The sequence below is a fragment of the Thunnus maccoyii genome, chromosome 4, assembly GCF_910596095.1.
Source record: "Thunnus maccoyii chromosome 4, fThuMac1.1, whole genome shotgun sequence".
Classification (NCBI taxonomy): Eukaryota; Metazoa; Chordata; class Actinopteri; order Scombriformes; family Scombridae; genus Thunnus; species Thunnus maccoyii.
The window spans coordinates 2,706,660-2,778,748 of NC_056536.1; the positions used below are offsets into that span (position 1 = coordinate 2,706,660).

Sequence of the window (72,089 nt, forward strand, 5' to 3'; positions counted from 1 at the left end):
AGACAACACTACTACTACTACTGTGGCACCAATAGTACTCTCTCCACCTCCAAAAAGAAAAAAAGCAAGAGCACACCATATTTTTAATGTACCATTTTAATAGTTAACCACTCTCTCCACTTGAAAGAACAGAGCAAGAGCGCAATACCCTCTTCAATTTACTGCTATACACCCATCAGAAGTTTGAGTACACCTGTTTAAAACTATTTTTTCCTTAAAATCACCCTAAACTGTATAACTGTCTTTTACCTGCAGGTTGCTCTCAAGTAGTGGGCTTCTGTACTACTGTGGCACCAATGCTACTCTCTCCACCTTCAAAAAGAAATTAAAGCTGCAAGCAACATTGAACGGGCCCTCGCGCCTTTGCACATGTCGGGCCGCGGCACAGTCGAAGGGCTTCTGTCACGGGCATGTAGATGTCTTCAGACCCGGGTTGTTTTCAGGCAGTGCAAGAAGGAGATAAACATCACTTCCTTTGTCCACTATTTTGCCTGATACTGGGGCTGCTTTGCTGCAATTTTGTAGGGGGCGCTATTCATCCAGTTTGCATAACTGATAAAATATTGTCATATAGACGTGTTCAGGCTGAGACTCTTATCAAACATGTAAAGTTTGGTGCAGACTGGAGCATGTACAAGAAAGTAATAGCAACTTCCTCTGTCATGGTGAAGCATCAAATCTCAACAGTAACAGAGATGAAAACACGTCTTACCTCGATGTCGATGACCGAGTAGGAAGAGCCAAGCTCAAGCAGGCTGTTTTTGTAAGCTTGCATGATGACACGTCATCAGGCCATCACGACGCCCAGTAATCGAGCCAAAGGTAGCACCAATCACGTCAATAAAATGGCGTTTTCTGGGACTTTCTGGAAGCTGACGAATCACAAAGCTCGTCTCCATGGCTCTGGGAATCTGCCTGATTGCACTTCATGTCTGTTGTACGTTTAAATGTACGGTGCCACGAGTATTTGCTGGACAAAGACGTGTAACTTTAGTTGTCTGTTATCTAACATTGCATGAAGGAGTAAAATATCATTTCCTGTGTCCACTATATGGTGCTAGAAAACATGCATTAAATAAACATCATGTCGCTGTATATCAACTGTAGAGCACACCTTGAAAATTTCATGTGAATCAGATGATGTTTGTCATATAAGGCTGACTTACTCACAGCTGTGTCATCAAAATTGTGCACTTTTAACACTTTACACCCACATGACCTGGTCAAAGTTTGATTGAAATGTGTACTGTCACAGGGCTCTACAGTGTGAGTATTTCACTCGCATTTGTACCTAAAAATAGATATGTGCGAAGTGGAAAATAATTTACTCGCACACTGTGCGACTGCAAATTACAACCATAAGACTATAAGACTGGAAATATTGTCATGTAGACGTGTTCAGGCCGGGACTCTTATCAAACATGTAAAGTTTGGTGCAGACTGGAGCATGTACAATAAAGTTATAGCAACTTCCTCTGTCATGGCGAAACATCAAATCTCAACAGTGCGAGGATGAGAATTTTCTACAGGGTGAGACATGTCTGTCTTGTTCACACCTGTGGCATCAAAATTATGCAAGTTTTGGGCCCATTCACTCGAATTTCAACTAGTAAACAAAACTCTTGATGAGTTTGTGTGTAAAACAAATTAATTTCCTAATTTTCATTAAGTTTATTTTTAGAAAAGTAAAGACTTTTATCCCACATGACCTGGTGAAAGTTTGATTGAAATGTGTACTGTCAGGTGTGTAGAGACAATAAGTAACTGCAGCTGGACACAGAAAAATACTCATATATTTGAATGGAGAGTGTGAGACAACCGCTAGGCGCTTGGGCCCTAATAAAGGAAAAACTGCAGTACAGAGCTACAAATTTTAGTTTTGATTTTACTTTTCTGCAGCACTTTATCACTCTCATTCAATGAGCTCCATTCAACCCCCACCCCCCCCCCCCCCCCCTCCTATTCTCTCTCTCTCCCTCTCAGTTGGAGAGGAGAATGTCACTCTTCTTGAGAAACATCCTCATAAATTCCATGACTTTGGCCAAATCCTACATTAAAAATCATATTTTTTTGTAGGAAATTTCGTCGCGAATCCATGTGGAGGACCAGGTTTCAAAGTGGTCAGACTTAAAGTTTAGACATCAGAACCATTTGTTTGACACAAAGTCCATGCCCAGAGATTGCCTCCCCATTGGTTTACATTGTAAGGTGCAATGTGGCACTACAACTTTCGGGGCTTATAAAATCTAAACCATTTGAGTTATTACAAAGTTTTTAATAACTTTTGTTCCGCACAGTGTGATAAGTCATGTATTAAAGTTTGAAGCCGATACCATTAACGCCCTCGGAGGAGATAGCGTTTGTTCGGGGTCCAAAATTGGCACAAAGTCATACTTTCATGTGTGTATTGTGGACTTCCTGTTGGATTTAGGTCAGGGGTGTCAGTGTATGATTTGTAAGTCTTGATGAGATGAATAATTGACCTTTGGTTCAATCTCTCTATGACATTCCTACAGGCCGTGACGGCCATATTCGATACCTAGGTATCGAATTTTTACATTTTATCAAATTTGTCACCAGATCTGATGTGTGTGCCAAATTTGGTGAGTTTTTGAGCATGTTTAGGGAGTCAAATTTAGGTCTGAAGTGGCGGAACAATAAAGAAGAAAGAAAGAAAGAAACAGAACAGATACAAGAGGGTCTTTGTCCCTTTGGGGCTCAGGCCCTAATAACATAGATCTTTAAGTTTCAACAAATTACAGTAGCCTGGATAGTGTGACAGAAGACGTTGTGTCGTCAAAATAGTTTTAAACCAGGCCCAGCACTCCTGATTGCCAGTCCAGGCCTGGTCTACACACACACTGACTCAGTCACACACCACTCATACCTACAGCTAAATTAGACTCTCCAATTCACCAGACATGCATGTCTTTGGACTGTGAGAGGAAACCCAGTACCAAGAGGCTACATTTCTAATTTCCTTGATGGCCACTGTGAGGCTCTGCAAGCTACTAGCCCTCTAAAAAACAAAAAAAAAAAGTTATCAAGCTACAAGACACCGAAGTTGAAAACTCACATAGTACCTTACCCTTCACAAAGTGATAAAGGGATATGTAATTATATGTTTAATAATATTTGACAATATAATTTAATTTCATTCTGAAGAGTATGTTTGTTGTATGTTTGTCTTCCTGTCTTTCCCTCTCAACCAATCAGCTCAGTGATTCACCTACTCCACTCCAGAGGCTCCTCCATTAAGATCCACTTAGTGCTGACGTCATTAAGCTGCTTACTGCAGCAGGTAAATGGAGAGAGGAACTGAGAAAGATTTGTTAACATTGTTGTGGGACTAAATGATACTGCAGACATCACCATAATGACATGTTTTTGTAGAAAGTAGATTATATTGGCCAGACCGGAAGGACTGGGGGTTTTTTTCATAGTGTGGAAGCAGAGTTTGTGAGTGATCTGAACAGCCAACATGGAGTGCAGCGGCAAGGTAACTCCTATGTGATCAATAGATGACAATGTTGTAAACTGTCTAGTTCCAGAAAAGAAGCTTGAATGGTCTACTGACAACAATGCAACTCTTGTTTTCCCAAGATGTGTGTGGCTGAAAATCAGTTACATTCTAATATACTTGCGCTGTTAGACATTGATCAAACCGAGACCATTACCAATTAAAGTTCACCAAGAGAGAGAAAAAAGTATTTCTTAAGATTATATAATTATATTTTTATTTTCCAATATGTTTCTGATTCTGGCTCATCACCACCCACAGTTTTCTGGAAGTGTGAACAGCACTCCCAAATCCATTATGCACTACACTGTGTAACAATAGTGTACAACAACAGCACCTTAAAATCAAGCATTTCTAGTCTGCATACTTTTGCAGGGGTAAAAAAAAATCCAGAACCATCACTTCAGTGAGAGTAGCAGCATGAATGACCGAATTCTGTGATTCCAGCTTCTCAAATGTGAATATTTTCTGTTTTCTTTAGTTCTTTTAGTTTTCTATCTTCAATAGTAAACTGAATATCTTAAGGTTGTGGACTGTTAGTCAGGTAAAAACAAGCCATTCAAGGATGTCACCTTGGGCTATGGGAAACAGCGTCACCATTTTCTGACATTTTATAGATCAAACAACTAATTATTTACTTGGGAAAATAATCAACAGATGAATTGATAATGAAAATAATTGTTAGTTGCAGCCCTAAAGTCCTAGGTATGAAAATTTACTCAGGCCCATGTAAAATCTGTTGTGGTTCTAATCCATGTAAACTGCAGGGGCCTGTTGTTTTAGAGGGGCCAGTTAGGTGAACTATGAAACTAAGCATTCATTTTAGCAGACATTATCTAAAGAAACAAACTACAAAGAAGGATGATGTGTCATTTTAACAACAAAGTTTACTTCTTCAAATCAGTATTATTGCGATGTAGTACAACAAATCACATAATACTCAGTTAGTTAACTTTTCAACAACAGATTTATGTTCACATCAAAAAGTATCAATGCATTTATCAAATACATGACTTACGCACTTTTCTATATGAATGACATAAAAAGAAGTACAGTATGCTATTTACTTTCCACTTATTACTCATTATACAGCACAGATTAAAAACAAAAGAATAGTGAGAGTGGGTGAGAAATTCTCACAAAGCAACCAGACCTACTGCCTAGACACAAATCACACCACCACTGAACAAATAAAGGCAAAACTGGAGAAATTCCAAATGATTCAAGGCAGGTTCTGTCCCTGCGGCTGTGTCTGTGTATACAACAGCTGCAGTACCCATGCAGGTCAACAACCTACAGTGGTCTACACAATATGGCATTCTGCATTTTTGCTCTGGAGTTAAATACACACAGACAAGCCCGATCGCTTTAATCTGCATTCAAATAACATGACTTTACACTCTTAAATTGTGTGCAGTGCATACGCCAAAGACCAAAGTTGTTATCTTTCGGATCTTTATCTTTTGCATCTGCATTGTGTGGCCCACTAAATATGTGCAATGGTGTTAATGTAATAGACTTCAAATTGTGATGATGTCACAGATTTTTAAATCGTTTTTCTTGGCTTGAGGAAAGTTTTATAAATATAAAGCCCCCATGCATCAAAAAATCATAATAGAGAGAGTCATAAGTGACCTTGTTTGCAGTTCAATGTGCCAACAGTTTTACAAATGTCTCTTTTACAGTGGTGGTCTATGGGGAAAATGCTTTTTGGGCCGCAGGGGAATTTTTCACTGCAATACTGTCAGTGACTACTGGTAAAAATTGGCTTTGTGGAGCCCTATCCAGCTCTTATAATGCATCTATGGGCCAACCCGTCCCAGGGTAGTGATGTTAATATACTGCAACTTATATTATAAGGTGATTTGAACGTGCAATTTGAAAGTGTAAAGTTGTGTTATTTGTACACAGATTGTGAGACTGGGTTGCACAGACAGACGCAGAGACACATTTAACCATCAGGAAAGAAAATCAGTGAGCAAAGAGAAAGACAAACAGAGAGGATGTATTAAACTCACATTATTTGCTGTCGAGGTCCACTCTCATGTCTTTCATGGAGATGAATTATCCATAGTATCCCACTGCATTTGTTGCTGTGATTGTCATTTTCTTCATTGAGAGAACAGGTCATGAATCACCTCCCACCAGCAGTGGACCTCACTGTGTTTTACTATACACACACCAGCTGTTTCAACCCAGAACCAAACTGTTTCACTCATTTATGAAACTCAATGTGACCACATATTTCACAAACACAATTATTAAATCATTTTTATTTCAATGACAGATCTGTTTCATATATTTGAGTCCTGGTTTGCCTTGTTTCCTCAGGGAGAGCCTCACTAGGCCTATTTAAAGTATCAAACATTAAAAGTACTAACGGTGAATACACTATATCTGTGAAATAAATGTAGAGGAAGGGAAACTGATTGGATGAATGGTTGTCAAAAAAAATCAAAGGACAGACATACGTACAGTATATACAGACCGACAGAGATTTCCATTTTAGTTAGATATTTCACTAAGTTTAATGTAGCAAACAAGGAAATACCCTGCACTACTTATTTGGAAGGTCCTGGCTCCAAATGGAAAAGATGGCGCCAAACATAAGCTGCAACTCTGGGCTTCAAACCAGCTCCAATGCAAACCAACAGGTGACGTCATACCTCGCTGCGTCCATCTGCATATACAGTCTATGGTCGGAACCAATCGTGGTCCAGTATGCAACTTACACAGGTGTGATGTGGATGCTTGAAGCCTCCAGTGCACACACACAGAATGGACTTTTCAGTGAAGTAGAAGATATCTTGTGTCCAGCAGTTCAACTTTTTATATTTGAATATTCATAGATTCTGTTTTTTCAATGAGGGAGAAGGAGGAGATGTACTTTAAGAATTTTTAAGTAGTCGTTGAACTTTTATGTGGAAAAACCATATAAGAAACAAATTATTATTCAAGTCAGAGTGTGTTTATATCTCAAGGGGATATTTATGTAGCTGTATGCATTGATCAGCTGTAAAAAATAAAAAATAATGATGAAATCAAATATTGGATTGTTCTTGGTTTTGTCAGATTCTCAATATAAAAATACTCAGACTTTTTGTAGAAAAATGTAAATAACAGTCACTTTAAACACTTGACACTGACTCAGGTTTAGGGGTCTACTGACTTCTTGGGCCCCTGTGCCTGTGCCTGGTAAGTTTGTCTAGTAATTCATCCATGACTACACTCAGTAATGATGTGTTTTATGTGTCTGCACTGTTGTGCTGTCTTTATAACATTTATATTTGCATATCTTTGTGGAAATGATTCTTTGGCAGAGGCAGCACTCCTAACATGTAATTAAGAAGCTATAGTATAGCAAGTGCAACAGTATAAGGCACACACACACACACACACACACACACACACACACACACACACTATTACTGTTGCTACTTTTGTCATACATTCATAAATCTGACAACATTGTTTAAAAAACCTACATGTAAGCAACTGAGAACACTTTTTTATCTGTCATAACAGGTGACACCCCAGCTGATGTTGGCTGTGGGGACAGCTGTGATTGGCTCTCTTCAGTTTGGCTACAACACTGGTGTCATCAACGCTCCTCAGAGTGTGAGTATTTTGTTGTGTGAGAGACGAGTAAGAAAGAAGGAGGGAAAATAGACAAGAAATATTTAAAGAGAATTTGTGAGAATAATGACCGTGAAAAGTGGGAGAGCCATGCAATAACACTTATCTTATTTGATTTTATTTGTTTTTATTATATTTTATTTGATTTTATCTTATTTTATTACTTTTATCCTATTGTGTCCTTCATCGTTTTATTGTGTTCTGTTGTGCTATTTATTGTGTTTTTTATCTTGCTGTGCAGCACTTTGGAAACCTTGTGTTTGTTAAAATCGTGCTATATAAATAAAGTGGATTGGATTGGAACATATGCACCCATGGTACTGAAAGGTATTTTAGTAAAAGTTGAATCCAGACAGTATACTCTACTGTATGCCCTCACTACCCCTCCATTTATTTATAGAAGTGAGTTAGTTCACGTAGCCCTAAAAGTTTAATCTCAAACTTTACATTTCATTGTTAAAATTATGAGAAAAAACACATGGGTTAAGGCATAGTCCCGAATAGCTTAAAATCGTATTTATAAGTACCCCAGCTATATTAAAATATCTGTGGAAGCTAATGAAGCATGAAGCATGCCTCAGAGTAGAAATAAATCAGTTTAGAAAACTTTATTTATATAACTCATTTTGTACTAGACATAGGAAAACTTACACATGAATTATTCAGTTACAAATGATGAAATACTCGTTATTATGAAAGCTACAAAGACAAATATTATGCTTTTAAATGAAGTGAGTGGAGAATCCTTGCCTAATGGCCTAGAATGATGACAACGCCCTCAGTTTGACTCTGGCCAGTGACTTGTTTTTTTGCATGCTAAACTAAGTCTCTGAGTCAAGTGACAAGCTTCTGAGCTGGTCAGCCTGACAGAAATCTGCAATGACAGGGAGCAGGTTAATGAGATAATGCAGCGGTATGTTGGAGGCATGAAGGATTAAGGAGCTTAAGGTTGCCGTACAAGTTAAAGATGCTGTGCATGCAATTGGACCACTACCTAAGCTCATAAGGTGTCCCTCTGCCAAACTGTGATTTTATTATACTGGGACATTTCATTGTGAATAGTAAATAGTTCTGCTGGGCTTATTTTATGTACTGTGTTGCTTTCTAGCGTTTTTGGTTTGTTTTGTTTTGTGGATATCAGCGGTAAAACCCAGAGCAGACTTTTGAGTTGTGTTTCTTTTATGTTTGTGAAACTGGATTGAATTGAACTGGTTTGGGATAGTGGGGAAAACAAAATAGACCCTTGAGACAGAATGGATTGAATTTTGAGACTGTGGGACGAGTTACACACTCACACACACTGAAAAACCCGAACCCTTCTCCACTCTTTATCATTACCCAGCACCCCTGTACACAACAGGACTTAATTATTTTCCCTTCAGTCGAGAATATATCTCAGCTTTCACTCTGGCATCCTCTATCAGCTGTGCTGGTGAGTCAGTGACACCGTGCTACTAAATCCCATGATCTCTTGAAAGTATTAGCTCAAGTTGGCTGGCTGACTCAACTGGGACTAGAAATCATGTCTGTTGCTAGGTCGTTAGTAAGGGTTGGCCTACTTGCTGGAGAAGTAAACTAGGTGTCATTACATAGGAGTCTACTGACATGAGTGATTGTTTTCTAGGAATTAATCATACCCCATGTATTTACATGGAAATTGCGATAACACTAGCAAAACGTTTTTTTTTTTATTTTTAGAGCAAATTGCCCCACAATATGAATATATTTTGTTTTATATTTTGTTGGTAACAGTTGTATAATCGCAATATTACACTCGAGGGTGCTTATGGATGCTCGGCTCGCAAGCACCTTGTTCCTGACTGCATCACTGTCATGCCAACAATGACGGTAAAGCACACCCTCTCTTGTAATATTGTTTGATTAACTTAAAGCTCCATCATCAGCTCTTATCAAATATAGATCTAGAATTTTTTAAAACAATATATACAATATTTAAACAATATTTGTCTCAAATCATGATATAAAGGACAGTCTAGAATGAAATGAATGTACAGCGGTATCTGTATTGTTGCTATGGTTACAATCAGTCTAATCTAGACTGGGCTATCAGGCACATTGATTTAGAACAGCTATCCCAAATAATGTATCAGCATGAAGACTTTATTGTCATTATCAGAGGTGGAAAATAGATTTGTCAGCTCATATATCAGGAAATGGTTAGTCTAGTGTTGATTGTGTGTAGTGTTGATTGTATAGGAATAAAATTGTGACACTGCCCATTCCTAGTCCACATCTAGAAGGATCTGAGAATGTGGAAATGAAATTGGGTATAACACTGACAAGAATCTACAGCCATGCTAGTAGCTCTGTGAGATTGTACTTTGCTAAATGCAAACGTCAGCATGCTCACAGTGACAATCATGATGATCCTTCCAATAGTTGTTGAGATATTTCAGTCTGGACCAAAATGGTGGAGCCATAGCAACTGAGCCTACTGTGTGCTGTTTTGTGATTCAGATCATTGAGAACTTCTACAATGAGACCTGGACCAGCAGGTTTTCAGAGCCCATCTCTCAGACCACTTTAACTGCTCTGTGGTCGCTCTCTGTAGCCATTTTCTCTGTGGGAGGAATGTTCGGCTCCTTCTCTGTTGGCCTCTTCGTCAACCGCTTCGGCAGGTATGACTCTTCCTGTGACCAACAACACTATTAATCACTCCTTCCAATAGACATGACAAACAGAGTGTTAATGAATACTCTTGTTATTTCTCCTAAAGGAGGAACTCCATGCTCATGACCAATGTGCTCGCTTTTATTGCTGCTGCATTTATGGGCTTCTCCAAGCTGGCTGCTTCCTGGGAAATGCTCATCATTGGACGCTTCATAGTGGGTCTCTACTCAGGCCTGTCCACTGGCTTTGTACCAATGTATGTTGAGGAAATCTCACCCACATCTCTCCGTGGAGCATTAGGCACTCTGCATCAGCTTGGTGTAGTGATCGGCATTCTCATGGCACAGGTGAGATCCTCAACCCCTCGAACCCCAACTGTCCACATCATCTCCCCCCTTTTACTAGTTATAAGACTCAACCTATAATATGTCTATCACTTTTTAACTTGACATCAAGCACTGAGTTTCCTTTGCATTATTTCATACATAAATTCTCAAACAAGGGCCAGCCAAAAAAATGTAAAAAGTGGTCAATTCTTAAAATGATAGCTGGGTGAAAAAATGTGGTGGCTGGCATAATGCACATTTCCACATCACTTGTTCCATCAGTACAAATATGCCCCAATTCATAGGGCACAAGGGGTCACTGAATGGTTTGATGAGATGACAATGATTTGAATCATATGCTATGGCCTTCACAGTCACCAGATCTCAACCCTTTTGAACACCTATGGGAGATTTTGGATTGATGTGTTAGACAGCACTCTCCACCACCATCATCAAACCACCAAATGAGGGGATATCTTTTTGAAGAATGGTGTTCTTAGCCTTGGCATTGATTCTACAGTCTCTGAAGTCTTCTGAAGGGATCAACACCATTCTTCAAAAAGTTATTCCCTCATTTGGTGTTTTGATACTCATACTCATCATTTTCATACTCATCAAACCATTCAGTGACCCCTCATGCCCTGTGAATTGGGGCATTGTCATCCTGGAAGAGACCACTCCCATCAGGATAAAAATGTTTCATCACAGGTTAAAGGTGATGACTCAGAACAACTTTGTATTGATTTGCAGTGACCCTTCCCTCTAAGGGGACAAGTGGACCCAAACCATGCCAGCAAAATGCCCCCCACAGAATAACAGAGCCACCGGATCCCCTCACTGTAGGGGTCAACCATTCAGACCTGTACCAGTTTTTCCTTTAATTTGTCATCTGTCTGTATATGCAAAACATGTACTTTGTATGTATGTATAGACTATGTATTTTTTTTTCAAACTACACAATCTCCATTTTATTTCTATGCTTCACCCTATCTCTCCCATTGTTAACAAATGCTCCTCAGGCTATGAACAAATGTCCTGTGCTATAAGTTGGTTCCTATTAGCAACCCAAGGAAACGTCTTAATCAGAGTAATGCCTTAGTCTCATATTGGCCATAATAAGATTATTGTGTGAATCTAAACCTATAAAGCAGGTCTGGACAATGTTTGGCTGCACAAGTGTTTAATGATTGATCCACCAGTTGCTCTGGCAGGACTAACCATGATAAAATTATACTGTTTATCTGACTGGACTGACAAATCTGGAGGACCACAAGGGTCACGGAAAAAGTAATAAATCATTTAATTAATTAATAACTAATTGTACAATAAAAACAGGAATTAATTAATTCGTTCACAAATCAATTAATTAATCCATAAATAAATAGACCAAATTACAAAGTAATTCATTATTTGATATTCTAATGGGCAATAAAATCAAATAATGAATTACTTTGTACCTTGATCTATTTATTTATGGATTAGTTAATTGATTTGCAAACTAATGAGTTCATCCCTGTTTTTATTGTACAATTAGTCATTAAGTAATTAAATTATTTATTACTATTTCTGTGACATTCCGTGAATGTTTGTTTGTTTGTTTTTACAAAACTGGTAATAAGCAAATGTACATGGTATGATAACTATCAATTTTCATACTATGGTATAACCATGAAACCGGGATACCTCTGCATCCCTAGTGCTCACCTTCAATGTCAGTTCAAACATGTGTACTTGCATTACAACTGTTTTGGAGCCACGTGTGGCCGACTATGCAACGTACACAAGTGTAATGTGGAAACTTGAAGCCTCCGGTGCACATACACTGAGAATGAACTTGACAGGGAAGTAGGACGCGTTTTGTGTCTAGCAGAAAAACTTTTGACATGAAAAATATTTGGATGTTCATGGATTCTGGATTTTTTAATGAGGGAGGAAAAACCATATCAGACACAAGTTATTAGTCGAAGCAGAGTGTTTTCATATTCTTTAAAACATGTCTGGAGGGGTTACTTTAATTAAAAACATAATAAATGAATCATTATTTTATTACACACAAAAATAAACAAACACCTCAAAGTAAGAAAAAATCTTTCACATTTTTATGTTCATGTGTGATTTAGTGGCTATGACTTATAATAAACACAGCATATACTCTTTCTATATGTGTAAGCAGTGACCTGTGTTTTTTGTGTAGATTTTTGGGATTGAATCCATCATGGGGAACACCACCCTGTGGCCCCTCCTGTTAGGTTTCACTCTACTGCCAGCTATTGTGCAGTGTGTCCTGCTACCCTTCTGTCCTGAAAGCCCTCGATACCTCCTCATCAATTGCAATGAGGAGAGCAAAGCCCATAGCGGTGAGACACACATACATACAGAAATACACATTTCACAAAACACACAATAAGAAACAATGTGACATTGACAAGAGTAAATAATGTTCACAGTGATCCTAACTCAAATTATTAATAATGTGGTACATATCGTACATAGAAAGTGCATTTGAAGGGGATCTTTCAGTAGCCTGTATGAACAGGAGGACTGATTACAGCAAGGAAAACCTCTTTCAGTGGTCATATGGGCCCCTGACTGTTATTTTAAGACACACTTGAAAAATTGTGAACCTGTCCTTTAATACCTCATCTTTTGACTATCCTACTAAACCTATCTGGCACCACTAATTTCAAAACCCTAGCGAAGACAGTGTGTGACAGCTTTATTTCCACATTGACATAGATGTGACTTGTCTTCCAGTGTTAATGAAGCTGCGAGGCACTGACGAGGTAAACGAGGACATGCAGGAGATGAGGGAGGAGAGCCAGAAGATGATGAGGGAGAAGAAAGTGACCATACTTGAGCTGTTCCGGTCTCCCAACTACCGCCAGCCCATCTTTGTTGCCATCATGCTGCATCTCTCACAGCAGCTGTCTGGAATCAACGCTGTAAGTCAAAGGACCAGAGGGACACAACGTACAATCTAATGAGTCTTTTTTATTATTGGTCACATGTGTGGGTCAATACTGAGTCCACATCTTCAAAACTCTTCACACAGTCAACTTTACCAACACATTGCTGTGCACAGCAGGTCATTTTACACACAAAAGCAAATCTCTGAAGTATTAATTCACTTTGTGACCTCCAATTTTGTTATTGTGGATATGTATTTTGATTGTTGATAGTTTAAGAAATATGTATATTGTATAAATACAGTAAGATTTATACCTCTCTAAAGAACATACTACAGTGCATTCTACAGGAACGAGTCATAGAAACACAGCAGGGAAGCTCTCAGTGGGCTTTATTTCTGACACTTTGTCTTGTTTTTTGATTGAATATAGATTTATTTCAGTGTGGTTATGATTTAGCAGATTGCTGTCTGTATGAATATATGTTAGTGTTTGAAAACAATGCAAATGTGTCACAGTTGGGTCCATAATTGTTGACTGTGTGAAACTGTAAGATATATACAGCTGCACCATTCTTGCACCATATTTTTTTAAATGGTAGCTCAAATGTGTAATGTGGAAAGTGTTGCTATCACCAACTCTCAGCTTGACATGATATTATAGAATATATTATAATGCATGAGTAATAGATTCATTAGGTAGACACAATCATTATTCAGTATGAATGCTAATGATGCTGGATGTGTAAATAGAAAACATGTTAGCTGCCCCCAAGTGGCCAAAAAAGAGACTGTCCAGCTCCTGTTCCTTATGTTACTTCATGCTCTGCAGGTGTTTTACTACTCCACTGGGATCTTTGAGAGAGCAGGTGTGCCCCAGCCTGTCTATGCAACAATTGGAGCAGGGGTGGTCAACACTGCCTTCACTGTGGTTTCTGTAAGTCACAAAAAGGAAATCATTTTTAAAGAAATAAACAAAAAGTCTTTGGTTCCAGGATGTTCGGAACATGTTTCTCCCTGTCTGTGCAGTTGTTTATTGTGGAGCGTGTAGGTAGAAGACCACTCCAGCTTACTGGATTGATGGGAATGGCATTTTCAGCAGTTCTTCTAACTGTGGCCATGGCATTGTTGGTAAGTGTATGATGATGCCAACCATGAATATTTAACATGTATAGTGATTGCTGTTACTATGTGACATGTTATATGATTAAAAGTGTCATTATAACAACATAACTCCGGGGTGCATTTTAAATGTGATACATCACCTTTCCTATGTTCCAAAATATGGAATAAAAATAAAACATGATTCAAAATGATGTAGTTATTTTTATTTGTAGTGATTTATTGTGTATAAATTTAGATTTTCTGTGTGATACTGTAGCTGTACAACATTTAAATGATGTGAGTGAAAGCATCCCTGGTGTGCTGTTTTCCTCAGGACCAGCTCAGATGGATGTCTTATGTCAGCATTGTGGCCATCTTCAGCTTTGTAGCCTTCTTTGAAATTGGCCCCGGCCCCATTCCCTGGTTCATTGTGGCCGAGCTCTTCAGCCAGGGGCCCCGGCCCGCAGCCATCGCAGTTGCTGGCTTCTCCAACTGGTCTGCCAACTTCTTAGTGGGCATGGGTTTTCAGTATGTTGAGGTAAGGCAGCCTTTAATTTAAAATCAGAATAGCATTGTGCCATTCAGTCACAAACACCATCAACCTTCCAAACTGTTGCTCGACTAATCATTTAAAACAAACTATGTTTTGCCTTTGATTTCCCTGCAGCAACTGTGTGGCCCCTACGTCTTCATCATCTTCACCGTCCTGCTGCTGGGCTTCTTTGTCTTCACCTATTTCAAGGTGCCAGAGACCAAGGGTCGCACCTTTGACGAGATCGCAGCGGGCTTCCAACAGTTGGCTGGTCGCGGTGCTGACAAGTACTCAGCACCTGAAGAGTTCAGCACCCTCAGGGGGGACGATCTCGACCTTTGAAACCTCTTTCAAATATCCCATAAACTAACGTTAGGGATAGTACCACTCATGGGATTTAGTCTTTACACAGACTACTGAGAACATCACTGTTAGTCACTATGGGCTCAGTTTGGAGCCTAAGAAGTCTGTTTTCAGCACTTTCTATGCTGCTAAAAACAGCATTTTATGGGTTAAATAATTGAGTGAAGGAGAAGCAGGATGTGCTGCAGCAGGAGAACAGGGTGTGTTTGCAATGTAGATATTTGAAGTTATACTCTTGTAATATTCTTATTTAAAAGAGAAAATTTAAAAATTCAACCTATGCTCTTAAATTGTTACCTCTCTTATGTGTAGCTTGGTGGTCTGAGCAGTCATTATGAAAACAAAGTCATCATCTGCCAGGCACGGCTGCATCATGTACTGGCTTCACTGCGGTTTTGTTCCATCCTTCGCACAGTGTCATAACCCACAAGGAGTGCACCAGAGCATTTTGTTTTTTGAGAGAAGAGAGCCGCCCCTCTACCTGGACAGGAAGCCAGGTACCGGGGCAGTCATGGCAGCAGTGGTGTCATAAAATCTTGCAATTTTCCATTTCCAAGATGAACCTCTCATTGTCCATGGTGAGAAGTATCCTCTGACTGGTTGACTTCTGGTCTAGTGCCACTGGTTATAATGTAATGTTGATGTAGTGATGTGATATATGATAGGGAGTCTGCACAGGGTATTTTATTTTGAAAATTGCCCGGACACTCTATGCCATTCCTGTGCTGACTCTGTGTAGCTTGACGTGGCATCATAAATAGACTAAGCTCGTATGTTTAGTGGAGCAGAAAGCAACTGTTAACCGGACACCTCAAACTGCAAACAATGTCAGTTATGACTCTTTCATTTATGAACTTTTGATCCATGGAGGTTTTATATTTGTAAACCTTTCCTCGAGCCAAGGAAAGCGATTTAAAAGTCTATGACGTCATCACAATGTAAAGTCTATGGGCTGAGCGGGAACTCGGGGAAACACTACTGCGCATATTCAGTGGGCCGCACAACGCGGAAGCAAACCCAGAAGCCAGGAACTTTTTTTGGCATATGTGCCAGCCGAGCAATTCCCATAGGACTGAATGGGCGCCATTTTTGTCCAGTGTCCAGCTCTTATAATAAATCCATGCTGTGTCACAACAGGTGTTCTGTTGATATGTGCTACCTATCGAGATGTGCTACTTTGCGGTTCTGCGCATCTGCACACATGCACATGACCCACAATCTTGGGCTCTGTTTCCATGTCCATAAATCTATGCAACCTTTCTGTTGTGCATGCTGTTGAGACTTTATACACATTTATACATTTACGCATACTATATATATGTGAATACTTGGTAAAATGTATTTGGTAATTTTAATGTATATGGTAGAGACATTTCCTAATACAGTTTATTCTGAATGTCCTGACAAGCAACTCAAAATCTAAAGCTTTTAAACACGATGTTATAATGTCCATTGGTGCTCCCTAGTGGTGTAATTGAGAGAGGAAAGTGAGAATGCATTTAATGAGTTTTCCTCTCTCTTTAGACATGAGCACAATAATAGTGCCAGCGGGTAGCTCTTGTGCAGAGAAAATTTGAAACAATAGTCTAACTACCTTGATTAAAATAGAAAACTAGTAACAATAATTGAGGAGAGGTTTTGAAAGCTGAAAGAGAAGTTATACAACAGCCACGGAGCTGCAAATGGCATGTATTGAATATTCCGGTGAGTTTATTTATATATTTATTGGGACCATGTACAGTGTTAAACATAAATGTTACCATTTGATGTACTGTACTAGTGTTGATAGACCAACACAACACTAGTACAGTACATCAAATGTTGATGTACTGTAGCTAATTTTCATCTGCAGTCCCTTTGGCAGGTCACAATTAAAATATATAACAGCACAATAACAATCAGTACAAAGCAAAAAACACACAGGACACATAATACAAAATACAAAGCTACACACAATAGCACATCTCATACACCCACAATGTCAACTAGAAATTAATAATGTAAGCTTATCAAATGAAAAGCAAGATTATTTGTGTTCATGAGAAGACAATGAGATGAAATTTAGAGTCAGTGTTACAGAGCTGAGTAGTTTTTAGCAGATTTTTTAATTTGGTCTTGAACGTACTGATGGAGCTACAGTTCTTCATATCATCAGGTAGGGCATTCCACTGAGTTGTGGCTTTCACAGAGAAAGCTGATTGCCCAAATGCAGTGCAACGAAATGGTATGGTACAATCTTGTATAGAGGATATTCTGGAGGATCTAGTAGAACTTACTGAGCGAGTACACACAAAGTCACATAGTGGAGGAGGGGCCAAACCATTTAAGATTTTATAAACTAGGCACAAATTTGAGAATAATCTAAAATTCTCAAAGCTCAGTAAAAATGTATTTCTCCAGTACCCCACAGTGATGGAAATGCATTGGCTTTTTGTCCAGAGTTTTTAGAGTTTGTTTGTAAAAGGACCCAAGAAGTCTTAAGGCTGTTTCTCCAACCTGCCCCCAACATGTGATGCAATAAGACATATGGGAAAGAATAATAGCACGCATAAATATCTTGGCTGCATCCGAAGAGAGACAGTTTCTAATATGTCTAAAATTTGCGATGCTGAACTTTATGATTTTAACCATTTTTTTAAACATGTTTCTTAAAGTTCAAATTTGGATCCAGTGTCACACCAAGATATTTAAAATCAGTAACTATGTCAGTTCTTTCACCTTTGATGAGAATATCAGCATTAGGAGGTTGTACCATAGTTTTAGAGAAAAACATACCCTTTGTCTTGTTTACATTTAGACTTAGATGTGATTGATCAAGCCAATGTGTGATCCTATCCAATGCAATTGTTAGCTTAGCAGCAGCTAACTCAGCTGTTTTTGCATGTGTGTACACAACAGTGTCATCTGCATACATTTCCAGTTCTACATCATGACACGGTTGAGGAAGATCATTAATATATAGGCTTGATAATAGGGGACCTAACACTGGTCCTTGAAGACACCCATTGTGCACTTAATGTTACTGGACCATGCATCACAAACTTTAATACATTGGGCCCTATTTTAACGATGTAAAGCGCACAGTCTGAAGCGCATGGCGCAAGTGCATTTGGGGTGTGTCCAAATTCACTTTTGCTATTTTAACGGTGGAAAAATGGTCACTGCACCAAGTGCATGGTTCAAAGGGGTTGTCCATAGTCTCCTAATTAATCATGGGTGTGTTTTGGGCGTAAAATGCAATAAACCAATCAGACTGTCATCTCCCATTCCCTTTAAAAGCAATGTGTGCTTGCACCTTGGCAGATTGCTATTATGATGGCGCATTTGCCAAGTAGTAAGAAGGACTGTTCTCTGCAGAGGAAACAGATCTGCTAATGTGCAAAGTGAAAGCGCACAATCCATAACAAGCACACTGGCCCCTGCTGCTCCTGGATCCCCCCGTGGCCCCAGACCACCAGTTTAAGGTCCTGTTCATTAATTTGTTGCGAATGTATTTTTGTTTGATTTTTGAAAAGGTTTATTTTTTAATTACAGCTTTGGTTTCTTTAAATTCATTTTGTTCAGTCATGGATTAACAGATAAAACCAGCAGGGTTTTAATTGCTGAAAGTATGGAAACCTGATCACTTTACTCTCAAAAATGGTAAAGAATATTTGTTAAATATTGTTCAAAACTTAAATCATTAATTTTAATCATGTAATGAATCATTAAACACAGTTATCAGGATTTGATCAGCTCTCCATGGTGCTAATCCTGCTGCTGGCAGCAGCTAGAAGCTGTGCAGATTTATTTCCTTCTTTAATTTAATCATTGTTTTCACCTTATTTCCTCATGTGTCCCTCATGTCCTCATGTATTAATGTAGCAGGAAAGTCGATCTGTGTCTGATCCGTTCTTGTCCATCTGTTTAAATACCTACATTTATTGCCACAATTTGGTCAAATAATTAGATAATTTTATCCGTCATTACTGCGATTAGTTCATTCTGATGAATATCATGACTAAGCATTATGACATGTATTTTTTAAAATATGTTGATGTACACAATAATAATCTTTCACATTGTAATCCTTTTATTTGTCATCTTTTGCATGTTTGGGCACTGCTTCACATCCGTGTGTGTGTAAAAAGCAGAGTGCACACGCGTTGTGCACCTGCCTATGTAGCCGCATAGTACTATCTTGATAATGCTCCCTTAAAATAATAACAGTGAAACACTGCACTATTGACTTCAGACCAGGTTTTTGTTGGTCAATAGTGCAATCGCTCTCTGCTGCCTCAAGATAGCAATGCTCCAACAATGCGCTTGACCACACCTCATTTTAAGACCAACACGCCCATGGGCACTCTGATGGGCGCAAGTGCGTGCAAAAACGGGAAAATGACTACTGTGTCAGTCCTAACCTAACTAAGACACTTGCCTCACGCTTGGAGCCATTTTGCACCGGGTGTAAGATAGGGCCCATTGTATCCTATTAGATAAATATGAAGACATCCATGCCAGTGCTCTAGATGAGAAGTTATATTTAGAGAGTTTTGATATTAAAACATCATTATCGACTGTGTCGAATGCTTTACGCAGATCTAAAAATACAGCACCAACTACTCCTCATGTATCAAGTCTTAATTTAATTTTCTCTATTAAGTGCAAGGTAGCAGTTTTGGTGGAATGATTTGCTCTAAAGCCAAATTGTATACAATATAGACCAAAACTGCTTGTGTTAAGAAATGTTGTCAGTTGTTCAATGACAACTTTCTCAGCAACCTTTGAGAGTACTGGTAGTATACTTATTGGTCTGTAGTTACTGGCTTGAGGGCAGTCTCCAGATTTAAAAATAGGTGTGACAATAGCACATTTCCAGTCATCAGGAAAGGAGCTGTGTTTAAAAGACAAGTTAATTAAATGAGCAATGGGGGGAGTTAAAATATCTTTGTGAGATTTAACAAACTTTGTGTCAAATTGGAAAGCGTCTCTACTTTTGGAGCTGATGATTTTGTTTACTTGTAACTCATTAGTCTCTAGCAGCTCGAAAACCTAGCCTGTAGCATCTATATGAACAATATCCAGTTTCCTTTTCATAAATTATTTTCCTAACTCATATACAGACTCAAGAAAAAAATTATTAAAGACAGAAGCAACAGTAAGATGGTCTTCAATTAACTTTCCCTGTACTTTGACTGGTAAGCTAGTCCCTTAACTGCTAGCTAAACAACAAATTAGCATTATTGTTGTTGCTAAACTTGAGAATTTGTTGCTTTATTATATGTTGGAAAAAAAACAGGATGAGCTAATAACCTGATGAAGCTACCAATGGTATGGTTTCACTTGAAATTGTTGAATACTGTGCATTTAGAAAAAATGTTAAGTTAGATGTTTAATTCAGCTACAAGTAGAAACAATCAATGTTTTATATATTTTCTGTCCTTTTGTTGTAACTTATGTTCTCGGTAAGCTAGTCCCTTAAGCTGGACAAATACAATTAATTTCTAGACTAAAATGTGTAAATGAAACGTAATTTAAATGTATAGTTATTGAGAAATGAGTAGTATGTAAGGATATTATGTATTGGTGTCCTGAGAAGAAACACAAGTGAACTGTTGATATGGACAACTGAGTGATTACTCTGCATGTTTTGAGCAGGCTGTTTTTTTGTTGAGACTATACTACAGACAGAACTATGCTGCTTAAGTCGCCGTCATTCCATTGCCTCATGGTCTCCATCTCCATCATCACCATCTTCTCACCAAAATTTCACCTATAGGCGGCACAACAAGATTTTGATTTAAAAAAATTACTGCTGGGAGCAGCAGCTTGCATTGGCAGTAGCAGTAGCAACAGCTGGCAGTTCGCAGCTCTCACACGAAATTTCTTTAGAAATTGCAGGATTTTCTAGTCATTATTATTGTGTGATTCGCACACTATGTCATCTTCTGTGTTATCTTCACTCTTTATTATCATTGTATGAGAGCTGCAATGCAGCTCAATCACTGTGTTATCTTCGCTCTTTATTGTGGAGAGCTGGAAAGCAGCTCGCACACTACTACTTATCTTCACTCTTTATTAATTATTAGTGAGAATGCTGAAAGCATTCAAACTATTGTTATCCAAATCTATATTTATTATTATTATTATTATTATTATTAGTGTGAATGCTGAAATCACCATTGTTATCCAAATCTTTCTTAGTGTGAATGCTGAAATGCTGAATGCTGAACATCAAAATGTTCAGCTCTTTAAGGACATTCATGCTATTACTTTTCATCTTTCTAGCATATTCCATGGATTTTTTATATATTTTTAAAATATTAAAATTTATAACGGAAAGTCTATGGGAGGAATGTCTGAAAGCTAATATCTGGAAAACTAAAAAGTGCTAAACTATTCATATCTGACGTACAGGTCCGCCATTTTGGATTTTTTGATAAACACATGTTTTGCTTCTGTTGGCACATATTTCATCTAATCTTAACCAAACTTGGTACATACCATATTTAGAGGACCTATACAAAACTTGTTCATTTGTTTTTTGATATCACTTATGGTTTGTTTGTTATTGGTTATCAAAGTTTTGAGGGAGGGGCCTAACGCACTTAATGTGGGAATGTTGTACACAAGGTGACATTACAGAAGTGTGTAACATTTCATAAAATTCTGACCACAGGGGGCGCTAAAGTAACTTTATAACATGATATTTCTGCAATTCGGTTGTCTTTAATGAAATGAAACTTGGTACACAAGTTTCCATGAGAATCTGCATGATATACTGAATCATGGCACCAATAGCCCCACCCTGTGGTCATAAATAACACACCACCATACTACTTATTAACTGCCAAATCTCTTAAATGTAACATGCCATGGTAATCAAATTCTATTTGTACAGATGGTGATCTTGAACAGGTCTTTAGTATTTTCAGCAATGCTTTATGATTTATTCCAGTTTTCAGCATTCACACACATTTTCTGCAGGAAATGCATTTCTAGATTTGTTATCCAAATCTTTATTTATTGTGTGATTGCTGAAAGCAATCTCAGCAGCTCATTTTCTGAAATGTAACGTTTCAGTGATTTTATATAATTTTGTAAAACATTAAAATTCATAATGGTCTATGGGACAAACTGTCCAACTGAGTTTGAGCCTTTGTCACTTTCACTCAACTGCTCGGATGTCCCTTAGACCGGGATTCCACCGGGCTCCGACGCCGTTTTGCTCCGTCCTCTGCACAGTGCCCTATTCCACCGGGAGCGTGTCAGAAGCAGAGCGTCTTAACAGCGGGGAAGCCATCCACGGTTTAAAGTCAGTTGCACTCCTACTACAGTAATTACAGCAGCCTAGTCAAAGCTTATAGAGTGCCTTATAGCTACTGTAATTACTGCAGTAGCAGGGCAACTAGCCAATTTTGTTAACTTGCTCAGCTTTCGTTGATTCGGTCATTTTCCTTGATCTTTGTGCTTCTGCTATGGTTAAGTAGGCTGCATAGTTAAATGGTTTCTTTATTCATCTGTTTTAATTGCATTTATTGTTGATATACAACCAGGAGTCTGCACAGGGTGTTTTATTTTGAAAATTGACCAGATGCTAAATGCTGTTTCTGTGTCTGACGCTTTTATCTCGGACACACATGTTCCAAAACTCATGAAAATTGGCAGATGCGTCAGTTAAAGTGTAAATTGCATATTTTATTGGTCTCGCAAAAAGTTGGGGCAAAATGGCTCAACAGCGCCCCCTGGAAAATTTCAAAATTGAAGCCCCGCCTTCCAGATTAACGTAGAAAAATGAAATTCACAGGGCATATGTATCATGTCCAGATGCACAAAAAAAGCCTCTTTAGCTTTAGCTACCGTTGAAGTGCGTTGCCGTGGCATGGCGTTGAGTTTTGATTTTTCGCCATGACAGAGATAATTGCTATAACTTTAGTGTAAATGCTCCAGTCTGCACCAGCTCTACATATTTGACAAGAGTCCCGCCCTGAACACGTCTACATGACAATATTTAATCAGTGATGCAAACTGGCTGAATAGCACCCCCTATGAAATTTCAACGAAGCAGCCCCAGCAGCAGGCAAAATAGTGCACAAAGGAAGTGATGTTTATCTCATTCTTGTACTGTCTGAAAACAGCCCGGGTCTGAAGACATCTACTTGCCTGTGACAGAAGCCCTATAACTGTGCCACGCCCTGACGTATGCAAGGCTGCAGAGGGTCCATTCATCGCTGCTTTAATTATTATTATTTTTATTCCCCCACGCTATTTCATTTTTAAGGGGCTTGAGATGCTTGAAAACTCATGAAAATTGGCATGCACATCAGAACTGACAAAATTCCAAAATTCTGTAGTGATTGGACTTGGGCATGGCAAACAGACTCCATAGCACCCCCTCCATTTTGAAGTTTCTTTGATGTGCATGAAATTCAGTGGGTTCATTGCTCTCATCATTATCAACATACATATTTGTACGTAAAAAAGCTTCTTGGAGCCATATCCTAAGTCCATCAGGAAGTCAACCATTTTGAATCTACTTTGCATTTTTTCGCTAAGTGAAGCCATCGACAGGAGTTGTATTTGAACAAGCTCCTCCTTAACTCAAGCGACTTCAAATTTGGTAGGTTACATCTAAACAGCTTTGTTATGCTAAACTACAAAGCTTTTTAGTTTTCATGGAATGCCCTTGGCATGTCTGGCCGGACAATTTTGCCCAAAACATGTTTGGGGCATTAAACAGGACGTTGTTGTAACTTGGCTTTACATTGTCCAATCAGCCCCAAATTTGTCATGCTTGATAAGAGTCTAAGCCTGAACACATCCACATGTCAATATTGAGTCATAGTCATACCACCACCTACTGGCGACAAGAAGTCATCCTTATGAGTGAAACGTCCTCCGATTGACATGAAATTTATGTGGTGTGGTCTACACATAATATATATATCAAAATGACATATTCTCAGTGGGTGTTCTCTAGCACCACATAGTGGACACAGGAAGTGATAGTTGTTTCCTACATGCAATGTCCAATATTCACGAAAATGTATATTCCTATCATTTGCCTTCTGGTAGATATATTGCTGCATTAATATTTCTCTTAGTAGTATTTCTCTTAGTATTGCCTATGTACAACAGAAGTGAGGCTTAAATGATGCAAAATCCAGTTGTGTTAGTTATTTAATTATGAAAGTTGTAAACGTAAAGCTGTAAACGTAAATGAGAGAAAGCAGAATCAAAGTGAAGGTGAGTGGATATGATAATAGTACAATATTAGTCTGCTGGCATGGCCCCAGGTGCAGCCATCGCATTCTGTTTCATTACTATTTTTGTGAATAAAGATTACCTTTTTTGCACATATTCCTGCCTACTGATCTTCACCAAATCACTCCAAATGTACTGTAGCCTACATCCACGGCAAAGGTTAACAATCGCTTTATTCCCCATACTTCTTCCCTTTTGCTCATAGGTACCCAGTGGCTGTTTCATGGGTCCTTGGTAATTACAAAATATTTACACTGTAATTTGCAGGCTGTAATCTAAAGTGTGGAAAAGACATGAGTGAATTGTATTACGGGAATAGGAGGATCAAGCATTTTTGGATTTGGACCCGTACTAGAAACTAAATGTCAGGATATCTCGACCTCTGCTGCACAGATTTTGACCATTCTTTTTTAAATCTGTCTCTTCCAAGTTCATCCAACTTTATGGAAGTACAATATTAAATCACTGAAGTATCCTGATCAACATAAAAATAGTCAACGGTGGAATAATACTCCATTAGAGTCCTGCAGTCAACATATTATTGAAATACAAGTATACAAGAGAAATTGTACTCAGTTACTTTACAACTCTACCATTTACCACTGTTACTGTCGATTTTATACTGTATGTTCTTTAACCAGAGTTTTGTTCACTGAACTTGAATGCTCCTATTCAGAAGTGCCTGCCTCACATACAATCAGACACAGTCACACCAAAAAGAATCCAAAGTGCAATTCTGAATGATTTTACATGTGGAAAAATCATTCCAAATGTTTTGTACACCATAAATCATACAATCATAGATTTAATGTCTTCAGGAACATTTCTAGAGCAGCCAAACCTCCATACACACCGTGGAGTGAATCAGCAGACACACTCAGCTGAAAGTGTGTTCCTGTGTGGAAACAATACACCAAAATAGCTGTGGGAGTGCGTATATCGTGGACCATCTGTTGTTTCAAACAACGTGGTTCAGCTGCAGTACTCAGGTCACCTCAGATACTGGCGATCATTGGTTTATACATTTACCTTTCTGTGGAACTTGTTCACATTGATCTGATGCAGAACTAGCTTTTTCCAGTTTGCTTCTATTGCAGGGTAGGCTCTTATGCAACCCTGTGCTGATCACCATATTTCCACTGTTACCACAACTCACAAGGCAGGGAGTAGGAAGAAAGCTGAAACATGGAAACAATTCAATTGGCCCAGTGTGTATGAGCAGACCATAGGAGCCCAGTGAACTCCCCATAGAGCAATCCATCACCAGATCCCCGAGAGAAAGTCACAGTTAACTTGTTTTCTTTTTTTGGAAAGGAAGAGGAGTGCCCATACCTGTGACATCACAAGAAATTTGAAACCATCATTTTCAGCAGCCCTCCCTCCTCACTGCCTGCTCCCACATTTGTAACCCTCTCCCCAAGCTCTCCCTGAAACGCTGTGTGCTTCTCTGCAGGACTCCAAAAACAGGCCAATGTTACCATCCTCCCAGCCCAAATTACACCTCTGATCCCAGGACTTCACCACACAGGTTCCCCTCTGCTTCAGAGAGTCAGCTGGGCCTGCTTCTGGAGGTAAGTCACTCCATTCCTCTGGCTGAGTTGGAGCTACTGTATTGCCACGTGGTTTTGCTACTTAAGGAGGTCTGCTCGGGAAGAGTGAAGGAGCATGGGAGAAGAGCAGAGCTTTACTGCGTTGCAGGCACCTCCTGAGCTACCAGCCAGTGCTCAGAGGCTTTAATTTTGAAAGGTCTATCTGACTTAGATTAAACTAGTTGTAGAACACAGTGTGCAGCTGTGTTCCACTTGTGATCTAGTAGTTTTAATAGTTCTTGTTCCAGTTTTTGTAATGCTTGGTAGCCCTTTTATTTTTTACTATAAAGTTGCTTGACAATAATCACTCTTGAGATTATAACATCTTTGAAAAGGCAATTTTCTAATGTATTAACTATTCAACTTTTGCTTGTTTTATTAACTTTGCTAACATGGTCAGGGGGTAATTGTAACACAATGAGCATATTTTTTAAACTAAGGGAGCTAGGGAAAGTCACCTCTTGGTGGTGGTCTGGTTTGTTCTATAGTAGTGAAGTTAAGTGTCTTTGCTTGTGCATAAGAAGCGTTCCCAAAAATTCCCAGAATTGTTAAAAAAAAAACTATTATCATAAATCTTTCTGTAGTGGCTTTCTAATCCCCTTCAAAGTACTCTCATTGGGATGCGATACACTTGTCAAAGCACTTCTCCCAGTCCTGGTAACATTTCCTGTAGTCATCTTTTGTCACTGTCTTGTCACCACTGGATTTCTTCCACGGTGGCGAATCTTCTCCCTTTCAGTCCTAATTCACTCATAGGCATACGCTACGTAGCGGCAAATCCAATAACTACACCCTACCCCCGTGCTATCGATGGTGTCCTTAAATTTTAGGCTCCCCCCTCATATGTATTTTCTCTATTATGTTTACTCTTATTACTATTTTACTTTTTCCTACTTTTTCCTACATTTCAAGTGATAAATGGTGAGTCTAGGTGTCAAAGAGGGTTGCTAAGTGTAATTTTTTATTAGATCTGTTCTGACTAAGAAATAAGTTTGAACACCTTAAGCTCTGTTGATAGATTATGAGAGAATGTATCATGTACATTTACTCATGATATGTATGTTTATTTCAGCAACTACGCAGAAATGTACAGTAATAAAATTTCAAAATGCAATTCAGGAAAAATCCAAATAAGAAAAACAAGAGGAGACAGTTTTGCTGATGTAGAGGTAACTTGAGTGTTAGCAGATGCCTCCCATACTATAGACCTCAGAGGTTACTGAGCTGCACATGAAAAAGGGTGACAGTATTACATAAGCTGCAAATGTACACAGTCCATGTAGGAAAACAGGGCAGGGCCTCATTTAGGCACACATTGTACACTATATGTTCTCTCATACCTCACTCTGCGGCAGGATCAAGTCCTTTACTATCCCTTTCAGGTGAAAACAGTATCTGTGATTTCTATGCTGTGAAATACGTTAAAGGTCCCATATTGTAGGAAGGGAGATATCCATTTCTTTTTTGATTATAAAGCAGGTTTACGTGCTATATGAACACTGTGGAAGTATCAAAATGCTCAGTCCCTGGAAAAATGCACACAGCCCGTATTCAGAAACTGTGCCTTTAAACGAGTTGCTTAGACTTCCGTAAGATTGTGATGTCGCAACTATATGCTCAGCTTTTGCCTTGGAGGGGCGGCCCACCCCTCCTGAAAGAAACAAAATATCTTTATGTGTTATTTACCTAATTTATATGCACTCGTTCCATTTCAGCTCAGTGTGAGAATCTCTGCTGCGTTTTGCTGTCATTTATGGTCGCGCTAGTTTCTCTCCTCTTCTCTGCTCTCTGTAATTCTCCTGAGGGTGGGGCTTGGCCCCTCCACACACACATGGAACGGAGCAGAGGAGAGACAGACAGCTGAGGAAACACTGCGCAGTTGTTGGATGTCAGGAAGCAAATTTGTAGTTGCACAGCCTTCCAAAGGTTGGATAACATTATCCTCAGCCTGGCCATTGCAATTTACTGGTGAGTTTTACTGAGAGCCCTACAGTAGTTTTCCCTACATTAGCTACAGTACACTACAGTCCGTTACCTGTGGTTGGCCTGGGCATGCATCACTCAGAAAACAGTCAGCCAATCAGAAGAGAGGGGCATTGAGCAGACACAAAACAGCCTGTTCTTGTTAGAGTTCCAAAGAGAGGTTCAAGAGAGGAGGTGTAAAACTATATTGAGATGGTTTTTGGTACTTAAATCCACAAAAATATCTTATGGATATCAAGACTTCAAATACAAAACACCAGAAAAGTGTTAAATATGGGACCTTTAAAGGCTTGCATTTGATTTCTAAAATGTTGAGGAACATGGTTTGTTATCATTTAGCACACATGGGGGAGTTTCTTAAAGCAATGGTACCAAACGTGACAAACTCACTGTGATAACAAGACTTCAGGAAGCTGCACACAGGCACTGCAAAAAACATTTCTGTTTGTGTACAGATTAAACAAACATGATAGAATTAGTGAATCAGTGAGCTTTATTCTTTGAATAGTTCCCAAAATGTTGAACTGTTCCTTTAACCGGATTATTGGCTGATTCTACTCAACATGTCTGTTCAGCCAGTGAAATAACAGTAAGCTCTGAATGTGAATGAGCCAATTCATAAAATGAAGTGTAGTTGTTTTACACCAGCTGCAGAATTAAACCCATATGTGGACATTTAAGACATACTGTGTATTGTAAATTGTAAAGTTAAAAAGATTTTCACAGACTGTGTTGCAAAAGAGATGTTTAAACATTTGATTCTCAATGACCCAGGCTACGGCACAGAGTCTGTCAGGAATAGTAGTTTCTGTTTACAATTGTCAATGTGTCTTTGGCCAGAAAACATTGGCATGGAACTCTCGAGCCTGATTGGTGCACAGGATGGGTGGGTGTACCTGCATTATTATAAGTCACATTGTGTCGGGTGAGCAGGCAGCCACAGAAAACCACCTGTCTTTGACTTTTAAATACTCTCACGTAATTGTTTGTTTTCTGTTTTGCATTTAAAATTGAATATTGTCCTTTTGCTGAACAAAAAAAATGCATCATCCATCTAAATTTAACCAAATCCAAACTGTAATCTAATCAATTATAATTTGATTACAATTTAAACATTAATTCCCCATAAAATTTGATCCAAGTCAGGTTAAATTTTTTAAAATGCTGAAACACAGTGCAGACATATATCTGTCTGTATCATTAAACTAAGACCAGTGCTGTGTGAGAAATCCCCTTTGAATGGACAGACAGAACCTGACCTTAATCCAGACCACCCCCCAATCTATATAAAGTGTGAACTATTAACAGTGTGAATGTACAGTTTTGTACAGTTTTAAATGACATACTCTCAAGCACACAAACCTCAATAAACAACAATGTGTTTAACATTGCCACCACCTGAAACATATCACCCAAAAATATGTATTTTTCATATAATTAAATATATCTAGATGTTTCATTTCTGTGTCAGGAACATGAACATATTTAGTAATGACACTATGAAAAGGTAAAATGGCCCTCTGTATAGGGACCCTATTTACAAATAATGTCCACGTGACGACTACTGTACAAAATGTCAATGTCTGAGGAAACAGCTCAGTCATGTTTGAGCAGGGAGGTCATTCTCAGCTGTTATCACTCTGTCTGTCATTACTGGGGCCTACAGGGAGGAGTGGAGCCATCCAGACTTGGTTTCACTCCAGCCTCTTATCTGAAGAGCCACGTTGCCTTTCACAGGGCTTTGGGAATATTTTGGCCCACCAATACAGGGCTGAATTCTTATATATTACACTGGCAGCTAAGGTTTGATTCTGTTATCCAGTTCCATTGTTTTTCATCAACAAAGACCCATGTACAAACTATTCAAGTGGTCACCAAAATGACAAAATTTAATTTTGTGAATGTCAAGCTAAACAGATATGAATTCAAAATGCACAGTTTCCACATTAACGATCAGTAGTTGGTTAATTGTTAACAATTTATGGATGTTTTTCCATAAAAATTAATATTCATACACACAGACGTGGCCCAAATTATTGGTACCCTTGTGTTTTATTAAAATAATGCACCATTCACCCTGAACAGTGTTGAAATTAAAAGATATTTTATTATCAGTGCATGTCTATGTTTGGTTTGCAACGGAACAAAACAAAACTGAATTCATGCTTATTCCACAAAGACAAAATTATTGGTACCCTTTAGTAGTGATACTTAAAGCAGACTATTGTGTTTTAATTAGTATCACAGGTGTTTTCAATCTTATCATCACTCATGCAGCCAGTTTAAAAGGAGAAAATTACTCACTCTGTTGTGTTGTGCCACTGTGTGCATCATACTGAACATGGAAAACAGGAGGAAAACTAGACAGCGGTCTGAAGACATTTGAAAAAAGGTAATAGCCAAGCATGGTCAACGTTAAGGTTACAAGACCATCTCCAAAGAGCTTGATGTTCCTGTGACCACTGTTGCCAATATTATTGAGAAGTTTAAGGCCCATGGAACTGTAGCCAACATCTCTGGACGTGGTCGCAAGGGGAAAATTGGCCCAAGATTGAACAGAGGGATTGCTTGACTGGTCGAGAAAGAACCAAGGAAAACTTCAATACAGATCCAAGCTGATCTTCAAGTTCAAGGTACAATAGTTTCAAGTCGCACCATCTGTCACTGTCTGAATGAAAACGGGCTCCTTGGTAGAAGACCCCATTTCTAAGAGGGAGATAGTCAGACTGGACTTTGCCAAAATGCATGTTGACAAGCCACACTCTTTCTGGGAGATTGTGCTTTGCACAGATGAAACAAAATTAGAGCTTTTTGGTAAATCACACCAACCCTATGTTTACAGAGGAAAAAATTAAGCTTTCAAAGAAAAGAACACCATGCGTACTGTGAAACATGGAGGAGGCTCAGTTATTTTCACAGAAAGTTCTTGACTGCAGTTATTGCCTCCAAACACTGTGCTACAAAATATTAAGTTAAGGGTACCAATATTTTTGGTCATGCCATTTTCATTTGTTTTATTATAATAAATAAAATGTTACGTTATAATTCAAAAGCAAAGTTTCAGTTATATTCAATATGAAATAAAGAATGTTGGATACCACATACTTCTGTCACTTTCAATTTAATACAGAGAAAATGTAATTTTTTTTTAAAAAAGGTGGAAGGGTACAAATATTTTCGGACACGTCTGTACATACAGGTGGACACAAACACAACGAATGTATGTTAATGTTGCTCAGTAACTGCTTGATGCGTAAATAGGGAACTGCTTGCTAACACACTCACCATAGCAACTTTATAAAGTGATAATATGTTAATTTTGTGTTTACAAATTGTTATACTGCCCCCAAGTGGCCAAAAATCTGTCCATTGCTGGTCGGACAGTTGCTTTGTGTGACTGCTATGTACTTGGAAAACCAACAACTGGGAAGCATGTTGCATTATTATCTGCGAGCTGTTACTTGCAGCACAGCTGCATCTCACAGTTTGTGATTTTCAAAAAATGTATTGCTTAGTTCTTTTTTTGATGGGTTTGAAAACATAAAATATCAATATATATTTTGATTAATTAATTGATTAGTTGTTCGGTCCATAAAATGTCAGAAAAGGGTGAAAAATGTTGATCACTGTTTCCCAAAGCCCAAGATGATCTTGACCAAGAGTCCACAATCCAAAGATGTTCAGTCTTCACAAAATATTCACATTTAAGAAGCTGGAACAAGATACTTTTAGCAATTTTTCTTAAAAAATGACTCAAAAAGATTAATATATTGCCAAAATAGTTGGCAATTAATTGAATAGTTGGCAATTAATCCTTTAATTATTGCAGCTCTACTCTTGAGGCACCCCAGGGTGCTGTAGCAATCTTTGGGAACCACTGAATTACCATAAACAACAAACCAGGGGCTTTTGGGCCCCCTGAGAGTCTGGTATTCAAGCTTTGTCAAATCTCAACCCTACTGCTGGCAGCACTGAGTCCAGTAATACAAACTCAGTTATGCTTAAATGTTTAGGTCATTTTTAACAGTACAAACATTACAAGATTATACCAGCTCTAACCCAACTTCAACTGAAAATTGTCATGTGTGTGCCCTGAAGTGTGTGGATAAATACCACGGTGTTTGTTGTTTTGTCTTTTCTTTCTTTGATGCATTCAGACCAAACAAACAGACACATGGACAGAGGTGGGTCTTGGCTTGGTGGACTCAGATGTGTACTTTGATACTGATGACATGGGACTGACTGTAGCTGCCAAGTTCTCCTTGCGTAATTCACTTTTTCTCGTCATTAGTCGTCTCTCACCGACTGTATGCTGTTTTATAAATCAGCAGTAACAGGATAGGGAATGGATAGTTTGGCTTTTGAGACAGACCATGAACCTGCACAGATGTATTATGAAATGTATCAATGTAACAGTTAATCCAACTGTTTTTCTGATTCTGCTTGTTGACAGATCAGAGTTTCTTTTCATTTGGCATAGCTTTTGCATTTTCTGTTAACCAGTAGCACCAATGTCAATATATTTACCATCTGACATCTTCGAGATAGATGAGGATAGAGAAAATGGCCCGCTTTAAGAGTTTTTCATTTTATTTTGGCACCTTCTGTACATTGCTGTGTGGTGCGAATGCTAACATGTGTCTTTGTGTTTTTTTTCCTGTTAAAGGTTTTTTTTTGTGGAGTTATGGAGGATAGATTGTTGTGATTTGTTATTTTGTGTTATATAAATAAAATGGCTTGACATTCTGTCATTAATTTAAGTTTTGCTTGTTGGTCAATTTCAGTACCATATTCATTGGGTGCCCAGATATTATTTCGGGTTTTGACAATAAACCTTATGTGCATTGCTAAAGCAGTTGTAACCAGCTGACACTGTGATGGTATCAGTGTTCTACACTGATCAACTGTTCAATATAAAATGACTTAAATAAGCCATGTGAGCTGTGTTTTGTCTCTTCTTTTTCAGATCTGTCTCCATGCCTTTCTATTCTTTTTGAAATTTTCATCTATCTGAAGAAATAAGTCAGCCTACCGTACCTGTCATAAGTATGGAACTACAGAAGCTATCAAATGGTAATCACCAAAATGACGTTGCCACGCTAGTGGAGGGAGGGTATGTTCCCTATATGTTTCCTAGTTTCTCAAATTGTTCTGAATTCATACTAAATTAAGTATGCTCATATAGTTTAAAATTTCAGAGGTTCAGTGTTTCTTTTGTTCTTGATGGATCGCAGAGTGCCACCAGAGGAAGAGAAGTTCCTGCAGCACAAGAGTGATGGGTCAAAGAGACCTGAGTTCACAGATGTGAGTATGAGTGAGGCAGAGGCCACGCAGCCTGTTGTTCCATTTGTTCTTTCTGTCTTTCAGATAATGGCTTTGCTTAAGATACAGTATATAATTCATAACAATAAACATTTATTTTTTAAATGTGAAAGTTATCATCATGTGCTAGGGGACAACAGACACCTGATCTCACAAATACCAGGCTACAACATCATCTGAACTATTTCATCTGCCCTTTTATTATTTGGAATCCAGGGATGGTGCACCCACAGAGCTGCTATATCTGCCTACTTCACTCATTCGGTGGCTGTGATAAGTCTTGCTTTTTGATGGAAAATAGATAGAAATATAAGATTCAGCCCCTTTCCCCACGCCAAAAAATGATGTACAGTCCCTAATGCAGTTGCAAACAGGATTGGTATAGAAACCTTCCCGTTGGTGCACTCATGTATTGGGGGGAATTTCCAACATTCAAAATTTAACCCTGTCTCCTATAAACTACAATCATGAGCAGCTATCTTGCATCAGTGGTTACATTTAGAGCAAATGTAATGCTGGAGGTCAAATGTTTGGCCTTAAGACCAGCATCCTCACTTCACATCTGGTCTCATGTTAGTAGTCAGGGCTAGACATCCTCTGACATCCCATTGAAATGATATTTCAACTTCACTCAACTTTTAATCAGTGTCCTGTCAACTTGTGGACATAATTTTATCATGGTGACAATATTTACCTAACATTAACTGAAAAATGTTGACAATGAACATAATCAAGGAAACATTGCTTCCCTCCCCCAAAAAACATGCATGTTAATGGAAAACAGTTGCATATCAAAGTATGTTGTAGATGACATGGTTGCATGATTTGTAAGAAAAATGCTGAAAGGCATTGCATTGCCTTAGACACTGTACTTAAGTGAATTGTGATGTTAAGACACAACACGCAGTTGAACATTAAATCACTGATATTGTGTCTTTTAGTTTGTATATTATATTTTTTATAATTAGTTTATATTTTATTTTTATGTTTCTTCCAGTTTGAGGGTAAAACCTCCTTTGGGATGTCTGTCTTCAACCTGAGCAACGCCATCATGGGCAGCGGCATTCTGGGTCTGTCATACGCCATGTCAAACACAGGCATCGTCCTTTTCCTGTAAGTCCCAGAGCTATACACACTTTGGAACAGGGAGGACAACTGAACGTGACACAAACACACACAAACACCCACACACATGTTCTGTACCTCAGTAGTTCCCTGAAAGAGAAGGACAGTACACAAACAGAAATGACAAGGTAAATATTACACAACACTTGGTTAGAAAAACATGCTTATGGCATACATAGTTATGACATATATGAAGTTCCTTAAATGTTTAAAAGGAAATGATATCAAATATAAAAAGACAACATCACTCAGGTGGTTGTAAAACCCAGCACCTGGACTCTTTAATGCTGAACACTGAAGCATGGATTTTATTTAAAGTGCTGATGTTGTGCATGTACATCAGAAGATCATTATCCAGTTAGCACAGTTTTAAGTCCACAGATGTGCCTGTTAGCCATGTCAACATTTTCACATGATGATTTTGACACAAAAACACTGTGACGTAGAAATGATATGCAGTACTGTGCAGGTTTAAGCACTGACGTTTATCAATTAACTTCATACAAAGTTTATTAACAGAAGAAACTTAGATGAAATCAATATTTATTTGTGTTTTTTTGCTTAAAAACATCACCAATTCTTCTCAGTACACAGAGAGATCTAATGTAGATTCAAGCCTCGCGTACTGCCCATAATTCATTGTGTGGGTGTGCCAGCATGAGTTGATATTAAACTAAATCAATTTTTACATAGTGTTCTTGATGCTGTGTGTTAAACCACACTATCTTTGTTCAGAAAAGTGCAATATAAATATATATAACTGCAGTGCACAGACAGATAGGCCAACAGCTCTGTCACCATTACTGAATAGTGTTCTACTCTCAAACTAATCAACATGTATGAGGTGAGGTAAATGACATTATCTATCATTACTGTTTGTGTTTTACAGGGTCCTGTTGACATGTATTGCCTGTCTGTCCTGTTACTCTGTCCATTTGCTGCTACGCAGTGCTGGAGTTGTGGGTAAGGCAATTTTGAAAATACTGTCTGACTATAAGACAACCCTGATTGAACAGCTGTTTTTGTAAAAAAAGACTTTCTCTTACAACACATTTTCATACTCGTCCTGTTGGGAAAGTTTCTCTGAGATACTATTAATACAAGGAGAAGAGAGTCCTCATCTGGGAAGTCTTTTCTCTCATATTAAATTGAAAATAATACCATTAAAGCAGAACGTAGATCCCTAATTTGTCAGTTACATGCACACCCTCTCCTATCAGGCTCTTGGAAGCGGTCAAAATGATTTTCTCTGTCAGTTAGCATTCATCATCAGGCTGTCTGTGCTTATCATCTGTAACAGTAGTAATCTTGGCTGCTTGACAGACAAGGATGCCCTGGTCCTTTTCTATAGTAAAGACCCTGTCGATTTATTTCAACTCGTTTTCAGTGATCATGAATTTATTTCCCCCACAGTAGAAAAACACCTCACACAAGCCCCCAGAAACTCCTGTAGGTTAAACTGAGCAAACCAAACACTTTTAGGGCTGACAAACTCCAGACCTCATTTACACCTGTTATTAACATGTGATCTGTATGTGGATATATTATCTGGATAATTGTATCAGATTCATACATTCTCATTTTCTCAATTGTGCCCATTTTGTGTTCAAATCCCAATATGCCAATGATTTAGGTGGGGCATTTATGCCTGCTGAGATCTGATTTCACTGCAAGCCTGACCACCTCTAAATGTGGTCTTGCAGATCCTATGGCATTCCAATGCTGATGTGTTGTGAGTGCATTTATGCCTGCAGTAACATACATTTTTACTCATCCAGATACAGATCGCATTTTAATGAAAGGTACAAATGGGCTACAAAAAACTCTATAAACGGACTTGAATACACTCGTTAGCAACAATAATGTTACAAACTACCCATAATGCAACTGGGGTTGCAACAGAATGAGATTTTCATGGTATGATAACCCTCTCAGGAAATATCAGTTTCCCGGTATCACGGTATTTCACAATTATAATTATTATCAGTTACAATGACCCTTAAAGGAATGAAAACAGAAGCGTTTTTTTTTGGTTGAACACTTTATTATAGTTGAAACTCAAAACATTTTTTTTAATGTTAGTACGTGTAAAAACTTGGTTTGCATGTTAGCACCAGTGATGGAGGAAGTATTCTCATCCTTTACTTAAGTAAAAGTACTAATACCACACTGTAAAAGTACTCTGTTACAAGTAAAAGTCCTGCATTGAAAATGTTAAATAAAAGTATGTAAGACTTATCACAGAAATGTACTTAAAATATTAAGTAAGTACTCCTGTAATGTCCCCTGTGACTAATATATATAATATCAATAGATTATTATTACTCCTTATTATTACTCATTACTACATTAATGTAAAAACAGGATTTTACTGATCTAGTTGGTTGAGGTGGAGCTCTTTTGAACTATTTAGTATCCAACTGCAACTAATGATTATTTTCATTATGGATTCATTTGCTGATTATTTTCTCCATTAATCGATTGTTTGGTTTGTAAAAATTCTCAAAATAGTGAGAATTGCCGGCACAAGTGCTCTAAACGATAATCAAAACAGTTGCCAATTTACTGTAGGTGTGTGACAGCACAGCCAGACTGATCTGGACTGGACACCTACTTTGATCTGCACAGAGGGAAGTGTTCCCTCCTTTGGCAACCACTTGCATCCACATTTTTTACAAATTGGATATCCATCCTTGAGGACGACCCCATATTCATTTTTGCGATATCCAAAATATTCCCACGCTGCTGATTTCAACTTCTTTTTGGGGGGATGGAGACTGAACCAAATATGTCAGTCTTGCTTCTCTCTGCCATTTTCTCCACTCCATATGTGTATGTGGCGCCAGTTGCTGAGTCTGACAGGCAGTCCAGGAGGAAAGGAGATGCACACGTCTTTTTACAAAACCGGTAATAATCAAATGTACATGGTATGATAACCGTCAATTTTCATACCATGGTATACCGTGAAACCGGGACACCGTTGCAACCCTTAATGCAACACACTCTGTAGGAGCCACTAATGATTATTTTTATTATTGATTAATCTGCCAGTTATTTCTTCGATTAATCAATTAATTGTTTGGTCCACAAAATGTCAGAAAATAGGGGAAAATGATTATAATATAATTATAATTTCCCAGAGTCATATATGATGTCTTCAGATGTCTTGTTTTGTCTGAATAACAGTCTAAAACACAAATGTGTATGACAAAGAAAAGCATTAAATCATCTTATCTTAGCAGCTGATACCTGCAAATGTTTGGCATTTTTCTTTATAAAATGAATAAAATGATTAGATCATCAAAGTAGTTGCTGATTAATTTTCTATCAGTTGACTAAGCGATTAATCCACTAATCATTGCAGATCTAGAGCCAGTGTTACACCAGTACACTCCATTAAAAAAGGATGTGATCTTGTGAACATGTAGTTGTCTAGTCCTTGAATGTAAGACAACCTCTACTCTTTGAAATTTTATTTCCATAAAATATCATCTTATATTCAAGCCAATCCAGCAAATTTGAGATTATCCTCAGATCTCAAACTTCTTCTATATAAGGCTCATTCAGCTGTTATTACTGTGCAGGTATCTGATGGTTTTGAGTCAGTTTTCACACTTTGCTGTTGGTCTGTTCAGGTATTCGAGCCTATGAGCAGCTGGGCCTGAGAGCTTTTGGTCATACAGGGAAGATCCTTGCAGCTGTCATCATAACGCTACATAACATTGGAGGTAAGACACTACTGGTATCTATATGGGGTATTTGAAATGTTTCTGTCAACCACCAACAGGAGATGTGTGAGTAGGTGGTGGTGGTACAACTTCATGATGGCGCCAGGGAAACAAATAAGCCAGAATAGCTCTGTTTAGAGGGAATTCCGTGTTTTCCTCTTCTTCAGCCATGTCCAGCTACCTGTTCATTGTGAAATCTGAGTTACCACTGGTCATCCAAGCCTTTCTTGGCCAGACATCCAGCTCTGAGTAAGTACTGCCAACAACTTTGAAATCCACAAAATGTAAATGTAATAAAATTCAATCTGAGTTTCAACTGTGTATGTCCATTACAGAGATATGTGTTGCACGATATATCGTCTACTTATACTTTTTCAGGATTTTTAGATATCTTTATCTCTAATTTAATTTTGACTAGTACAAAGTTGTAGATACAATTTTAAATACAATTTCTACTAGTAAAAATGTCATTGTGTATCTTTAATTACCATTCTGACTAGTGAGAATACAATTTTGACTAGATGAAATGCTATTATGGATATCTAAAATGTAATTACAGATCGGAGTGTGGTTCGATTAAATTTTAAAACAGATTGCCATTATAAGTGACCATTTTTACATTTAATAGCTCGACCGGATATGTATTGCAGATATCTGTAGCTCAGTTCTTCCTAGTCAAAATGAACATTTCAGATATCCACAATGACATTCTTTCTATCCATAATTGTCATTCTTCCAAACGTCATTTTTCCAAGGACAAATGACGTCACTTTTGCCATTCATGTGTATTGGGCTTTCAATTTCAGACATCCACAATTACATTTTTGTTATCCAGAGTGAACATACTTTTCAAGGATTTTTAGATATCTTAAATTTATTTTTGACTAGTAGAATCAAAGTTGTAGATATCTTGAAACACAATTTCTACTAGTAAGAATGTTATTGTGGATATCTTTAATTACCATTCTGAGTAGTGAGAATACAATTTTGACTTGGGGAATTGCTACTGTTCAATTAAATATTAAAATGGCTTGCCATAAGCACCATAAATGAATGAAGCCTGATAAAATTATGACATCAGTACTGTCACTGCTGGTGACACCAAAGAACCATGTGACTGTAATAAAGTAACACAGTCAGCTCCTCCAGTGTCGCCATGTTTAGTTATGTTTACATTGTAGAAAATCTGAAGTTCTTAAGAAAGATATTCTGGTGTTCTGCCCTCATCTGCCACCTTGTCAATATACTTGTTGGTCCTTCAGGGGCACACAAAGTACAGTCAACTATGTGAACAATGACATTAATGTCACAGATGCTTTTCTGCATGTATGTGTTGGTAAAAAAGCTTATCTGTGTGATGTCTTATGTTCTGCATGCAGTGATTGGTTTATGAATGGAAACTACCTCATTATCATCGTCACTGCCTGCGTCATCCTTCCATTGGCCCTGATGAAACACCTGGGTATGTAACTTCCCTTCAGTCTCATTTTACTCAACAACCTGTGTATGTATACAACTTTCTTTCATTATATTATGTTTTTTAGAAAGAACACAGCCCCCTTGTTTCCTTAATGTTTATCATTTTAAGCAGCCTTCACAAAGACTGTCTCTGCTATCCAATATATCTGCCTGTAAGTATTTTGAGGTGTGTCTTAAGCTTATTTTCTTGCATTCTTCAGGGTATCTTGGTTACACCAGTGGCTTCTCTCTCTCCTGCATGGTCTTCTTCCTCTCTGCGGTGAGTCACTATGAGTGACTTCATACCTTTTGTGTATTGGTAAAATGATTTGTTCTTACATCAAGGGAAATTAATTCCCAATAAGCTACAGTATACCAGCTATAACAAATGGGACATAACATATACTGACAACCACTGGCTGTGATGTATTTTCGTTTGGTTTTTGAAAAGGTTTATTTTTTTAATTACAACTTTGGTGTCTTTAAAATCGTTTTGTTCAGTCATGGAGTAACAGGTCAAATCAGCAGGGTTTTAATTGCTGAAAGTATGGAAACCTGATCACTGTAATCTCAAAAACGTTGAAGAATATTTGTTAAATATTGTTCAGAAATTACATCATTAATTTTAATCATGTAAAGAATCATTAACACAGTTATCAGGACTTGATCAGCTCTCCAAGGTGCTGATCCTGCTGCTGGCAGCAGCTAGAAGCTGTGAAGATTTATTTCCTTCTTTAATTTAATCATTGTTTTCACCTTATTTATTTCCTCATGTCATCATGTATTAATGTAGCAGGAAAGTCGATCTGTGTCTGATCCGTTGTTGTCCGTCTGTTTAAATACCTACATGTATTGCCACAATTTGGTCAAATAATTAGACAATTTTATCCATTACTGCGATTAGTTAATTCTGATAAATATTAGAACTAAGCTTTTTTTCTGTATTTTTTAAGATATGTTGATGTACACAATAGTAATCTTTCACATTGTAATCTTTTTATTTGTAATCTTTTGCATGTTTGTGCGCTGCTGCATGTCCTGTGTGTGTAACAAGCAGAGTGTATGTTGTGCACCCGCCTATGAAGGCGCATATTACTGTCTTGATAATGCGCCCTTAAAATAACAGTGAAACACTGCGCCATTGACTTCAGACCAGGTTTTTGTTGGTCAGTAGCGCAATCGCTCTCAAAATAGCAAAGCACCAACATATGAAAGTTTATTAAGATTAAATTTGACACAGCACTCCCTTTGTTACCCCATACACCTGCCAAGTGTGGAGTAGATCCAATGAACGGTTCAAGAGTTACGCGAAGGACAAACACACAGACATAGAAACATAGGCCTACAGACAGGGATTTCTTCCTTTTAGATAGACTAGTGCAGTGCCTGTTCAAAATGTGCCTGTTCGGAATGGGCCGATTGCTTATTATTTCTCAAGAACCACATGTATTTGTATCACTCAACAAAGGTATCAATTAAAACGATACGGATTTAATAACTTAAATGGTTTTAATCAAGACAGAGACTTCACCAGTGAGACTAAATTGAGGCTTAACTGTAGAAGTAGTTTATGACATTCCATTGGTTGATTCTGCTGTCATCAAATGTTTCTGCGCTCCTACTGGCTAGTTTTACTGCATCCGCCTCTGTTTTTTATCTCCTATGTATGCTCGTTCTTCTCTCTCGCGCAGTTTAACTGAAACTTTGCCTCACTCAGCAAGTCAGAGCCCAGAAGCCCCACTCCACTGTAATGTGACAGTGTTTATATCAAACAGCCCCTGTTGCATAAAATGAGGTGTAAAACCCACAACAAAGCCCAACATTTAACATTATCAAATGAAGAGAGATGTCATCTCCTTGAGTCACTCAGGGCAGGGTTTACAGCTCTCATTTACAACCATTGCATACGCACAGAACGGGGCTTGAAAGAGACGTATGCCACTTTCCATGCAAAAGTTGTGATCTATAAAAACAAACTTGACAGGAGAATGTACGTAAACTCTGACCCATGCATACGAAAATTTAGAAGACAGGGGAAACTGGCAATGCAGATGGTGAGGTGGTGAATTGAAGCCAGATTGTATAAAAATCCTCTCACACATTTAATTTAATTTAATATCAAACTTTAATTATAGATCCACATTATCATAAACATTCAAACCAGCAGTGTTATCTGTACTTGTGCTGGTAGTGAGCCCTAACTATTTCATAAGCACCTTTCAATTTGAAAAGATATAAGCCAACTCAAATCTTAAAACAAAAAACCGCTCAACATTTCATCAGCGCTGTCTCACCCGGAGCGCAGAGGAGAGGCTCAACTGAGGAGCAGCACAGCAGCAGCAGGAAAGTCTGGCTCTCCTTTCCCCGATATTAAGTGTGAATATACTGATCCTCACCTCAACCACATTAAATAACTGATGAAATTATCATCATCGGTTGTAGAAATCCAAGATGATATAGATTTGATGACTTAACGTTTGTTACGTTAAACAAACATAACTTTAAAAAAATTGCAGAACAGAGCGCTAATAGATTTTAATATTTTCTAATGCTGTGCATATATCATCAGGTATGATTTTAGTTTCCATATAGTTTATGTGTGTAAAATTGCTGCAGTGAACACGACTGTCACTGGAGACACCACGGTGGTGGCCACACAAACTGTCTTCTCCAGTCACCTCACCACCACATCTTTACCACCTGCACTCATATATGGACTGTGTAAATTAGAGAAACACCTGTATGCTCGATTTTCAAGTAAATATCAATGAATACAGTGTTTATTGCATTGTAGATATTGAGTGTGTGGTGTAAAAACTAATTAAAACTGATTAACTGGGAACTGGTCCACTGCAGGGTGTACAGTAAGAAACTTAACCAGAGATGTCTCATTGTACGATCCACAGGAATGTTTATTGAAGTTGTATATGGCTGTTTTGGGTTACAAACAAGCTGCAGCATTTATTAACTGACACACTGTAGCCTGTACTGTACATTTACTGCTAGATTGACAACTTACTGTTAACCTTTTCCTCTGCTCCACTTGCATTCACCATCACTTTTCTGCTGCTCACTCTCTCACTTAACCACTCACATGCTGACTCAGTTGGCTTCTCTCAGAGTGTAAATAAACCCACTCACTGTCTTAATCACACCATAGAGCTTGTGCTGACTTACGGCATCGAAATGGAACATTTGATAGTTTTTCCACAAAATCCCATTTTATCAGACCATTATTTGATAACTTTTGAATTCCTATTACCGGATTACATGCCATTAGACAAAAATGTCTTCACTAGATGCCTATCTGATAGTGCTGTAGCTAAATTTATGGAAGCAATTCCATCAGTACTGAATTCTGTGCTATGTCTCAATACTTCAGAGGACTCCTATGCTAATTTTAGTCCCTCCCAAATTGATAATCTCATTGATAGTGCTGCAGGCTCACTGCAAATGACACTCGACTCCATGGCCCCCTTAAAAAGGAAAATAATCAAACATAAGAGGTTAGCTCCATGGTTTAACTCCCAAACCCGCAAATTAAAGCAAATATCACGAAAATTGGAAAGGCGTTCCACCAAACAGAAGAATCTCGCCTAACCTGGCAAGATAGTCTTAAAACACATAGGAAGGTCCTCTGTAATGCCAGAGCAGCCCATTACTCATCATTAATTGAGGAGAATAAAAATAGCCCTAGGTTTCTTTTCAGCACTTTGGCCAGGCTGACAAAGAGTCATAACTCTATTGATCCATCCATCTCGATAGTAATGACTTCATGATAAAATTCTAACAATTAGAGACAAAATTCAACACTCTCTGCTCTCAACAGGCACCGATTTATCCACAAACTCAGGAACCTTAGAAGCAGCTGTGAAACCTGACATACATTTAGACTGTTTTTCTCCAATTGACCTTTCTGAATTAACTTCAACGATTTCTTCATCCAAACCTTCAACCTGTTTCTTAGACCCCATCCCAAAAAGGCTGCTTAAGGAAGTTTTACCCTTAATTAGCACTTCCTTACTAGATATGACCGATCTGTCTTTAGTAACAGGGTATGTACCACAGTCCTTTAAAGTATCTGTAATTAAACCTCTTCTTAAGAAGCTTACTCTCGATTCAGGCATCTTAGCCAACTATAGACCCATATCTAATCTTCCATTTCTCTCTAAGATCCTTGAGAAAGCTGCCACCAATCAGTTGTGTGACTTTCTAGATAACAATAGTTTATTTGAAGATTTTCAGTCAGGATTTAGAGCGCATCATAGCACAGAGACAGCACTGGTGAAGGTCATAAATGACCTCCTGCATCAGACAAAGGACTTGTCTCTGTACTTGTCTTGTTAGATCTTAGTGCTGCATTTGACACAATTGATCATCAAATCCTATTACAGAGGCTGGAACATTTAAATGGCATTAAAGGAACTGCATTAAGCTGGTTTAAGTCCTATTTATCAGATCGATTTCAGTTTTACATGTTAATAATGAATCCTCCATGAAGGCAAAAGTTAGACACGGAGCTCCGCAAGGTTCTGTTCTTGGACCAATACTATTCACCTTATATATGCTTCCTTTAGGTAATATTATTCAGAAACACTCCATAAATTTTCATTGCTATGCAGATGATACTCAAATATATTTATCAATGAAGCCAGATGAAACCAATCAGTTAACTAAACTCCAAGCATGCCTTAAGGACATTAAGACCTAGATGACCTGCAATTTTCTGCTACTAAACTCAGACAAAACTGAAGTTATTGTGCTTGGCCCTAAACACCTTAGAAACACATTATCTAATGATCTAGCTAATCTAGATGGCATTACCCTGGCTACCAGCACCACCGTAAGGAATCTGGGAGTTATCTTTGATCAGGACATGTCCTTTAACTCCCACATAAAACAAATTTCAAGGACTGCCTTTTTCACTTATGTAATAATGCAAAAATCAGGCACATCCTGTCTCAACAAGATGCAGAAAAAATAGTCCACGCATTTGTTACTTCTAGGCTGGATCATTGCAACTCATTATTATCAGGCTGCCCTAACAAGTCTCTAAAGACTCTCCAGCTGGTCCAGAATGCTGCTGCACGAGTACTGACTAAAACTAGAAAGAGAGATCATATTTCTCCCATATTAGCTTCGCTGCATTGGCTTCCAGTAAAATCCAGAATTGAATTTAAAATCCTTCTCCTCACATACAAAGCCCTTAATGGTCAGGTACCATCATATCTTAAAGAGCTCATAGTACCCTATTACCCCACTAGAACACTGCGCTCCCAGAATGCAGGCCTACTGGTGGTTCCTACAGTCGCCAAAAGTAGAATGGGAGGCAGAGCCTTCAGCTCCTCTCTTGTGGAACCATCTTCCAGATTCGGTCCGGAGTCAGACACCCTCTCTACATTTAAGAGTAGGCTTAAAACTTTTGATAAAGCTTAGGTTGGACCAACCCCTAGTTATGCTGCTATAGGCCTAGACTGCCAGGGGACTTCCATAAACCATGCTGACGTGTTGATGTCCTTCTTCTGTCCTTCTTCTGTCCTTCTCCAGCTGTTCCTGCTGTTGTTGCTGTTTGTTGCTGCTAGTCATGTATCTGTTGTTGTTGTTGTTGTTGTTGTTGCTGTTGTTGTTCTGCTTCTCTGTGTCCCCACCCCCCCACCCTCTTCTCTCTCTCGACTCAACCAGTCAAAGCAGATGGCCGCCCACCTGGAGCCAGGTTCTGCTTGAGGTTTCTTTCCGTTAAAGGGGAATTTTTCCTTACCGCTGCAAGTGCTTGTTCGTTGGGAAATTGTTGGGTTTCTCTCTCTGTAAATTAAAGAGTATGGTCTAGAGCTGCTCCATGTGAAAAGTGCCCTGAGATGACTTTTGTTGTGATTTGGCACTGTATAAATAAAATTGAATTGAATTGAATGAAAATGCTACACGCACACATTACGTACTGCCCTATTCCTTAAAAGGAGCTATGCTACCAAAAGTTTCACAGGCAACGACAGAGGGTTACTGTAGTGGACTATTAGTACCTTTGGGGAAGGTATAAAATAGTCGATAGGTTCAAACAAATTACCTACATACAAAGGCATGGTTAAGATACTAACCAAAACAACATATATTTTGGGAAGGTTTGTTTTTTTGTTCCCAAAGGCAGCAAAGTTGACATTTCTTCTACCTCCTCAAACTCTCTTTCTGTCACACCAGGTCATCTACAAGAGATTCAACATTGCTTGTCCTCTGGAAGTGTTTGGCAACCACTCTGTGATCACAGAAGTTCCAGAGGACTCATGTACTGCCAAATTCTTCACCATCAACCAAGAGGTCAGAGATGAGCTCCCTGAATTTGAAGCACAGACACAAAAATGATCATCTGCATTTCAACTGTTTATTTATGATGTACTCTGTTCAAAGGCTAATGTGTGCTCTGAACACATTTATGGTCAGAAACTATTTGTGGATGCATCATGTTACATGCAACACATGGCTAGACACGTTCAGAGTTGATGTGCTTCCTGGAAAACAACCAAGTAAAGTGACTCTGTTATTTGATTTGCAGACAGCTTATACCATCCCCATCCTGGCATTTGCTTTTGTCTGTCACCCTGAAGTGCTTCCCATCTACACTGAACTGAGCAAGTAAGAGCCACACATAGATTCTGACATTCCACATACACAGCATGCATTTCTCAGTGGTGGAAGAAGTATTCAGATCCTTTACTTAAATGAAAGTAACCAATATAACAATGTAAAAATACTGAAAGTTTAAACATTGTTTAAACATTAACATGGAAACCAACAGAAAAAATAAATCAAAGCAGAGGTCAATAATTTCTGACAGTTGGATGAGCAGACCTGATGTTCCCTCCACAAAAATTACACTTTGACTCTGCAGTGTGTTCCAAAATGACAGACACCTATAAAGTGCTGCTAAATGTCTAATTTATAATCAAAGTCCATTATACCAGGAACTTCAAAAAGCGCCATATTGTGCCACACATACTGGAATACACAAAAAAGAGCAGTGCACAAGCCATGTCAGGCCAACAGCCATGTTATATTATATGAGTTAGGATAATATCCTTGTAGGCTGGTTTTGGACTCAATGGTTTGAGTCTCATGAAGAGTATTTGAAAGATTGGAGAAGTTTGGAAGGATATTTTGGACTGAAGGTGTCAGTCAGGACGAGGACAATGCGGCATTCATCAGCCACATTTTCAGGACTAATCAGCACTGAGCTTCCCACCATGATGATACACATGACTTTCTGCTGTTCCTCTAAGACACACAAATACAGTTCAACTATTAGAACAATACACTGTCACAATTTTTGATGAAAGCACAAAGTTCAAGAGACAAGTGATGCTTCATTCCTTTAGTCTTGCTAGAGCCAAACATATAAAGATTTATTTATAAAAATAAATTAAGAAACACAACAAATAACATCCACAAGAAGCTTATTTGGGCAATTTTACTCAATATATCCTGTAAAAGAGCCTTAAACACAAACACAGTGCCAGTCTATATAACCTCAGCTACCAGTTGTATTCAGACCAAATCACCACCACGGGGTTGAGCTGAGGGGTGTGGGCATGTTTATTTGTGTTCTAGAATGTAACAGCTGTGAAACAATCAGAAAATAACGTTTTATTGATCTGACTCACCGGCTTTCTCTCTACCAGCACTCCCTCTCTTCATTCACTCTCCAGCTCGCTCAACCACAGCTCCTCTCTCTCTCACTGGTGCTCTCAGCTTTCTCTTTTTTTAAATGAGTCAGGAAGCTGACAGCAAAGCCTAACTTTACTTTTAACATTATCGAACAAAGAAAAATGTCCTCCCCTCCTCCTAGTAACATCTTTGTACTCCCTCATGGTAGGGTTTTACAGTTCTGATCCGATCTTACAGTCTGATCTCCAGCTGCGATTAGCCACCGCAGCCTTCAGCCGCAGTGACATCAGGTTGCATTTCTCCAAAAGTTGACTCTGGCTCAACTTTCCAGCTGCAGGACAGTGAGGCGCATCCGCACCCAAAATGTACCACCCCCATTCAAATGAATGGAAGGACTGGCGTTTTTGCTGCACCACCTGATGCGGTTTGAATGCGACCAAAGCTACCAAAATAAAATGCGTGTGCAATATTAGTTTGTACTCAGGAGTTATGAGATTTTACCTGAAACATGGGGAAGAAACCACTGAAGACCAGGTGGGGATAGGTGTGGACAGGCTGTGGGTGGATTTTAGGCTGGACACTGCAGCAGACCAACACAATTAGCATCACATCTTTTACAAATTACATAAATTGGTATAGTATTAAAAATACACACACATGAATTTATATACTGTAGACTGCAATAAGTCCTCATTCAGGTGATATAGCTCTTCATTAATCTAAATTACATCACAGACATATCTGTTTACCATTGACATGCTAACGCGGGCTAGCATGCTAACACCATAATCACGATTAGTACCACACTTTTTACAAACTTCATCAAATTGGTACAGTGTCAAAAATATACACACGTACATTTACCTTCTGTATATTGCACTAACTCCTAAACAGGTGATATAACTCCATTATTCTGCCAAATAGCTGTGTCTATTCCCTACACAAAAGGCTAAAACTTGGATTTAAACAGTGAATAAAAGGAGCCTACTAAGGTGTCTTTAGTAGAACATAATTCCTAGGAAATGTTGTATTTTGTATCCCACTTTGGCGCCGTCAGCCATTGAGGCACATAGCTATTGACTTGCATCATAAAGTGACATGCAACCATGCATGCAACATGGTATTTACGTTTTTTGTGGAGCCAGGGGGACAGGTGTAATAGCCGAATAGCTACCATGCATGGCAAGCCGTTTTAATAGCTAGACTGGATATGTACTGCAGATATCCATAATTCAGTTCTTCCTAGTCAAAATGAACATTTCAGATATCCACAGCGTCATTCATGTGTATTGAGCTTTCAAGCACAGCCCAAGGACACATCGACATGTGGACTGGAGGAGCCGGGAATTGAACCACCGATCCTCCGATTAGTGGACAACCCGCTCTACCTCCTGAGCCACAGCCACCCCATATATTATCCAGTGTGTCAAATTTTCATCTGAAAAGTAACTGGTGACTAAAGCTGTCAAATAAATGTAGTGGAGTAGAAAGTAGGAGTGTGCCCAAATACAAATATGTTATTCGACAAAGCACAAATAGTGTTGTTTTTTAAAAATATTTGATATCATAATAATATGAATATTATGTTTCAAACAAATATTTTTAAAATTATTTGTCTCAGGAAGAAAACACCATGCCAAATACAAGCGCGCAGGTCGGTTACATCGCTATCTCAGTCTTTGTCCTTTACTCCGCTGTTATGTCTATCAGCAGGTTTCCACGAGGGGAGTCACATCCACCTGCTACATGATACACATTTCCTAATTTGGACACTCCCGGAGTTGGGGGTGTTCCCCAGAGATAAAGCTGAGTTACTGATACATGCAAAGTGCTCCCAAGGGACTCTCCATAACCTGTTGCTCCCCTTCTCCTTTCCACAAAGTTAAATTGTAAAAAATAGGTAATAAATGAAAAGTGCAAAGCATTAATCGCCTATCAAGTTCTTCCCTACACATTACACAGTGTGCTGTCTCTGTGTTATGGGTGTATAAACAGGTAGAGGTCTGTCTGCAATGAGGTGATGAGTATAGTGGCTCATAGTGATGAACCTATAGAGATTTACCAGCGACTCTGTAAATCCCTGTGGCTTTACAGTTTCAGCTCATTGTTTAGCTGTCCAGCTGCAACTTTACCTTTTTGGTTCACTCTCAGTGCTCTTATAGTGTAGTTTTCAGAGAAAAAGGTCTAAAAACCCACTGTACACTACCTGCTCAGCACCAAGTGGCAAACAGACACAGTTAGCTGTAGACTAGCTGGTGAACATATGTGGAAATAAGCAACTGTTAGCTAACAAGTTCAACATGTCATCTTAAAAGGTGATGGTATGGCAGTGTTGTGTTCATTATTCGCTTTTGTTGCTTCCAAGTGGGAAAAAAAGTTATTGCAGGTTTAAATATAACCTTTTCATAAAATAAACTATAGTAACAACTTTGTTTCTTCCTCTTAGCATCATGTACTGGATTCGCTAAAAGTCTGCTATCTTCTCCCCCTAAAGCCCAACCAAGAGAAGAATGCAGAATATTGGCAATGTTTCCATCCTCGGCATGTTCACCATGTATTTCTTCACTGCCATATTCGGCTATCTGACCTTCTACGGTGAGAGCTATACCTCTTTCAGTCTCCTGCAAAGCATAGCTCAGTCTGATGACAGTAAGGTGTCACCGGTTCTATATCTGTGTGTGTTTGTGTGTGTGTGCAGGGAACACTGAAGCAGAGCTCCTCCACACCTACAGTAAGGTGGACCCCCTGGATACTCTGATCCTATGTGTGCGGCTGGCTGTCCTGGTGGCTGTCACTCTGACTGTACCTGTGGTCCTGTTCCCTGTAAGAATATGTCTGTCTGCCCTTCAGTTAGACATCCATACATTCAATACAGAAGTAAAGTGGACAAGGGAAAGCTAGGCCAACACAATGAGAGGAGGTGGAAATATTGGTGGTACAACAGTTGACATGATAAATTCAGCAAAATGTCCATTTTCTTTAACATTTGGAGATCTACCAAACAGAAAAGAAACTCTTCTTCATTCAATTATCAGTTAAATTGACAACTTTATCTCATAAAGCATAGTGTGTAGTGAAGAGTCGTGCAACATGTTTTAATTCTGATGAATCATCAGTACATTAAGAGACCACTGAGAGATTTCTGAATGTACAAAACTGTGTTCATGAAAACTTGAGAGCTCTACAGAGATAAACATCCAATCACAGATCTTTGATCGATTACAGTGCGACAAATAGCAGAGTGAAATATGAGGTAGAGCTGTGCAGAATTTGTTAAATAAACTCAACAATTTATAATATAATTGAATAAGTTCACTTGCAGATTTTGGATACATTGTTGGTCCTTTGCAAGGAGCACGTACACTGAATTATCTGTTTTACCGAGCAAAATTATTAAGATAACTGATAAAGTGACAACTGCGCATATTTCTATGTGTAATATTTCCCCAGTATTTGGAAGAGAGAAGAAAATAATATTCTTGTGCTTGCTGTGATACCTGAGCAGTATCATGCATGCTTATGTCTGTGTTCCTGTCAGATCCGTCGAGCTCTCTTGCAGCTGCTGTTCCCAGGGAAACCCTTCCACTGGCTCCGTCACATCGCCATCGCTCTGTGTTTGCTGTTTGCTGTCAACCTGCTGGTCATCCTCGTCCCCAACATCCGAGACATCTTTGGCATTACTGGTAGGACATTATACTTAAAAGCTTAAAGTTGGAGACTTCGCCATGTAACTAAATAATGGCACTCCATACTGTCCAATATTCTAAAAATTGTATATTATTATTATTGCTTTGTAGTGTGATATGGAAATCTCTGTGGGTGTGTGTACATTTGCTTCGGCATGTTGCTTTTAACTCTGCTCTGCTCTGACTTTTAACCCCAACAGAGCAGCCTACAATATGAAAAATTAGTCTAACTGGTTCACTACTTTCTAAACAAGGAACTGCACTTTACCCGTGTTAGTTCAGGTCACACTGCACGGTACTTTCAGGTCACCATCAGCACATTCTGGTTAAGCCAAACCTGCGCATTCACCTATCTGTGTTGTCTCGGGCCATCTCCCTGACCTTGGTTACCAGGACAACGTCGGTTCACTCTTTATCAGAGTGGCTCCAGTTTTCCCCAAACAACACAGACGGTTACTCTGAGTCTCAAGGAAAGGAGAAAATACCTCCTTCTGCTTAAGAATATTAGTATAACCCCTAAAGATGGAAAATTCCACAACACTCAGCTCATTATGAATTATTTCATGATTTTATTTCTGTTTTACCAGAGTTCATTCTTATTACATAACTAATTTTATTTAAAAATGCTCTTTTTAGAAACACTTTTTATTTCATAGTCATTCTTCTTGTTTTTTTAAAAACATTTTTTTATGAAAGCTGTGTTGTCACCCATCCCAGACTGACCTCATTCCGTACCTTACTCCATAATTCAGGCACATGGTGTTCTGAATGCAAACCTTAGGAGAGGACCAAAGCCTTTTTTAACTTTTTTAACACATTCAGAGGTTTTTCCATGCTCTCACAGATATCTACAGTCCATATGGAGTAATGAAAAGTATTTAAATCCAATATTTCCACAAAGATGTACAGCCATCTGGTGAAAAAATGCAGCAGCACAGTCCATGAAAATAAAGTTGGTTTTGCTCTTCATGAAAATTAGATGTAACAGGTTAAACAGTTCATCTTTTTCTCAAGGTGTGAGACAGTAACATACGAAGTGCAAGGGTCACAAATGAGGCTAGTGTGAAGAGGAGCTAACTAGGTAGCAGTTACTCAGCCTGGAAGAGAGGTGAGAGGCAGGAACAGGCAACAATATTATAAAAGACTGAAAGAAAAGAAGCATTTGGAAATAAAAAGTCCACTGTATAAGTCCATTACACAGTGTTACCAGTTTTGTTGTATTGTTTCCAGTTAGTTAGTTATGTTTCCACTGAGTGTTATCAAAACTCATAGTTTGTATCCTTGGGGTCTGAAAACCTTTAGAATGCTTTAAAACACAGCAAATCTGTTTTTTAAAGTATTTTTAATGCTACACTGCTCTACATCCATGTTTACTAGCTTGCAGTCTTCTTCTCTGCCTTTGCTGGCATGTTAATGCGTATCATGGCGCATTCTAGCCACCTATAGATCAGTGCAATAATGAATTACCTGCATGCACGCATGCACATGTGTCCTTGTGCGCATGCATGAGACAAACAAACCAGGTACCAACACATAACTGGTAAATTTAATTTTCATAACGTCTTATTTATGTAATAATGGCCATAGTGTAATTCTATATTACAAGTGAACAATGTGCATCTGCAGTATGTGCAGTAGTGAGTGCAGTAGTCGAAAGTCAACTTTAATGACAGCTTAAAATATGTTTTTAAAGCACTGAAAAATTAGCCACAGCACAGGGATTTATCCAAAAGACAGTTTGTTTGTTTGTTTTAGAGCTTTATTTGTTTCAGACAAAATCTATTTGAGATTTAACCAATATTTTAAAATGAAATGATTTATGCCATCTCCTCTCTCTGTGTTCAGGGGCAACTACTGCTCCCAGTCTGATCTTCATCCTTCCTGGACTCTTCTACATTCGCATCATCCCTACCAGCCGTGAACCCCTGAAATCCAGACCAAAGATCCAGGTAGAGTTATGAGCCTGGAGGTGGAGCTCAGATTCAAACAGATAAAAAGGAAGTATAACTGTATTTATATAAACATAGATAGTAGTGATTTCATTTTAATATATTCCTCTTTATTTGGTTTTCAGGCCGTGTGTTTCACAGCACTGGGTTTTATATTCATGACCATGAGCCTGACATTTATTGTGCTTGATTGGACGAGCGGGGAAAAACGAAGTCTCGGTGGACATTAAGGTGCATCCTCCCAAATCCCACAGCAGTAGCAGCCCCCCGTGGTAACCCTCCTCCAGTCCTCCAGATGGAAAGCAAGATTCAGCTTACTGCTGGAAGGCTAGACCACTGCCTAGTGGTTTATTAATCACAAGGACAATCTGTTCCTCTAGACTGTTGAGAGGCCAGTTGTGTCCCGTCACCCACCCAGGTTGATATGCTCCACCAGGATTGGGCAAATGTCTAAATGCAAAAACATGTTTAATTATCGAAGTTTGATATTTGGTATGTGCTTTGCTTTATAACAGTGCTATTCAAAACAGATCCCATCATGACATTTAACATTTTAGTCCAATTATCTCTGCTCATCAGAGAGACATACAGAATGAGGAACCTGAACAAATGTATAATTCACTTCAGTTGATGTGATTGTGCAGAGCAGTGTTGGACTGACTGAAACTGGAGAAAAAATGTTGTCTTCCATCAGCCAAAATCTGGCATTTAAGTTTATATAACTGTGAACCAATTAATTTGATATCATTAATTTGTGAATTTATTTGGGACATGTGGATATTGTTTAATAAAAATTCACAAAAGATGAAACCTGTCTGTTTTTATTTATGTTTTTTCTATTTCTTTTAAGTGATATGATGAATAGTACAGATAAAAGACCATTGTATAGGCTTTAAAAAACGTTTCAATTACATTAAACAATGTGGCTGTTTGCTCTTATTTGCCACAACAACTTAGCCAGTTGTAAATTGGAACTGTGTTTCAGTCAGCTTATTTTGGAGTTTTTCTGCTCCCTGGTGGTCAAAACAGTTCAATGCAGCTTTAAGATTATATATATCAAGATCAAGTTTGAAGCACAGGGGAGATTTGCAGTTGAAGCCCACAAACTCTGGAACGAGTTGCCTCTGAATGTTAGGCTGGCCCACACACTGCCTGTTTTTAAATCCCATCTTAAAACACATTTTTACTCTACTCAGTATGAGAGTTGCATTGCTTTGTCTTTTTGTCTGTTATATTAGTCTTTGTGTGTTTTGTGTGTTTTTATTATATTGTTTATGGCTTTTGTTATTTTGATTGTACAGCAATTTAATCAACTGTTTTCAAATGTGATTCATAAATAAACTCAAGTTGAGTTGAGTATATATTGTTAAATTTGTGGCGGAACCAAACATCAAATGAACAGCATTATAAAAGGATGGAAGCCATTTGTTAGTTACAGAACAAATTAGGTATGAGTGGCAGTTTTCTCCTTAGTCACTGGCTACTGTGTTTCAGCAGCAGCTCTGAGATCAGTGGCTAATAGTATTTCATTCTCATTTTTCTGGCATATACTGCCTCTTTGGTATGGTGCTGCTGCTCTACTGGCCTACTTATAGTACCCTGGTTATTGTAAAGCTGTGTATAGGCCTACGTGCAGCAAATCTGTAACCAGATTTCTCCCCTGACCTCTAACCTTATTTGGAACCATGGCATGAAGGACAAGCAACAACTGATAACATTTATCAGCCAGCGGCAGCTAATGTTACGGGGCAAGCAAGTGGCAGCAAAGAAGATCAGTCAGAGTGTACAACACAACTTAAGGTTGTGTTGTATATGGCAACAGTGCTCACACATACACCCACCATGTCACAGTCAGTCAGATGGAGGAGGCAATATCAGTGACCATAACCAGCCCTATCGATGACTGCATCGCCAACAGTAAATACGTCGGGGTGATAGTAGGTGAAACTACTAATATCATGGTTGAGAAAATACTGATCACCTAGTGATACCTAACACTTCAGCAGAAAGGGGAGGCTGAAACCTTGTTCATTGGCAAGTATGCAATGCCCTCTGGCACTGCAGAATGCATTACAGCAAAAATAAAAGATGTGCTATTGGGCCGTGGTGTAGCTATGGCTTGGGTCGTTGGACCGGGAAGTAATGCAGCGAGTGTGATGGTGGGTTGAAAGGCCAGAGTTGCACAACAGTTGCACCAGAATGACTGTCCCTACCATATAACCATTCACTGTGCGCACAGAACAGCACTGGCTGCCCGCAATGCCTCTAAGGCTGTGTGTGAAATAAGTGCATATGTCACCACAACTCCAAAATGAAATGGAGGGACACGATCCACTGAGCCTAAAACAACCATTGGTTACACACTGGCTGTCTCTGGAGAGAGCAGTTAAGGGCACATGTGCCATCTGGGTTGGTCTGGTGTTGGAGTTGAAGGAGGAGGAAGCTGCGAGAGACCGTCTGGTAGCTAAGGGTATTAGAAAGCACCTCCAAATGTATATGTTCCCTGCCTTGACTCACCTGCTGACTGACACCTTGGCCGTGGTGAATCGCATGAATCTCATGTTCCAAACAGAAGATGTTCCTCCATCCAACCTGTTGTGACCCTAGCTTGCCTAGAGAACATGTTCTGTGGCATCACACTCACGCAGGCAGATGCGCAGACCTTTTCAATTTTGTACACGGAGTACACCGCAGAGGCAACTAAATCTATCAAAAAAAGATTCCCTTCACATTTGGGCATCATCGCTGACCTCGACACCGTACTCAACGCATCTCGCTATCTGGGTACTGACAGTGCCTTGAAGAGCTACGGACTGGATGCTTTGGAGCACATCTGTGACCACTGCAGGTCACAGAGGGGTGCACTTGCGCCACTGCTGCAGAGAGAGCGCATGCTGCAGGACCTAAAAACTTTGGCTGAAGTGGCACTGGTAATTCCAGTATCCAGTAATGACAGTCTACTGACAATTGCCTCTGCAGCAATCTCCCTTGATGCATTTGATTACGCACAAGCAAGCACCCAGTTTAAGCCTATGTGGACCAGGAGGAAGGGGTGACCTCAGGCTAGGTTAGTTTAAGTCAGATAAATTCTTGTAAGTGGTTTGTTCATATTTTAATTGTAATTGTCTAAAATTGCATTGTTTATATTTGCTTGTTAAGGCGCAATGGCCGCAGTGTTTTTTAGCGGCCCCTGCTGTGAATGTGGAAAAAATGTGGTGTTGACATGAAAACTGACCGCATGTGTCTCTGTTCATCTTTTCTCTCCATAAATAAATGCATAATCTATAAATTTGTTCTGTAAATCAATGATTAAAAATGAAAATTAATGAATAAAAACAAAAGCTATTAAACATCTTATTATCATTAAAAAAAATGAAAATGAAAATGACAGGTAATAATAGATTATGGCAGAATTTTTACAACCCTGTACATCAAAATGACGGTGTTGTGGGGATCTTCAGATGGCCCAGAGATCTTCATGTCACCCACAACCTAAAAATTAATTCACCATTTGTTGTGAAAAAGTCTCACAAGAATACACTGGAAACTGATAGAGTTCGATGTGAACAGGTTTACTGTACACCAAAAGAAATACAAAGCAAACCGAGGCCTTGACCCGGGACAAAGAACCTGAAACCGAATGAGAAATCAACATCTTATACATTATTTTGTGATCCCTCCTATGGTGGAGCCAGTTAGGACTCCACTTAGTTTTGTACAGGGTCTGTCTGGCTTGAAAACAATAGTGTCAGAATTCCCCCAGAATTTACAGTTTGCACCTGGCTTGGAGATAATTGTGTCTCCTGACATATTGTCTATAAACCGTAATCCAAACAGCTTTCTGTGTGCAGTTTTTATGTGAGTTCCATAAGCTCAGCAGCACCAGTGGTCCTCATTATTTACCCTGTTGTTCAAGTGCACATTGTTGAAGTGTTGTACAAAAGTGGATCATGGGTAAAACCACTCATCATGATCTGCATGTCATCCTGTTTGTGGTGTTGACCAATCTGCAGGCTGGGACTAAGTGGGAAAATCTGTGCTGACCATTTCAAATTCCCTGTTGTTGGCCTTCTTGCACTACAGATGTTAACCTCAAGATGACCATCCATTCTGTGTTTTATGGCATTGTTGGGATGAAAGTTTAGATCTTGTCCTTCTAAAATTTATTGACTCCAGTAAACTTTTTCTATTCGGTGGCATTTTAAAAGATAAACAAATGGACAACAAAATCACACAGACATATTTTTTATAATGACACGCTTTCTCTCCTCCCGGGCAGTCCCACTTCTGCCGTCATGGATTATAAAAAGTTTACAGTAGTTACCCCATGGAGTTTCTGACCTCTAGTGGTGCTATGGAGCAATTTTTAAAGAGTGGGTCTCCATTTTGTTTGTCTCATGTACACGAATGGGAACGTACATGCACTTAATACGTAAACAATCGACTTTCAATCGTTTCATGGGGAAGGAAATGGATTCAGTACCTCTGCAGGGCACCTTTAAGATACGCTTTTAGATACATCAAGGCTCAGAAATCTTAGAGATCCGAAACATACTGCAGTGCAAGACCAAAGTTAAGTAGTTTTTCATGCTTTAATGTCTATTTGTCTTTTTTACTACTACTTACTGTTATGTAAAGATTGCCTATATATTCATGCATGAATATTTTTTTGTGTTTGACATGTGTTTATACATGTTGTATATAAATTATGTGTCCCTAAATAAAGTTTTAAGATAGTCTTTAATTAGAATTTATTAGGAACACCTGTGCAATATAATGCAATCCAATACAACAGCTCTGCAATAAGTTCTGCTGCTATGTAGCTTATACATTTTCAGTTTTGAGGTCATAATGGGTGCTAGTAGTGTACTGGAGTGCATTATATTTAAAAGTGTTCCTAATATTCAGCCCCCCTCATGTATGTTAATGGGGTGGATTGTATTCTATTGCATTAGATTACACAGGTGTTGGTGAGTGACCATTTAAACAAAGTAAAATTAATAAGGCCTTTATGAGGACACCTACGTGTTCTAGGTGTTTTCAACAGCTGCTGTCACTACGAGCAACCATGACACATTTGACCAAAAGTCACCAGTAAATTTAGTCACTAGTAGATCTGAAACACCGGTCACAAAGAAAGAGATTGCGCCATGCAATAGCTGCTGCTAGTGTTCTGCCCTTAAAACAGGGAAAATACTGAGGGAAGAGGGATGAAGAAACCCGCACACTTCTCTTGTTTTAATTCGTTTGTATTGAGTTTTAATTATGCACAGTAAATAAAGTATGGATACACTCAGTCTCAGGACCACAGTTTCCACAACTAAGTTATTCTCTGTTTTTTTTCTAAATAATGTAAATTATATTTTTAACCAACATAGACTGTAACTTAAATGAAATACATTTACTTTTTAAACTTGCGTATTTTACCTAACACATGAACTGAGTCCTTACAGTAATAAAATAATGTTTTTAAGAATCTCACAGAAAATATCTCAGTGACAAGCTCAAATGCAGAAAATGGCGGAACAACAGTTCCACGCTAGATCGAGACAATAGCAGTAGCTAGCTTACATGGTGACGGAGTTAGCCCGAAACTCTTTAACAATATAAAAGTACAAAATTCACCTCTTTCACTCACAATGAACAACAATGACAAAACAACAAATATCAACAATGTGTGTCGCTAAGTTTATAGTGCTTTGTGTACGGTAATTACCTTAAAACAGGGAAAATAGTGAGGGAAGAGAGATGAAGAAACCCGCACACTTCTCTCGTTTTCACTCGTTTGCATTGAGTGAGGGAGAGGAGCGCAATTCCCCCTACTGGAGCCCTGAGGCATTACCAGTAGATGGACGCACAATCAATCCAGAAAAAGAACGCATATTACCTATTTGTACACTCTGGCTGGATATTCTCCACAGTAATAACCTTAGCAACATAACCGAAATAACAATAAAATAATGTATTAAGAACATAGAACAGGAGAAATATAATTACATAACTCTGAAAAGAAATAAAATTATGTTTCTGAAAAATCAAATTATTTTTAAATTCTTAACTACCACACTAGTCAGTTGCTGGACACCAGCTTCACATTAGACTCAGGCTGCTCCAGCCTCTCAGTATATAGTATAGTCCTATAAATGTCTGGTTCCTGCTGCCGCTGTGCAGTCACACTTTGAATGTGAAACAATCCAAGTGGAAACTATCGTGGCTTGAGGCTCAAACCAACGTGGAAGTACCTTAAAGTGCAATGCCAGAGGCACCTGGCTGCAGCAACATGGTGGACTTCATGGCTGAGATCATGCGGGAGGACATCAACAATGGTCATCCATACACAGAAAGTCATATGATGACATTCAGCAGAAGTTGTTCTTGGCGGTATTTGTTACATTGGGTTGTGCATGAAAGGATGGCAGGAACCTTGAATGCATGACAGTGAATACATGCATGTTGGAGTGTTTGCGCTTTTTCCTACTGCAGTTGGATCAATATAGGTCAGAGGAGGCTTGTCCAAAGAGGCAGAGGAGGTTGCTCCTCCTCTATTTTTGAGAGGCAAGAGGGAGATGATCAAAATATAAAAAAGAATAATTAGTAAAGTAAAAAGAGAGTAATTGGTTGAAATAAACCATTAGAAAATCTTAGTATCATATATAAAATAATTTTTCTGTCTTCTTTGGAAAAAATCCATTATTGAAATTCTGATCAAAATGTTTCAACAGTGACACTTGCAGGGCAGGCGAGAGGAGAAAGAGCAGTGTGTGTAACGCCGACATTTCACCAGGCGTGTGTGCGCCGCGTTCCAGCTCCAATGCAAATTTGCTCTGTCCTCTGCACAGCGTCCTGTGCGCAGGAACCACAAAATCACGCAATAATCTGGATGTATTAAGAGAACAACAAGCAAACAACAGGTTACTGTGCCTGTCCGACGACAATTAAACCTCTAAAAAATAAATTAACAAATGAGGCATTCTCAAAACCCCAAAAAACTAAATTATTTTAACATTGCAAACTAATAAATATATTTTTAAAAAAACTGTTAAACTTTAAAAAATAGCCAAAGTAAAAAAAGAGGCATTTTCAATACCCAAACAAAAACAACCTTTTTAACATTGCAAAATGACAAACATATTAAGTAACTGTTCAGATTTCTAAATTAGCAGAAGTTAAAAAAACAAATGAACACTTTCAGATTTTTACAAGTAACTATATACAATTGAGCACTTTTTGCTTTTTTACTAGAGGTCTGTGTAGTAGGACCCCCCAGTGCTTGTGTCTTCCCATTGTGGGTCACAGTTGGAGGAAAGTATTTCTGTGAATGGCCCCATCAGTCTTGTGGTGGTTTGTGGGGGATGGTTAATTTGCCGAAAGCCAACTGGCTTATAGGTGTGACTGGAATGCCCTCTGATGTTGTGAGTGGGGGGAGGTAGTGGTGTTTGTGGTGGAGGGTGAACAGGATGCCAACCAGCAGTGTGTCGTGGGGGGACAGTAGTTTGGTGGAGTTGTGCTCTGCTTTTTTCAAGGACATACAAAATGTTCAAAATTCCTATTTTTGCTTATTTCCTCCTGTCCATGTCCAGTCTGTGCAACACTAGCACAAGGCTCAGTGCAAAATGATATGACTCATCTAGTTCATTATCAGGCATGTGTGGTTTGGTTTCAAAAATTTAATTAATTTAAATTATGTTTAAATAATTTCATACAGACCTTCTCGGCTGTAGGTGGGGCAAAAGGAAGGACATAATCTTGGCATACTTCCATTCTTTTTGATTGCCACCTGCTGATCCACTTGGAAGATTTCTTTTTCTGCTTTTTACTTAAGAATCCCTTAAAGCCTTCCATCTTGCCTTGCAAGCATCAAATAAAAAAAGAAAAGACACAGATGTATAAAAAAAAAAGACTTTCACATGTAACTTAGATTTTCTTGTTTCTCCCCTCACAGGTACTTGGCTTCTGGGGACTCACTTGTCAGCCTAGTTTTCAGCTATCACCTAGGGCACACAACCATGATCAACTCTGTCCATATGGTGTGTGCAGCCACTGAGAAGGTCACGATGGAGAGGTTCCTACCCAAGCCAACACAAGACACTTGGGAGGAAGTGGCTCAAGTCTTCTGGTAAACATGGAATTTCCCAAATTGTGTGAGAGCAATAGATGGAAAACATGTTACTATTCAAGCATCACCACTGTCTGGAAGTCAGTACTTCAATTACAAGAAGACTTTCTCCATTGTGCTTTTGGCATTTGTGGATACTGACTACAGGTTCTGTGTTATTCAAGTGGGAGACTTTAGAAGAACCAGCGATGGTGGGGTGTTTGATTGGATTTGGGGAGAGGAATGGAAAACGGAACACTTCATGTACCACCCAGCACCTCTCTGCCAGGTGCTGCTCGCCTGGGTGACGTGCAATTTGTCATGGTGGTGTTGCAGCTTTCCCACTCAAGCCCTGCTTGATGAGACCATAGCCCGGATGGAACCTCACTCACCAGAAGAGGATTTTTAACTACAGACTTTCAAGAGCAAGGATGGTGGTGGAAAATGCCTTTGGCATTCTGTCCTCCAGGTGGAGGATATTTCATTGCAGAATCAACCTGCACCCACAAAATGTGGACACATTTGTGGTGGCTGCATGCAACTTCCTGCCTGCCCCTAGTGACAACATGAGGTTGCTGGATGAAGCAGAGCAGCTGGGGAGACACATGCCACCAGTAAGGAACATGGGAGGAAACAGGGCATCAAAAGAGGCCAGTAATGTGAGGGAGGTCTTCTGCACCTTCTTCAGCTTTCTTGAGGGCAATGTGTCTTGGCAGGACAGGATGGTGTGATAAAATGGCCAAAGAGGTTATTGTGGACTGAAAGACATTGTGTATATATTAATTTGTACATGGCTCTCTTTTGTTATTCAGATGTTATTTGTTTTCATGCTCATAAAGGATTGAAAGACGCTGATAAATGATTACGCTAAGATAAGTTATTGTTGTATGTGAAAAAGCCTTCATTCTTTGTAATGTCTTTTTGAAAATAAAACATTAAAAGAAACATTTTTGTTTGAGAATATAAGTCTGTGAGCCTCATGGGAAAAGAGGTGCTGCCACTCTGTGGATCCCCTTCAGCAATTAACATTAGTATAAGAAAGCTAGAGACTGCAAGTGAAAGCACTTCCCCCACGGTAGACTCCATTTGAACAGCATTTACACTGGGTAGTTACAGCCTTTAGGCCGTATTCCTACCAAATCAGGCGTTGCAGTGAAAACGGCAGTCCTCCCATTCATTTGAATGAGGGAAGTGCGTTTCAGGTGCGGGCGTTTTGGCCACAGCAGCGCCGCACTGTACTGTGGCTGGAAAGTTGAGCCGGAGTCAACTTTTGGAGAAACGCAACCTGATGTCACTGCGGCTGAAGGCTGCTGTGACTGATCACAGCTGGAGATCAAGTACAAAGACATTACTAGGAGGAGGGGAGGACACTCCTCTTCATTTGATAACGTTAAAAGTAAAGTTAGACTTTACTTTACAGCTTCCCGACTCATTTCAAAAAAGATGAGAGAACGAGAGAGAGAGAGAGAGAGAGAGAGAGAGAGAGCAGCTGTGGTTGAGTGAGCTAGAGAGTGAATGAAGATAGGGGGCGCTGATTGCGAGAAAGATTCCTTAGGGTGGAATCTCTTATTTCAATTTAATGTACTTCATTTTTTTCATGCTAATCTATGATTGGCCAAAATATGTAAAATGATGCTCCAAGGGAGGACATCCTCCCTGACCAATCAACAACCAGAATACAATATTGACATCAAGTTGGTCCAATGACAGTTTCCAAATTTCATCTTCAAACTTCTTCAAACTGTGTGCGGTAGAGCGATAGTCAAAGCAAATTTTAGCAAATTTTAGCAAATTTAATTTCCTCTGAAATAGTCTTTAGGCCAGCTTCACTTCTGGTTTGCAGTATTGCTCTCAGAGAGCAGGTAGAGGTTCAGTTTCAAGCATTCTTCTGCTTCTTCTTCTTCTTCGTTTTCTTCTTCTTCTTCTTCTAGAGTCTAAGTTGAGGTTTCAGGCTTTAGTTAACTTGTAGTAATTTAAGTTCAGTGTTGAATAAAGTTTACTCTGACTACGCTCAAATTTTCAGGGGTGTCTACTTCAAAATAAAATACTGTACTTGTTTACTTCAAAATTAAATTACTATACATGAAAATACGAGACTTAATGTTACTAATAAAAGAAAAACAAATCAACTTGTTGCAATAAAAGATTAAATAGATATATTTGGTTGAAAAACAAATAAAAGAGACGTCTTAAGAGTTTTTTCGAGTTCTTGGAGGCCAGCTCAAAGAGGAATCTCTTTGATGCTGTTTTTAAAAGTTAGGATAAAATGGGAGGAGTTTGGGTGCGTTCTAAAGGGTTTTGCGCCGAATTATTGATGAATATTCAATTTCTTTGTTCTACGGGCTTTAGGTGTGGCTGGTGCTTTGTAGCCTGCGTCTCCTGAAGTAAAGGAATTTTGGGGAAGTCTAATTCTGAGTACATGCAAAAATCACCCTTCAGAGTCACTGTAGCCTAATATTTCACATTAAAGCTGTAAATACATTCTTTTCATAATGTCCAAGCATTTCATGATGTTTTTTGATTGATAAGGGTTAAGCAGTTTACATGATTCATGATAAGTCAGTTCTTCTAACAACAAACATTAACCTTCATATTAACACTTCATGATGTCTAAGCATACAATCTTCATTGGTTAAACTTTCTCAAACTATTTACACATCTTAAACCATCTACTGAAATAAAGTTTAATACTATAGTGAAAGGAAATAAAGTTAGGCAACACTTATGTGATAAGATCACTTTCAGAAACATATTTAAATATAAGTTGAACATAACTCTTACTTCATAATATAAAAGCATTCAATGTGACTATTGTTTAACAATAAAAGAAAACTTCAAACTGAAATCTTTCAAACATTATATCTTTACATTCCTATTACTTCAGAAACTTCATTATTCCAACACAACTACTTGTCTAACTTAACTATTAAAATATGATTGTCTATGAGGTTAATAGATCACAAGTTAAACACTTGGGTGATTTTAAAACGACCCAAAAATGTGCACACACTGCACAGCTGTACTGTATTTTGACCCAATGTGGAACTGCTTGACATAGTGTAAAATGAGACCTATAGCGCCACCGTGTGGTCAGTTATTACGTGTTTTGTGTTTTGGCTTATAACTCATGAACCGTGAGGCCTATCCAAACAATCTTTGCACAGAGTATACCTTGGATGATACCAAGTAGACTGATATAGGTCACACCCATTTGCTCCAAAAAAAATTCTGCCATTTTGAATTTTTCATAAAAACATTTTTTGCTTCTTTTGGCACATTTTTGATCCAATATTAACAAAACTTTAGTTGCACATACCACATTTAGTTGACCCTGAACAGAGCTTTTGCGTTTGTTTTTTGGTATCACTTACCGTTTTTCTGTAATTGGTTACCTTTGAAGGCGTAGCCTGATGCATTTAACGAGCCAGAACTCTTCAATGCTAATTTGGATCAACACCAAATTTGGGAATCTTGTACATACAATGACAGTGCACCATTTTATAAAATTTGATACAATTGTACCCACAAGGGGCACTACTGTAATACATGATATTTCTACAGTTCTGTTGTCTTTGATGAAATGAAACTTGGTACACAAGTTCTCCATGTCAGTGTGCACAACATATTGAAACATGGTACCAATAGCCCCACCTTGTGGCCATTAGTGAAACACCACCATACTACTTATCAATCAATCAAATTTCATTTATATAGCGCCAAATCACAACAAAAATCTCATCTCAGGGCACTTTTCACATAGAGCAGGTCTAGACCGTACTCTTTAATTTACAGAGACCCAACAATTCCCCCATGGGCAGGCACTCGGCCTACTCTTAAATGTAGAGTGTGTCTGCCCCCCAGACCGAAACTGGAAGATGGTTCCACACCAGAAGAGCCTGATAGCTGAGGGTGCTGCCTCCCATTCTACTTTTGGAGACTGTAGGAACCACAAGCAAGCCTGCATTCTGGGATCGCAGTGTTTTAGTGGGGTAATACGGTACAATGAGCTCTTCGAGATATGATGGTTAGCGGCTAAGCTAACTGCAGAGCTAAAATAACAACTGTGGGACTAGCAAGAAAAGTTGCTAAAAGAAGGAGAGAGCCAAGAGTGCTTGAGGGGAACTAGCATGAGTTTACATATACAGTGGGTATTTATCTATGGAGCTATTTCCCTATCTTTATTCAAGAGCGCGGTGTATCAATTTGAGAGCATAATTTATTGATTTCATGTTCAAATTTTGTAATTTGTCCCTCAAACCTCTGCCCTCACACTCAAATAGCCTCTGCTTGCGCTTATATTTGCTGTTTCTGCTCAAACGGTGTGCTTGCACTCAAATATAATGTTGCTTGCACAGATTTCCTGCGCTCCAGCTTCAGCTCTTCTCCTCGCACTCAGGCTGCTTCTGCGCGCTCGTGGAACTTCTGCTCTCAGATTTCTCCTCTGCTCTTGGATTTTTTGTGCAACAACCCTGTCAAGATCCCCCAACCAATAGAAGGTCAGGTTTAGTGTTGACCAATGAAATGATCCCTGCCTCCTTGCGAGTTTGTTCGCTTTACTTCTTAGAGCGTCCCGTATGGGCGGGTACTCTTTAACTGGGTTCATCCACTCCCGCCCTCCAGGGCTTTATAAAATGTACTTCTCTTGCTTTATTTATGACTTTTGGAATAAAAGGGCGGTTCATTTATACACCAGCACCTGTGAATTTCACTATAGTCGTTGCATATTTATCCACAGTAATGAGGAATATAGCAGAATTAACTGAGTTAAGAGCAGCAAAAACACTATCAGTAAACACAGTCAGCAACCAGAAATGACACAGTACGCTTACTGCAGCAGGTCAGCACATCTAACCACATCAATGGAGGTAAAAGACCAGCTAGTTCATCAATAGCTGAGGAGGAAATATGCCACTCACTTTACCTCCTGTCAATACAATCAATCTATATACATGCAGCAGGGTGTTCTATGTTTCTCCTCAAGTCCAGTGAGTTTCACATTACAACAACTTAACTCTGACTAGCCTATTATCCACTAGATCAATGAACTCACAATTTTAGACGGTGGGGAAATTGATGACTTTAAATACTTACAAAAAACTGTGGTGATGTTTTGGTATTTCAACAGCTGATATGACAATGGATGTGGATATGAATATTTTGAGGGTTTGTAAAATAATTTACAGTGTTTGATAGTAGTGTTGTAGTAGCAGCATTGCTGTTCACAGCAGGGTGGACCATGGGCAGACAGACAGACAGAAATGCACGTTGACTGCCTTTGAGAGACTGATGGATACCCAGCAAACTATTTCAGGTTTGGATTTGGGTTCTATGAACATTAAGAAACTTTCCATAGTAACCCTCAGGGAACGTTCGCTGTGGGGGTCCAGTGAACATTCTGCAACCCTGCAGGTACCGTTTGCGGGATGTTCCCTTAACTGAAAATTGTTTGCTGGGAAGTACTGTAATAGTAAATACATGTTATTTTCTCATTAAGGGCAGCATTTAAAAATAAAATAATGTGCATCCGAAAATAAAGTGGATCGATGATATTGGGTTCTTAGATCAATCCTAGTTCTGTGCTTTCAGTTATGATTTGAGTGGATACATTTGCTCAAAATATTTGTGCTGTGTAGTGGCGCTTTACAATCACCAATCACGATAATTAAATGAACCGATGATACACAGACCATATAGGATTAGCATCACCAACGACCACCTTCACACTTGTCAATTCCATTCTGGAAAAACACAGGAACACAGTGGAAATCTAAAGATTTATTTACTTTGTATTACTTTACGTTCAAACAATAAGAAAATTACAACTCCTTTTCTTCTCACTGTTTTCTAGTCTATTAAGTAATGATACAAACACCTAATGCAAAATGTATCTAAGTTAATGGTGATGAAGCCTGCATTGTAGTGGTTCTCTGAGCCAACCTCAATGCAGGCAACATGACAGTACTGAACAATCATTCAGTGAAATGAAGTCTGGTTTCCCCTGTGTGCTCTGCCCTGCACCTCTTCACTACGTCAGTTCAGCCTGGAATGTGTAAACTTGTGTTGATGTACAGACAGACTGTCACGTCTTTAAACATGTCCTTAGCTATGCAGCACCAGTTGACATAAAACAGTCTAATAAGGTCATATATGACTTGAGGTCCTGGAGTTGTGGGTACCTTAAAAGCATTGACCTTATGAGGGGCCCTCCATGTGTTTGTAGCAATTGTGTTAGACACAGTGTATTTAGGAATATACACTAGTAAATTTGGCAAGACAGCTAATTAACAACTCAAAACTAAATGACAAAATAACTGTCACTGCCTTCCAAAACTATATGACAATTCTCTCAGCATCTCAGTGACTTCCACTAACATTACATCTACTTCTCTGATTTGGTTAACAGATAAAATTACAAAAGACCAATGTTGCCATTTTCCTGGGAAGGAAATTATGAGGTCTTCTCATAACGCAGATCCCACCTTGAGGACCCTTATCATTTGAGATATTTTGCTTAAGTGGTGAATATTCCCAAATTTGTAACTGATCAAATTACCACAATCCAAATGCTAGTATTTTTGCAAGTACTCCATAAGATCAGTCTATAAAACGTCAGAAAAGAATGACGAATATCATCATTTCCAGAGCCCTCTCTAAGGTCTTCAAATACCTTATCTGTCTGCTTCAAGGGTAACAAAAAATATTCAATTTACCATGATGTGTAATAGATTTGTAGCAGAAAAGTAGTGCAACTTCACACTGGAGGAGCTGAAACCAGCAGATGTTTGGCTTTTTTTCTTGACACATTTGCATCAATGGGCAGGAACACCAATTTGGAAAAGTAAGTGTTGCTTTTAGGTGAACTGCAAGTATTGTCTGTACATTAATTCATAAACAGAGTACACATTCCAGAATGAAGAGGCACAGACAACATTAGAACAGAACAAATGCAGTGTGAACTGACAGGCAATGTGGTGCTTGTGTTAGACATCATTCTGCTGTGAGCTAACCTCAGTAAAAAACTATGGAGCTACAAAGTACATGTGCTTGCTCTGACAAAAATAAAACTCTACAGACATTTTCTCTGCAGTTAGATAGACAGTCTCCTGTCTCTTCTCTGAGGTAGTAAATAAGTAGAAATATCATTAAAGGCAAGTATAGAGAACAATGCTTGACTCTGGAATACACCACCAGGACTTGAGTGTGTACCCAGTCCTTCAAAGTTGAATTTTTAAACACACCCTCATCTTCAACAGTGGTAAAACTGCCTAACTGTTACAGGTTAAAACATTTTCTAATGATTCTGCAGAAAGATATATGGCAAGGTAGAGGTAGAAAGTTTGAATTATAATGTCAATGTCTGCCGCTAGATAAAGACTTTAGATTCATAAAATCTACCTTTATAGTTTCAATCTAATGGCACAAGTAAGAGCCAAAATATCTAAAAGCAAATACAAATAAAAACAGAAACCCACGGTTCTGCATGTTTGAGGTACAGATCTAATTCATCCTTTTTTTTTTAGAAATGTCATAAGTGCTTAAATCCAGTCAGGAGATTAGACACTCAGGGAGGCACAACAGTAGCATTTTAAGACATTGGTGCAACACTTGGAAGCTTGTGACAATGCTAATGAGTCCTTCAACACAGTCAGTGGAATTAAGGCAGAAGAGAGAGCATTGTCTCTACATATCTTCTTTCCAAAATCACATCAATCACTTGCAACATCCATCCGGAGGGCTCCTCCGTCTCCACTGCAACTGTCCGACTTCATGAGTGGGGCGTCCACTATTGGAAGGCTGCCAGTTAGGATCCATTATTCTTGCCATGCTGCAGTGTGACTGTTAAAAGGGAACCTGCAAAATCCAATTGCTTGTCCACTGCTTTACCAGGCCTTGGAAGTGAAGAGGGGGCCGTGACAAGAGAAGGAGGGAGGTGGGGGGGGGGGGGAGAGGGGTTCACCTTTCATTCCCCATTGCATTAGAAACTCTTGAGCTCCAACTTCACAGCCTTGGAGAGAGGGCTGTCAATACTAACAGTGACATTAATAAAAGTAGGAAATAGGTACAAGTGCTCTGGGAGAAAATGCTAGAACTGATACTGCACTACATCAAAACTTCTTCTCAAAACTTACTTCAGTTGTCCAGATTGAAAATAAAAAAAACAGGCTCTGAGACTTCCTATTGCCTAAATTAAAATTGTGTTCCAAAGTGCCTCAGGTCCCCTCATGTAGTTAGGGCTGCCACCTTCTACTTAGGGAAATTCGGAGATGGAGACAGCTGAATGACTGCTTCACACACAAATGTAGACAGATATTGCAAAGCACTTTTATGGTCCTCCCTATGTCATGAGGCATGAGTATACAGGTGAAGTTTGATTTGAAAATGACAATAACATTTTGTTTCCCACAGGCTGAGGTTAGTGGTGAACTTTCCACCCACATTTTCTGTGAGCAGTGGAAACATTCAAGCTGCTACAGGGACTGTCAAATCCTAGCTTTACATGCCACAACCCTTTAACATTTCACATATTTCTCTAGCCCTGATTCAGAGCTATCATACTATGTGTCACAGTTGTGGATTGCCATCTCATGGAACATGGACATTCAGTCACTCGGTGGCTAAATTTGTTCTAGGAAGAATGATGAAGAACCTCAGAGGGTGCAAGGGAATTTTCTTAGTGACTTTGAGAGCATAAAAAGCTCAAGCAGGTGTAAGGTAACAAATAACATGAGTTATTCTACAGCTTCTTTCACACATAGTTCCCAGTAAATTACTGGGATAACCTTTCAGGCACTGCTTGTGATTTTCACTATTCACACATGACATGGCAATGCTGGAATAGATGGTGCAAGAGACAGTCCAGCAGATGGCAGTAATGCAACTTATGGGTGCCAACGGCCATAAAACTCAACAGAAGAAGATGGGGCAAGGCCGGATATAAAAACACTGGCAAGGCAAACGTAAACAAGTCGGGGATTCAAATGCCTCATCAGCAGAGTCTTGTGATTGGTTTGCTCACTCTACGTGAAAGCGTCTTTCATCAGACAGATGTAAGCCTTTACATGCTTGTCCCTGCAATGTTACTTTTATTCACAACACAGATGTACTAGCATTTACCCTGAAATGTTACTAGGTCTTGAGGTGGGAAATTGACGGAAATTGGCAGATTTCCCTAAATATTGATCCCTGCTCTCATCACCCCATGCAGGAAATGTTCCTGAACATTTCAGGGATAAACTGCATATGTAAAAAGGGTCTTAACAGAGAGGTGTTCTATTAAAATCAATGCAAACTATGTCAAATCTGCCATTGGTGGCCTGAAGATAATAAAGATTAGTAATGCTGCCATGTATCTTATGGACACTGATAACAGCACTGAGCACATGCTGCTGAGCAGCAGTCCAGCAGTGAGTGAGGAAGTAGTCTTGCAACATCTTATTTTACAGGGTTTGCGTTGACTAATGGAAGACACATTTCACTGTTGAAGTCCCTGCTACTCGAAAATACTTTTTTTCTTGTTCCTTCATTGTGGTGGTGTTCTCTTCACTGTGCAGAATGATGAATGTGCATTATGTTCACATTCATCTGCTGAAAGAGGAAAGTTTCTCTGAGCTTACCCTAAGTCTCAGTTTAAAATGTGTACCTATGAGCATGATCTCTGACATCACAACTAGTTTGGAGCCAATCATGGTCCAGTATGCAATTTACACAAGTTTGATTTAGAAACTTGAAGTCTCCAGTGCACATAGACTGAGAATGGACTTTACAGTGAAGTAGGAGACATCAGGGGCCAGATGCATAAAACTCTGTGTAGATTCATGACTAAACTGTGTGTACGAAGCCAGTAGACATACGCATTCTTTTTGTAAGGTTTATAAAGCCGTGCGTACACATGGTTATGCTTTATAAATCTCAGTCATTGGGGAACTGGGCGCACATGCACGAGGCTCATTTCCACTCCCACAATTGACCATAAATGGATGAAGACACACCCTGAACCAGCCGTTTTCATATCAATTAACCACCTGCCCACCAGTCTGTACAGCTGTCAATGAAACAAACGGGAAAGAAGTGCAGTTTCACAGATTGTGTTGCACTGGCAAGGTTCTCCAACAGCCAGAATAGCTGGCATTATGCACGGCTGTGAGGCTCTTTATACCATCCATGTCATTAATTCATCATGTGGACCTTTAAACCATCATCAGCAGTGATATCTCAGAAATGTAATCAATGATTAGTTGGTGGTACTCATATCTTAACTGGGGGGGATCTGGGGGGATGTTTAAAATGAATTATGTTTTTGGTACTTAACACTAACCTGACAATTGTGACAACTTAAAAATCACTAGAGAGAATGCTTACTACCAGGTGAATTCATAGTCAACATAATTCCCAAAACAAACTATGAACACCTGAGTGACTTCATGTCTGGGTTCTGTGGGATGGCTTTTCTTTTTTAAATAGGTGTTTTTATCTATTTCAAGGGACAGGCAGCAACCCTGAGATCAGTGACCTGGTTAGCTGTGACAGCAACTTTACATTTCAAAGTTCTCAGTTTGACCTTTTAATACAGCAGATTAAGATTGAAGTAGTTCTACAACAAAGAACAACTGCACTGCTCTCTGAAGGTCTGCCCAGACAGAGACGCATGATGGACTGAGGATGCTCGGAGCATCGCAGGAGGGGAGCCACAGATGAGTAGTTGACTGGCAGTGATTAAAAAGTAGGCAGGAATATCAGATTGGTTCATCCATTGGTTGCCAGTTGGATCTGACAGGCGATCTGTGCTGCCTCAAAATCTTCAATAATACAGTATATGGAGTTCAAGAAAATGTATTCTAAGCAACACTTCTGTGTCTTAACAGTGCCTATTGTGTCAAACATTCTGGCCCACAGAACACTTAAAAACAGGTTTAAAAAGATACCCATAGACAGCAGTGGAGCAGCATGGTTTGGTTTGATTTGGCATGACTTGATTCTTTTAAGGCCTGCGATGCTGAAAATGGAACTTAAGTGCATTTTAATCTAGTGACGCTACATTACAGCAACAAAATGGGGGAAAGCAGCTGTGTAGCATTGAGTTTGTGTCACAATGCTGATGTGACCTATCATAACATCATTCGTCTTAAAAATTTGCAGTGCTTCCAATTTAGAGTTCTTACTTGAGAAGCTGGTCTGTTACATCAGAATTTCAGGCTCTTAAGTTCAAGCCCCTCAACAGTGTACCATTTTCGATTGACA

At 38.9% G+C, this 72,089-nt stretch overlaps 3 protein-coding genes across 3 annotated transcripts in view; 2 read left to right on the plus strand and 1 right to left on the minus strand.

Annotated features, from left to right (window-relative positions):
* Nucleotides 1–3,481: 3,481 nt before the first annotated feature.
* Nucleotides 3,482–14,996, plus strand: LOC121895697 (solute carrier family 2, facilitated glucose transporter member 1-like). Its single transcript, XM_042409109.1, has 10 exons — nt 3,482–3,499; nt 7,046–7,138; nt 9,635–9,795; nt 9,894–10,134; nt 12,308–12,470; nt 12,868–13,055; nt 13,851–13,955; nt 14,048–14,149; nt 14,457–14,660; nt 14,790–14,996. The coding sequence occupies exons 1-10, from the start codon at nt 3,482–3,484 to the stop codon at nt 14,994–14,996; spliced, it is 1,482 nt and encodes a 493-aa protein (XP_042265043.1).
* A 10,636-nt stretch (nt 14,997–25,632) lies between these two features.
* On the plus strand, nt 25,633–53,566 carry LOC121896265 (sodium-coupled neutral amino acid transporter 3-like). The gene is made up of 16 exons (XM_042410046.1): nt 25,633–25,834; nt 32,802–32,948; nt 33,070–33,139; nt 34,155–34,270; nt 35,172–35,245; nt 37,918–38,010; nt 38,178–38,259; nt 39,390–39,472; nt 39,690–39,748; nt 45,661–45,777; nt 46,013–46,092; nt 49,616–49,716; nt 49,820–49,944; nt 50,660–50,804; nt 52,653–52,756; nt 52,882–53,566. Exons 2-16 carry the CDS (start codon nt 32,884–32,886, stop codon nt 52,984–52,986), a joined length of 1,419 nt encoding a protein of 472 aa, XP_042265980.1. The 5' UTR covers nt 25,633–25,834; nt 32,802–32,883; the 3' UTR covers nt 52,987–53,566.
* Nucleotides 53,567–66,611: 13,045 nt separating this feature from the next.
* The window catches only part of LOC121895552 (zinc finger protein PLAGL2-like), an 18,897-nt gene continuing 13,419 nt past the window's right edge, over nt 66,612–72,089 (minus strand). The window contains exon 2 of the mRNA XM_042408801.1: nt 66,612–72,089. This exon is cut by the window's right edge and continues 2,551 nt beyond it. The gene's annotated coding sequence lies outside the window, so the exon portion shown is untranslated.

Bases quoted from the DNA above. Each gene is read 5' to 3' on its own strand.
- LOC121895697 (XM_042409109.1), top strand. The intron at 10,135-12,307 runs GTGAGATCCTCA...TTTTTTGTGTAG, and splicing joins TCGGCATTCTCATGGCACAG to ATTTTTGGGATTGAATCCAT. The intron at 14,661-14,789 runs GTAAGGCAGCCT...ATTTCCCTGCAG, and splicing joins TGGGTTTTCAGTATGTTGAG to CAACTGTGTGGCCCCTACGT.
- LOC121896265 (XM_042410046.1), top strand. From the start codon at position 32,884: ATGGAACTACAGAAGCTATCAAATGGTAATCACCAAAATGACGTTGCC. The intron at 35,246-37,917 runs GTAAGGCAATTT...TGGTCTGTTCAG, and splicing joins ACGCAGTGCTGGAGTTGTGG to GTATTCGAGCCTATGAGCAG. The intron at 46,093-49,615 runs GTAAGAGCCACA...CTCCCCCTAAAG, and splicing joins ATCTACACTGAACTGAGCAA to CCCAACCAAGAGAAGAATGC.